General features: G+C 43.8%; 1 protein-coding gene across 1 annotated transcript; it reads left to right on the top strand.

Moving 5' to 3' along the window:
• The first annotated feature begins 997 nt into the window (after positions 1 to 997).
• crbn (cereblon) lies at positions 998 to 42,618 on the top strand. The gene is made up of 11 exons (XM_086001395.1): positions 998 to 1,104; positions 14,928 to 15,031; positions 16,925 to 17,127; positions 19,570 to 19,719; positions 22,509 to 22,671; positions 24,297 to 24,359; positions 36,302 to 36,386; positions 36,780 to 36,895; positions 37,396 to 37,460; positions 39,252 to 39,383; positions 40,336 to 42,618. Exons 1-11 carry the CDS (start codon positions 1,041 to 1,043, stop codon positions 40,517 to 40,519), a joined length of 1,329 nt encoding a protein of 442 aa, XP_085857521.1. The 5' UTR covers positions 998 to 1,040; the 3' UTR covers positions 40,520 to 42,618.
• The last annotated feature ends 29,471 nt before the right edge of the window (positions 42,619 to 72,089 follow it).

Raw genomic sequence — 72,089 nt, forward strand, 5'->3', positions numbered from 1 at the left:
TAGTACTGTTTTTTTACAAATAATAATTCCTTTAAGTTCCTCAATCTCACCACACAAAGTATTTATTTAATTTCTCTGCCATTTCCTCATTCCTCATTATAAATTCTCCCATCTCCGACTGTAAAGGACCTACATTTACCTTTGCCAGTCTTTTCCTTTTCACATACCTATAGAAGCTTTTACAATCCGTTTTTATATTTTTCGCTAGTTTGTGCTCATATTCCATTTTCCCTTTCTTTATCAATTTCTTGGTTCCTTTGCTGATTTCTAAAAAGATCCCAATCCTCAGGCTGACCGCTTTTTCTGGCAACTTTATAAGCTTTCTCCTTTGACTTAATACTAGCTTTAATTTCTTTTGTTAGCCATGGTTGGATCACTTTTCCTTTTGGGTTTTTATGCCCGAGAGGAATATATATTTGTAGACTGGAGAAGCTAGGGTTGTTCTCCTTGGAGCAGAGAAGATTGAGAGAGATTTGATAGAGGTGTTCAAAATCATGAGGGGTTTGAACAGAGTAGATAATGGGTACTGTTCCGATTGGCAGAAGGGTCGAGAACCAAAGGACACAGCTTTAAGGTGATTGGCAAAAGAATCAAAGGCGACATAACAAAAAACGCAGCAAGTGGTTAAGATCTGGAATGCACTGCCTGAAAGGGTGGTGGGGGCAGATTCATTTGCGGCTTTCAAAAGGGAGTTGGATAAGTATCTGAAGGAAATAAATTTGCAGGGCTGGGGGGAGGAAAGGGCAGGGGAGTGGGACTAGCTTAAGTGCTCTTGCAGAGAGCTGTCAGGGGCTCGACAGACCGAATGGCCTCCTTCTGTGCTGTAACCATTCGATGAATCACTGCAGCTGCTGAGTGTGGACAGTTCCAGGGAGGTGGCACCACGCCCAAATGACAACCTCCGGGTGGGCAGGCGGTGCAGATGGTGCCAGGGGCGCAGGCCCGCCCAACCTGCCGACTGTGGGCCCGCCGCCTCTGCGCGTGCGCGCGCCAGTCCGAGTGCGTATATTCCCCACAATGCACTGAGATAAACAACAAAGATGGCGGAGGAAGAAGGAGGACGAGATGGCGACGAGCTGGAGAATCGGCTGTTGCCGGAGGCGGGTAAGGACCGCGACCGTGGGAGGTGCAAGTGATGGGGACAGTTAGTGCGGCGACGGCAGCAACAGCAGGAGATCCGGTTGCCACCAACCGAAAGGGGAAAGTGAGCGGGGGAGGGCAGCCAGGCCAGGCCAGGCGAGGATTGCTGCAGCTTCACTTAGCACCGACTGTCAGCAGGGTGTTGGAAAAACGTTTCATTGGTGCCGTGGTTCTCAATAAGAATCGGAGCCCATTTCTGGTTCTTTTAGATCCTGTGGTTATTCGTATTTAATAGTCGTGGAAATATTTTAGTACTCGCATATAAAGAAGACTTGCATTTATATAGCGCCTTTCACATCCACCAGACGTCCAAATGTGATTTACAGTGCATGGAAGTACTTTTTGAGGTGTAGTCACTGTTGTAATGTGGCAGCCAGTTTGTGCACAGCAAGCTCCCACAAACAGCAGTGTGATAATGACCAGATAGTGGCCCATCATTTGTGGCCCTTGCGGGTGCGTACGTACCCATATAAGGGCTGCGCAAGTTCTAGGGTGAAGCCCATGTGCGAAAACATGGAACTTGCGATCTGTCAAGAATCTTCTTGACAGATCCATCTGTCAGTACTGAAAGTAATCCCTCTACTGTAATGGAGAGTCAACCTAGATTTTTGTGCTCAAGTCTCAAGGAGAGGGCATTGAACCCACAACCGTCTGCCTTGGAGGCGAGGATGCTACCAACTGAGCCACTGGTTGACAATATATTGGTCTCAGCACTCCGTATAGGTTGATGCAAAAAGAGCTGGTTAAATCCCCAGTTGATTTGGACTTTTGAGTAATTTTATATTTAGTGATGAATAGCTTTGTTTTCAAGATTCACTGGTTTGGGAAATACCTTTGTCTAATATTTGTGAATATGCTAAGGAGAATATTGTGCCAAGAATGCAAACTATTGATAACTGGAGTCGCTACCATGCTAGCTATGGTCAGCCATGGCTCTGTTGTTAGCACTCCAGCCTCTGACTCAGGAGGTTGTGGGTTCAAGCCCCACTCCAGAGACTTGAGCACAAAAATCTAGGCTAACACTCCAATGCAGTACGGAGGTTATGCTGCACTGTCGGAGATGCTGTCTTTCGGATGACATTAAAACTGAGGCCCTGGGTGGAATCTTACCTGGAAGGCCGAGTTTGAGGCGGGACTGCTGGTTTTTGGATTCCAGTCCCGCCCCCAGCGACGTCTGATGAGCTGACGCTATTTTCCCCTGATTGGCCTTGCTAAGCCTGCCCTGTCAGTTGATGACACTTCATCTGCCGGTTTTCTTAAATATTATGCACTACGCTTGTTTGACAGATGATTTGACAGTGTTTGACAGCATTGAGGTGCTGTTAAACACTGACAATCACTGTCCAAAGGTGAGCCCTTACACCCAGACTCTCCAATTACTCTCTCCTTAGGACAAAACAGATGGCAGCTGCAGCTGAGATTGCAGAAGCCATCTGTCACTTCTCCTGATGAGATGAGCCTACTCAAACACTTCACAGCTTGTCACCTGCAGAAACATCTAACCACATTAAAAATTACTTTCATAACTTTTCCTTATCTCTCATACTCACCAGCGTCCCATTGAATTGTTTAAACCACTTTTACAGCTGTCATCTATACACAAAAAATTACAGTAGACCCACATCATGCCTCACTTACCCTGGCGGGGTTCCCTGACATCAGGAAGCCCGCAGCAGCAGTGGAAAAAGCCTCTTAGCTGCCTGTTAACAGGCAGTTAAGTGGCTGTAATCCTCTTCCCGCCTCTACGAGTCGGGACCCTGAGCAAATTGGGGACCCAACTCCCGGGAAAATTGGTTGGAGGCGGGTTGGGAGCGGCTTTGGTACCCGCTCCCATTTTTGGGGATTTTCCCAGCAGTCCCACCTCCAGACCCGCCTCCTCAGGGCTGGTAAAATCCAGCCCCCTGTCTGCACTCGCAGGTGGACGGAAAAGATCCCATGACACTAAAATTATCCCAGGGCCAATATTTAACCCGCAATCAACATCACTAAAATAGATTATTTAGTCATTATCACAGTGCTGTTTGTGGGAGCTTGCTGTGTGCAAATTGGCTGCTGCGTTTCCTACATTACAACAGTGACTACACTTCAAAATTACTTCATTGGTTTTAAAGAGTTTTGGGATGTCCTAATCAATAAATGCAAGCTTTTATTACTTGATATTCAAGTTCTATCAGAAGAGAGGGTGGTGTTGAAGTTGGAGCACAAGAATTGTTTGAATTGTGCTAGGCTAAAATGGAGGAAAAATCAACTGGAGTTCCCAAATCTAATTGCTTCTGCATGTATAAGCATTGACTGAAGACAGAATTGGGGTTGGTTGTAATGTACATTCCTGTCAAATCACCAGCTGATGCTCAGTGTCTCGGTTCACACCGAATGGCCATTTGGGTGAGGTGCCAGAGGGTGACCAGTGAAACCGTACCACAACGTCAGGAGAGGAGGGCAGAAAATTATCATTTCTAAATTGAACCCCAAATTCGTGCACCTATTCCTAGGAGTTCCTATCAATATCTTTGTCTCTCTGCTGGATTCTTTCTATATTTGATGACCTAGCAAAAAAATATCTACTGATAGTATATTTAAAATGTGTAATACTTTAATATTATGTTTACTGATCGTGTCGCTGTAATTCTAAGTGTGCTATGCAGCAAATCAAGATGGCATTTGCCATGCTTTTGTTTCTACCTAATTACTTGTAAAAAAATTCTCTCCCTCTTCATCTTCTCAACTGTCCTATCTCATTTTCTCTGTCCTTATTTCTCTCAGTCTCAGTCTGGATTTATCTCCCCCTCTCTTACAGTTACTGACATAGCTCTTTGTTTCATAAATCTGAAGATTGGACATTTTGTATCATGAACTGTGTGTATGTGTCATTTTCCAGAGCCATTCTTGACTCGATTTGGGTTTCAAGTTAATGTTAAATTTTGAGTGCCCACAGTTTTCTGTCCATTGTTTTTCTGATATCTGCCGGAGGTAGGTGAAGACTTGGAAAACCTATTCTAGATTCTCCTTTTACGCAGCACAGACTTCTAGCTTCAAGGCATTGTGCAAGAAAGGGAGAGCAAAATAAAATTATGGTCTAGAAGTGCAGCAAAAATATTTGGAGGAATAAAAAACTGATATGCAAGGCAGTACTTTGGAGAACCTTGTGTTTTGACCACAACTTACAAAGCATAACTTACTGCCAAGCATAATTATTGAACATTACAGTTCAATAACTATGCTGGCTATATTTGGGGGTGGGGGAAGGCAGGAGAGAGAGCAGGGTCTTGTGCATTAAACCCTCCCTGGTTTCTTTAAGTTGATAAATTCCATTCACAAAGTGTAGCTTGCTACAATCTATAAGCTAAAACTAGCATGACTGCCAATATTGAAGATAAAAATATCACAGCTATAAAAAATCTGCTTTAAAAGCTTTTAATCCAGTAGTAACATTTGGAATTAGAAGGTTAGTTTTAAAAACTCAGAAATCTTGTTTCTTTAAAGAAAAGTTCTACTTTTGAGGGTCAACCTAAGTTTAGGACATGGCTAAGGATGGCACGAATTCTACTGTACATTAATTAAAAGTACATTTGACCCCTAGATGAGCTTCCGACCACGTATCCATGCCATCACTAAGACCGCCTATTTCCACCTCAGTAACATCGCCGGACTCTGCCCCCTGCTTCAGCTCATCTGTTGCTGAAGCCCTCATCCATGCCTTTGTTACCTCGAGACTTGACCAGTTAAATACATTGCTGGCCAGCCTCCCACGTCGTACCCTCTGTAAACTTGAGGTCATCCAAAACTCTGCTGCCTGTGTCCTAGCTCGCACCAAGTCCTGTTCCCCCAACACCCCTGTGCTCGCTAACCTACATTGGCTCCAGGTTAAGAATCCTCATCCTTGTTTTCAAATCCCTAGATGGCCTCGCCCCTCCCTATCTCTGTAATCTCCTCCAGCTCTACAACCCTCCGAGATATCTGCACTCCTCTAAATCTGGTCTCTTGAGCATCCTGATTTAATCGCTCCACCATTGTTGGCCGTGCCTTCAGCTGCCAAGGCCTTAAACTCTGCAATTCCCTCCCGAAACCTCTCTTTCCTTCTTAAGACGCTCCTTAAAACCTACCTTTTTTTCTGCCTAATATCTCCTTATGTGGCTCGGTGTCAAATTTTGTTTGATAACGCTCCTGTGAAGTGCCTTGGGACGTTTTACTATGTTAAAGGTGCTATATAAATACAAGTTTTTAAAAATTCATTCATGGGATGTGGGTGTCACTGGCAAGACCAGAATATATTGCCCATCCCTAATTGCTCATGAGAAGGTGGTGATGAGCTGCCTTCTTGAACTGCTGCAGACCTTGTGGTGAAGGTACTCTCACAGTGCTGTTAGGGAGGTAGTTCCAGGATTTTGACCCAGTGACAATGAAGGAACGATTATATATTTTCAAGTCAGGATGGTATGTGACTTGGAGGGGAACTTGAAGGTGGTGGTGTTCCCATACACCTTGGCTGCAGGTGCACTGGTGGTGGATGGGCTGCCAATCAAGCGGGTTGCTTTGTCCTAGATGGTGTTGAGTTTCTTGAGTTTTGTTGGAGTATTTATGTGGCTAGTCCAGTTAAATTTCTGGTCAATGGTGGACCCCCTCCAGGATGTTGTTGAGGGATTTGTCGATGGTAATGCAATTGAATGTCATGGGGAGGTGGTTAGACTTCTCTTGTTGGAAATGGTCATTGCCTGACACTTAAGTGGCAAGTAACATTCACACCACACATCAGCCCAAGCCTGAATGTTGTTCAGGTTTTGCTGCATGCAGACATGGACTGTTTCATTATCTGAGGAGTTGCGAATGGAACTGAACACACTGCAATCATCAGTGGACATCCCCACTTCTGACCTTTATGAAGGCAGGAAGGTCACTGATGAAGCAGCTGAAGATGGTTGGGCCCAGGACACTGCCCTGAGGAACTCCTGCAGCAATGTCCTGGGACTGAGATGATTGGCCTCCCAACAATCACAACCATCTTCCTTTGTGCTAGGTATGACTCCAGACAGTGGAGAGTTTTCCACCCGATTCCCATTGACTTCAATTTTACTAGGGCTCCTTGTTGTCAAGGGCAGTCACTTGCCTCGCCTCAAATTCAGCTCTTTTTTTAGTTCATGTTTGGACCAAGGCTGTAATGAGGTTTGGAGCCAATGGTCCTGGTAGAATCCAAACTGAGTATTGGTGAGTAAATGTCGCTTGATAGCACTGTCGGCGACACCTTCCATCACGTTGCTGATGATTGAGAGTAGACTGATGGGGTGGTAATTGCCGGATTTGATTTCTCTTGCTTTTTGTGGCCAATTTTCCACTTTGTTGGGTAGATGCCAGTGCTGTAGCTGTACTGGAACAGCTTGGTTAGAGGCGTAGCTAGTTCTGGAGCACAAGTCTTCAGCACTACAGTGGTATGTTGTCTGGGCCCGTAGCCTTTGCTGTGTCCAGTGCGCTCGGCCATTTCTTGATATCACATGGAGTGAATCGAATTGGCTGAAGACCGGCTTCTAAGTTGGTGGGGACCTCGGGAGGAGGCCGCGATGGATCGTCCACTTCGGCACTTCTGGCCGAGGTCGTTGCATTATGTCTTTTGCACTCGAATGCTGGGCTCTGCTGACATTAGGGTTTATTTCTAGAGGGATTGAATTGAAAAGTAGTGAAGTTATGCTAAACTTGTATTGAACCGTGGTTAAACCACACTTGGAGTACAGTGTACAATTCTGGTCACCATATTATAAAAAGGATATAGAGGACCTGAAGAGGGTGCAGAGAAGATTTACAAGGATGATACCAGAAATGTGAGGGTATACCCATCAGGAAAGGAAGAACGGGCTGGGTCTCTTTTCTCTTGTAAAGAGAAGGCTGAGGGGTGACCTAAATAGAGGACTTTAACATTCTGAACGGTTTTGATAGAGTAGATACAGAGTGTTTCCACTTGTGGGCATCACTATATCACTAGAGGCCATCAATATAAGATAGCCACCAAGAAATCAAATAGGAAATTCAGAAGAAATTTCTTTACCCAGAGGGTGGTGAGAATGTGGAACTCACTACCATAGGGAGTAGTTGAGGCAAATAGTGTAGATGCATTTAAGGGGAGGCTAGATAAGCATATGAGGGGGAAGGGAATAGAGAGTTATGCTGATCGTTGGATGAGGAAAGACGGGAGGGGAGGAGGCTTGAGTGGAGCATAAATGCCGCCATGGATTGGTTGGGCCAAATGGCCTGTTTCTGTGCCGCATATCCTATGTAATCATTGAGGATGGAGATGTTCATGGAGCAGCCTCCTCCTGTTAGTGGTTTAATTGTCCACCACCATTCACGAATGGATGTGGCAGGACTGTGTGTAACACAGAAGATGAGTTCATAAAGGAAACACAACTTGTGTGATTGTTTCAAATATAAAATATTTCTCTGTTTACTAGGAAAATTCGGCAAGTATTATGTTTTTACCCATGCTCCTCAGCATGGATGAACCTTCTGAAGGTTTGAGGTTTTTCACCCAAACTGAAGATTATGGTTGAGGCCTATTGGTATTAAGGTTTATAAAATTATGATCAAAGTTAGAAGACCTATATTAGATAAGAATTTTTAAAAAACTGAATGAATGCATCAGCGTAAAAGGGAATAGACTTGTATTGTTAGGTATATTATTGAGCAACAGTGACATGCGGTTCACATAGTTCCATTGATTTGCTTGAAGCCTATGGTACTGCAAGACCTATTTCATTGACAATCACAGGATAAGGTCATATAACGCATGCAATTTTAGTTTGTTTGAACCAGCTATGTTAGTGGTGCTCCCCTTGGGGGGCACTTGTTAGGAATTGGTAGTTTGTTTTGCGGCATTGGGAAACCCAATACCACGCTGCTGGTTCAGGAAAAAATAGGCCATTCATAGTCTGCGACTGAAGTGGGCCAAGCAATAGTGGTCAGAATGTTATTTCATATCCAATAACTGAAGTTAGGGAAAGTAACACCCCACTGGTTCTAAACCATCAACTCTGCTCCTTGGAAAACTGTTCTGCATATAAAGCTAATCACCTCAGCAGCATCTCGTCTTCCAACTGATTTTATTCACCCAATTCAATGAGCAAGCTGTACTGGAAATCTAAAGGCTGCTTGTGTACCAATTAGTGTGATCAGGATTGTTGATGTTTCACACATGATGTGGGCAATGTTCAACAGAGGTAACAAGTGCCACTAGCCAGCCTGCCTCTGTTGTGTGACAGTAGGATAAAAAACATAAACTCCGAATATGCTCCAGTGATGACCATCTAATTTGTGAGCTGAGTTTTGTACAATTAAAATGAAGGTACACTATCTGGTCTATACTTTTCTGCAACACCCTGTGTCTGCATAAATGTAGCCCCAGTATGATACTTTTCCTGATCTGCCCTTTGTTTTACATATGGGTAGTATGATTTAGTCAAGTAGCTTAAAAAGTAGTGATGATAAATACTTTCACTCATAAGATGGGACAACAGTTAACATGCAGCATGAAAAGGAGCAGGAACTAGAGGTTGGTTAGGAGGAAAGGCTTATGGAGTGTAGTGTAGCGGCCTGGTTTAATAAGGATTAGCTGTTCTTTAGTAGATGTTTCTTATACTGTGTACCATCACTTAATTTCAGCCAACACAACAATTTTAACTCGCGTTCAAGGTCAGGATACAGTGGTGACATCACAGCTGACAAATATTTACCATGTTCATGAAGTATGGTGACGATGTATCAATTCAACTATTGTTGATGTTCTGCAAGAAATTGCTATATCCACAGTAGCCACTAGATGAAGTCAGTGTTACTTTAAACAAATATTTTTAAATTGTCATTTAGCTGTATTATAGTATGTATAAAATACAGCTGAACAGCTAGTAGTATGCCAAAGTGGTGAGTTACTCATGAGATGGTGGGGTCAGTGTTGCTTGATGGAGAGTTCTCCTTGCACACTTTGTAACCCTTTTTGTATAACATCAGTTTTCTTCACCTCGGTTTTATGCGGATATAATTTCGTCAAAAAAAAAGTTTTACGTGAAACATAGATTTTGGTACAATTTAAGTGTATTTTAGATGCATAGGCCTGAAATTTGCAGTCAGCGATGGTGCTCGCCGCTGAGCTCAAAGAAAGCTGCCCACAAAGATCTAGCAATCTCTGGCTTGAATTTGAGTTCTCCCAACCTTTGTTTGAATCTGGCACCAAATAAAGCGAATCCTGAGCGCCAGCAACAGTGATGTCATCAAGCTTGCTAAGCAGCCAATCGCATTGAAGAATTCTCTCAGACAGCAAACCAGGAACTAAAATGCACATTCTAATTTACTTTTTTATAAATTTTACAGAGTGAAATAAAGATTGGGACATACACATTAAGCTAGAAGCTGAAATATAAACTTCAAAAAATTATATTAACAACTTGTAATTCTTGATTTGACATTCTACAAATATAAAACTAGTTTTTCAGGCTTAAAGTTTTAGGGGGTTTTCAACAGCGATATTCCATCGTAAAAGGGGAAGTTTTCATGATTTAACTGATTGCCAGCTCTGGGGAGTTCACAGCGCAACCTATGGCAAAGCAGTGAATGACTGACCGCAACTTCAGGATTTCTGCATTTATCTGCGCATGCACTAAATCCTGAGGTTGCGGTCAGTTTCAGAGGGGTAATGACGGAAAATGCTGACAGTTTCGCCGTCATTGCCACCGGAAAATCCAGGCCATTAAAATTACTGCTGGTTTATGCTTAAATTAGCTGATCTCCTTTGGGGGGAGGGGGGGTGCTGCAATTCTCTTTGGTGTTTCCAGGTAAGAAAGTGGAAAACAACCTGAGTTTCCTCTTCATCCAGTGACAACTCATGGAAAGTGCATATGTGTGACTGTCAGATAAAGTCAGGATCAGGCTTGGTTGTGATGTCGACGCAGACAGGAAGGGTAGCCATTTGGGTGAGGCACTAAATGGCTGTAGGCAAACGGCTGCCAATTTGCATGCAACAAGATCCAACAAATAAGATAAATGGCCAGTTAATAGGTTGTTGTGATGTTTTGGGGGGGGGGGGGGGTGGCTGTTGGTCAGGAGAGCTCCCTCTTTAAATAATGCCACAGAATCTTGTACATCCACCTAAACAACTGGGAGGGATCTTGGTTTAATGTCTCATTCAAAAGATGGCACTTCCCAACGCAACATTCATTGATCTCTGCATTGAGGTCAGTCTAGATTATAAAACCTAAGAAGCAGGAGTAGGCCATACGGCCCCTCGGGCCTGCTCTGCCATTCAGTAGGATCATGGCTGATCCGAACCTAGACTCCCGTCCACTTCCCTGCCCGCTCCCTGTAATCCCCTAATTCCCTTATCAGCTAGGAAACTGTCTATCTCCGTTTTAAATTTATTTAATGTCTCGGCTTCCACAGCTCTGAGGTAGCAAATTCCATAGATTTACTACCCTCTGAGTGAAGAAGTTTCTCCTCATCTCAGTTTTGAAAGGGCAGCCCCTTATTCTAAGACTATGCCCCCTAGTTCTAGTCTCACCCATCAGTGGAAACATCCTTACCGCATCCACCCGATCAAGCCCCCTCACATCTTATATGTTTCGATAAGATCGCCTCTCATTCTTGTGAATTCCAATGAGTAGAGGCCCAACCTACTCAACCTTTCCTCATAAGTCAACCCCCTCATCTCCGAAATCAACCGAGTGAACCTTCTCTGAACTGCCTCGAGAGCAAGTATATATTTTCTTAAATATGGAAACCAAAACTGCACGCAGTATTCCAGGTGTGGCCTCGCCAGTACCCTGTATAACTGAAGCAAGACTTCCCTGCTTTTATACTCCATCCCCCTTGCAATAAAAGCCAAGATTCCATTGGCCTTCCTGATCACCTGGTGTACCTGAACCTTCTGTGTTTCATGCACCAGGATCCCCAGATCCCTTTGTACTGTAGCACTTTGCAGTTTCTCTCCATTTAGATAATAACTTGCTCTTTGATTTTTTCTGCCAAAGTACATAACCTCACACTTTCCAACATTATATTCCATCTGCCAAATTTCTGCCCACTCACTTAGCCTGTCTATGTCCTTTTGCAGGTTTTTATGTCCTCTTCACTCACTGCTTTCCCTCCCATCTTTGTATCGTCGGCAAACTTGGATATGTTGCACTCGGTCCCTTCCTCCAAATCCAAATTATGTGCTCAAGTTTTCGAGTGGAGCTTGAAACTACAACCAGCTGAGCTTAATTATTATTCAAATAATGCTTATGATTACAATGAATGTAAAAGTGTTTCTACTAATGAGAACTCTCAGATTAAAGCACTGTATGGCATCTACTGTAATCATCTTCCTGTCTTGAATTCTACCAAGAAACACCGTGAAGCATCCTCAGTAACCATGCAGGCATTGTTTGTGCACTGATTGTCAATGAATGACAATTGCAGTGAAGTACAAATTAAAATGTATTCTGTATATTTCAATGCAAATTTAAGAGTTCAAAACTGAACAGGTGTGATTACATTTGGATCAGTGAAATGCTTCTAATTTAAGTAGAGTTTATATGATTACTGCAATTTTCATATAAGACATTCCAAAAATCAATTCATGGCCAACTTCCCACTTCCGACAATCCTGACACACATTTTCATTGCATTACTGCAGCAGAGTAACTGGAAAAAAATAAAGGGAGGAAGGTTCACCTGTCATAAGGACTAGGAGGTTAACTATTTAAAAAATGCTGTTCAATTCAGGTGAGGAAATCTGGAATGAGAATAGGCCACTCCGCTCGAAATGGACATTACATTTACAAGCCATGTGCAAATTGCCTCATTACTGTAGTCTCTTGACAGAGAGCTCTATAAAATTCCTTCCTGAAGTTTACACCAAAGGTCGATTTGAACGAAGCCCAGAATATATATATCGCCATTTACCTTTTAAAATTATTCAAACACTGACTCATTGTTTTCTGTGGATGATATTTCTATGGCGTACCAGTGCCATTGTGTCCCATAGTGTTTGATCATCTCTATCAATACTTATCCTTGTAACCTGTAATTCTTCACTGCAGATTTCCATTCCTTTGACTTTTCCACATTTCTTTTACCTACAAGCCTGGTTTGTTTATATTTTCACATTTCTGTAGATCACTATGGACTACTTATTACAAAGAAAGTTGGTTGTCTAAAGCTGCTCTAACTCTCCATTAGAAGGTACACAAGGTAACTTGCATGGCTGCCTAGTTGTTGGAAAGATGAACTGAGCACAGATTGGAGATTTATGGGATACAGTTCCCTAGTAGTTATGGTACTGGACTATCAACCCAGAAGTCATGAGTTCAAATACCACCAAGGCAAGTTGTAAAATTGACTACTACCAGAGGATGATCATGCCATATTGTTGTAAAATTTTAACTGGCTCACTGAACTCCTTCAGGGAAAGGAACCCACCACCCCCACCTGGTCTGCTCTACATATGACTCCAATCTCTCACTATATGGTTGACTCTTCATACCCTCTGGGCAACTAGGGATGACCAATAAATAGTGCACTTGCCACTGTCACCCATATGCCATGAACAGATTTTAAAAATTTATGGCCCGGATTTTGCGGTTAAAAATAAAGGTGAGGTTAACATCATTATTAAAGTGTAAACCGGACAGCAACTTCTGAAGATCATACATGCACAGTTAAAAGAGGAAATCCAGAAGTTGCTGTCCAAGTTGCCCAGCTCCTCCAGAAGCTGTGCTATACAGGTTGAGCATCCAAAATCTGGACTCTGGGACGATTGGTGGCAGGCTCGTCTGGAATCCGTAAAATGTTCCAGAATCCGGACACCCTGAAGGAGGCTTATCAAAAACCGGAAATATCGCAACCTGGGTCCAGGCATTTCTGGACTTCGGACATCAGAAACACGTTCCGAAGTCTGGAAAAACATGAAAACCGGCTCGGCCTCGGTCCTGCGGTTGCCGGATTCGGGACGCTCAACCTGTACCAGAATCGCACCGAGAGACTCTGCATTAATATAACATGGATTCAATGGTGTGAAGTTGCTGTAGGTGATACTAAGCACGCCAGAAAATGTCAGGGCTTGTCCATTCCAGTGCAAGTAACTTTTTAAAGGTGTGGTAAATCTTAATTACTTCCAAACAACCTCTCTGACCCTGAAAATTAACTTTTAAAAGTGTGGAGTCTCATTCCTTCAGATTTTAAATTTAAAAAATTTAAATATTTAAACTTTTACTCTCTCGCACTCTCAGTCCCATCTTTCTTCTCTTCTTTCACGTACTGTACATGATTTAGCACTGAATTAAATATTCTAACTGCCACTTCCTGGTTCAGACTCTGCATGCATCAGTAAGAATTCTTCAATCTGATTAGTTAAGGAGATACACAGTTGCGTTCCCTGTTCACACAGGTCCCAGATCCCCCGTAGAGGGCGCCACGCCAAAATGACTTTCTAAAACCCCATAGAAAGTCTGCGGCCAAGTGTAATGAATGGCTGCACCGTTCATTCACTGCTGACTGCAAAATCCGGGCCCATGTGTGGAAACTCTGGCTGTACCATTCACACAGTACTGACTATACCACCAGTGTATAATAAACCAACTGACAAATGCCCCAGATTGACTCAGATGTTTATTAATATATCTAATAAATAATGAAAACTGAAGCTACACTTATGGAATTTTTTTTTTCTCCTTCCTCCCTTTTTAAGAAGACTGGTGTCTGAATAAAATTATCATTAAATCTGCTTGCACTAACACCAGAACTTCTATTCTGTTTCTGACATCTCTGGTAAAATCATTTCTGTACTATTTGCAGTTAGTTTTGAAGTTACTTTCTGCTTTTGATTTCTGAGGCATAGTGTGGAATCTTACCTTCCAGGCCAAGTTCGGGGCAGGACTGCTAGTTTTCGGGTTCCAATCCCACCCCGAGCGACATCTGACGAACAGATGCTATTTTGCCTTGATTGGCCCTGCGGGCTTGCCGGCCAATTAAGGGAAAGCTGGTGTCAGATGAAGTCAGTTAATGACGCTTCATCTGCTGGTTTTCTTAAAGGCATATGCACCACACTTGTTTGACATGATTTGACAGCATTGAGGTGCTGTCAAACACTGGCAATCACTGTCCAGAGGTGAGCCCTTGAACCCAGGCTCTCCAATTACACTCTCCTTAGGATAAAACAGATTGCAGAAGCCATCTGTCACTTCTCCCGATGCGATGAGCCTACTCAAACACGTCACAGCTTGTCACCTGCAGAAACATCTAACCACATTAAAAATTACTTTCATAACTTTTCCTTACCTCGCATAATCACCAGCGTCCCATTGAATCGTTTAAACCACTTCTGCAGCTGTCATCCAAACACCAACATAACCACGCCTCACTTACCCTGGCGGGGTTCCCCGATGTCAGGAAGCCTGCAGTAACAGTTGAAAAATTGGTAAAAGCCTCTTAACTGCCTGTTACCTGGCAGTTAAGTGGCTGTAATCCTCTTCCCGCTGCTAGGAGTTGGGTCCTTGCGCAAATCGGGGACCTGACTCCCGGGAAGATTGGTTGGAGGCGAGTTTGGGACCCGCTCCCATTTTGGGGGCTTTTCCCAGCAGTCCCGCCTCCTCGGGGCTGGTAAAATCCAGCCCATAATGTCTATTAAAGGATTTAATTTTATATCTGTATAATAGAAACTGATGTGTAAGAAAATGGGCCAAAGTCAATTTGACTATACTGAAATCCATCTGAAGTTTTTTAAAGTTATGCTGTAACTTGTACAGTTTTGTGACGTTTTTTCTTTCCATTATTAGAAGATGATGATTTTGCTGAGATGGAGGTGGAAGACCATGACAGTGAAGAGGCTGAAAAACCTAGCACCATCAATTTTGATCCTAGTCTACCAACCGCACACTCTGTATGTACAAAATGTTAGAACCATAGAATAGTGACTGGATTTGTTTCTAAAAAATAAACTCAACAGAACAAAAACTGCTTTCAAGCATGCAACCTACATTGAAACATTGTTTCAGTACGAAGAACAAAATGGTCTAAAAAATATCAGCATGGTTTAATCATTGAAAGTCCATGTAAATCCCTTGCATGACTGAGTAGAGTAGGTAAAGAAAAAACTTGCATTTTTATAACACCTTAACATATCCTCAGCATGACCCCGAACTGCCCTGAATAGGTTGTTACAGGCTTCATGACTTGAGATGTTTGCCATAATGCTGGCAGTGACCTAATTATCAACCATGCCAGTTTTCAAATGGGAAATAAAATTCAATCAAATTGGTTGATGCTTTTCTTTGATGGAATTTCAGTTGAAATACAATTTTTATTTCCACTTTCTCCATGATTTGCTACAAATTGGATCAAAGTAGGAAGCAAGCATATTAACAATCATTTGGAAACACCAACTCTTACAGCACAGAAGGTGGTCAATTGGCCCATCGTGCCTGTGCCAGCTCTTTACAACAGTTATCCAATTAGTCCCGCTGCCCTGCTCTTTCCCATATCCCTGCAAATTTTTCCACTTGGAAGTATTTATCCAATTCCCATTGGAAAGTTATTATTGAATCTGCTTCCACCACCCTTTTCAGGCAATGCATTCCAGATCATCATAACTATCATATCCTCTCAGCCTTTCTTTTCCTCATACGCCATTCCCTTAATTCTGAAATCAACCATCTGGCCCTTATCTGTATTACCTCCAATAACTCTACCTTTTTTGAAATGAGACCAGAACTGCACGCAGTACTGCTGGTGTGGCCTAACCAGAGCCCAATACAGTTTTTAAATGAGATGTCTAAATTTGTATATTATATCCCTAACCATGCATCCCAACATTCTCCTTTGCAATGGAAACAAGGTAATAATGAAAACTTAAACCTTTAGGATTTGTAAATGCATTGAACTTAAAATCATAGAAAACTGAAGTACAGTGTACCGTTAAAGTTGGTTTCTCAGCCTCTGTGTGCAGGCTGACCGATGATGATAAAATATTTTGATTTATGCTATTAAATGAAGCATTATAGTCTGACTCCAGTGACTCAGTTGGTAAAGGCACATTAGTATAGAACTGAAACATACAGAACAGATAGGCCCATATTCAATCCCCAATCTGTGTGTAATTTATGATCCCAGCTCAGGTCATGGTATAGGCACAACATTTTGAATCCACAACCTTGAGCTAGGCAGGGGAACAGTGAACAAGGCTTCTTGCCTTTGATCAACCTCTGTTTAAAAAATTGTGCGTATGTGGAAAAATATTGGGGCTGAATTTGCGGTCGGAGGCTTCCCGCGGACGGATGCCTCCGACCAGCAACAAATCTACGAACTTAACTGATGGTCCTGGAGGTTCAGACACTTGCGTTCCTGGGCCTCTATACGTAGACCTGCGTGGAGGCCCACGTATCCCAGGGGCGTATGAGGCCCTTCTGGGGATGCGTGCAATCTGTCAAGATGATTCTTGACATCGCAAGTTCCGGGTTTTAGCGCATGCGCTTTGCATGCCTAAACCCGGCACTTGCACGGCCCCTATGGGCGCGCGTGCATCTCGTACTCGCCCGTAGGGGTAGCAAATTATGGTCCATTGTCTTGTGTGGATTTTGTTCAAGCATTAACAGGAATTGCAACAAACAAAAAATTATCAGTTTTATCTGCAAACTGCAAAAAAAATCTAAATTTGTTCATGTTCAGGAATGCCTGTGTCTTTACCATCAATTTTGTGATGAGTACATTTGAAAAAATACATATTTAGGAATGTAAATTTACATTTAATATATAATTTTTTTTGTTTGTTTCTCAGTACTTGGGGACCAACATGGAGGAGTTTCACGGCCGGACCGTGCATGACGAAGATAGTTGTCCAAGCATCCCAGTTCTCCCTCATATTGCAGTTATTCTTATTCCTGGGCAGACATTACCACTGCAGCTCTTTCGTCCTCAGGAAGTATCCATGATGCGAAACCTGATTCAAAAAGACAGAACATTTGGTGTCCTTGCCTACAGGTTAATTTCTTCACGTTCAGAAAGCTTCAATAGCTGATCACTTAATTGTTTAAAGGGGCTCCATTAAATTACAGAATAGATGCCTTGCATAACTTGGGGGTGGGGGGGAGGAGGAGGCCTCAGAAATGAACAGTGGTAAACCACCACAGTACACCGACACCTAAAATCCTTTCACAAAATTATTATTGAAAAAGCAGGCTATATGAAAGTTCTTCAAAAACATTGAAAATCTTGTTATTGCTGATGAGCAAAATTATTTATGCTACTGTGCTTAATATGTTGTTTCCCAGTTGAACCATTGTATATTTGCACAAGATATAATCTACTTTAGAAGTTGCATATGTTTAGTGCAGCCGCTTACCACAGAATAATTTCCTTTCCACATTCAGTAAGCTTTAATAGCTGCCATTTTCTTTTCTATAAGATCTTAATGCAGAAATTTACAAAACTAGCACAAATGTCATTTGAGAAAAAAGTGAAGATATGAATGATGCTCAAAAACTTGCAACTACATCGCGCCTTATCAATCAGAAATGTTCCAAAGCGCTTCACGTACAACTATTTACTTTGAAATGCAATGACTGTTATGAAAGCAAACACAGCAACCCTCTTTTGCACACGGCAAGATCCTAAAACAGCAACAAGATGAAGAAGCAAGTGAGCTGAGTTTTTTTTTGGTGGTGATGATTGGAAGAGGAACATTGACCATGACACTAGGAGAATTCCTTTCTCCTCTTCAAATGGTGCCATGCGATCTTGTAATCACAAGAACAGGCAGCTGGAGCTTTGGTTTAATGTCACATCTGAAGAATGGCAGCAGTACTGCATTGGCATGTCAGCTTAATTAATGTGCCCAAATATGGAAATAAGGCTTGAACTTGGCACCTTTTGCATCACAGACAAGTGTGACCAACTAGGCCAAGCTGACGCGCAAAACCAATAACCCTGATAATGGGGAATAGCAGTTCCTTTGTACATTATAGAGAAGGCCACTAGTTTTCTGATATAGAAAAGCAAACAGAATTGTGGAATGTGATCCCCAACATACAGGTAAAAGTTCCAGAATCCCATGTAATTGGAACAGATTTTGATTACTTGTTCACCATAAACCAGTGTCCTGCTTAGCTTTTCCGAGTGATAGACTGGCAGCTGTAAACCAAGTGCTAGGTTGCACTTGCGCTACAAGTTTTGCATCATTGCATAGTTTTTACCACAAAATTGTGCGGTGGAATTAAGAACTTATTTCTCATTTTTGGCTGTGTTGTGTAAATTAATATCCTTTTTGTGAATTTATTCTGCCTAAAAATCTTAATATATTTATTCAGCTCGCTGTTAGTTTACGCTGGTGAAGGTTTCATCTATTTTGTAGTTTATGCACATAATGGTGACATTTATTTCGTGCCATACTGGCAGCATCAAGAGTGATTTGTTAAGACTGGTGAATGGATATTCTAAGCAGATGTGACACAAAGGGCTGGATTTTAACACTCAAAAACAGATGGGTTGGAGTTGGTTGAGGTTAAAATTTTAAAAATCTCAAACCTGCCCACTTCCAGGTTTAACGGAGGTGGGACAAGGAGTGGGCAGCCAACCCAGTAAGCAGGTTGGCAATTTAAATATTTTAATGAGACTGGTCGCCTCTGATTTAACCTGTTCTACAGGTTTAATTGTGGCCTGCTGGGTTCCTAGGCCTCGGAAACCTGACAGCTTTGTGGAGAAGATAAGTGTCTTTACAGCAGAAATGCTTCCTCTACACACACGCACACACACCCCCTACCTAGTCCAGGCTCCGGAGTCTTCCCACCCGACTGGGAGCCAAGCGTGTCAGGCTGACTTGCAGGCGGGGAACCTGTCAAGGACAAAAGATTCATGCTGTGGAGTTACAACTCCATAGCATGTGGGGAAACCCGGACTTGCGGGTTTCCCATCCGAAACTCTGCCCCTGTCCAGGCCAAAGTTCTTTTATCTATTGAGATACCTATGGACATACTTTTAACAATTGATCCATTACTTTTCTCTTTTTCCATTCAACTAGATAAAGGATGTTCCTGGTGGGGACTTGAGCCATTCCATTTCAGGCACCCAGTGTCGGCTCACTTCACCTAGGACCCTTGTAGCCAGAGACGTGCATTCCATTGGCTTGGGCAGGTTTTGAGCCCAGATCCCAGAGGTGAAAGACCACTGTGATACCCGATTTCTGCTGCATTACTTCCAATGAATATAGTTGAACAACTGATGTTCTGTTGAAATGCATCATGTGCAAACTTCTTGAATCAGAATGTTTAGTAATAGTACAAGCATTTTGATAATCCGAGCAATTGATACATTTATCTTACTGTCCACCCTACGGCTAAATTGAATTTTCTTCTAAGTGAGAAATTTTTGCTGAATGGAAATAAGGCACCCATTCTACTGTCTTGATGATCACTTTTTCTTTCCTAGTGATCCTTCTGACAGAGCTCCAGAGCTTGGAACAACAGCAGAGATTTATGAATATAGGGAGGAACAAGAATATGGTATTGAAACTGTAAAAGTGAAAGCTATTGGACGTCAGAGGTTTAAAGTTCTTGAAACAAGAACTCAAACTGATGGGTAAGATGGTAACTTTCAGGCTGCCTTGCCACTCTTTTTTGATCTTTATCTCCAATGTGTTGTTTGTTCAAAAGTGGTATGATTAGTACTTGAACAATACTTTGGGCGCTAAGAACAAGCATTGGTATTATTAAGTTTCCTGTTTGGATCATGTTAGCTCCGTTCTAAATGTTTGGAATATCCATTAATTATCGACTACCTTTCAGTACAGTAATCCTTTTTATTTACAAAATAAAAGATGCCCATGCAAACCTTACCACTGCAAAAATTTACTGTGTACATATACCTAATATTAAGAGCCTCCCTGATGACACACTTGGTTAGGGCAGTAATGTTCAGGCTTGATGTGCTAATTTAGTTGATCACAAGTGGGGTAGAGGTAGGAGTGCTGGCATTGTTGTCAACAACCGTAGGTTAAGAAATAGGCCATTTGCCATGGTTCCCACTGCTGATCACTGTCCAGCAGCCGCTGCTAGCAGTGTTGTTTCTGCATCTTGGGAGAGGAAAGGATTGGCCTTGATTGTGATGCTCCCCACGGATGGTTGGCCCATTGACTCACTAGCTAGTTAAATTAAAATTAGCAATTTGAATGAGTTACCAGAGAGCAGCCAATGTTTGTGGAGCCATATCCCACTAACTAGTTCATGTTTTCTTGGAAGGGAGGGACAATATGGCAAGGAGGAAATTGGCAGCAAAGGGAGGAAGAGATAAACAATGCTTTGTGGCCCACAGTAAGTATATGGTGAATAACAATATCTTGCTCAATCTTCAGTGAAAGGTGCTTACTTGATAGGCTTTTGTTTGCAGATAGGCAGATCCTTTCTCCTATCTGGACAATGGCAATTACCCTAACGTGAAGTATAACCAACCAAGAAGAAAGAAGTATTACTTGTCATAGTAATGGGTATTTTTTGAATTGGCTATCACTGACTTTATTCCCCCTCTCTTCCCAAAAGCTCATTTACAGATTGTTTTAGTGCATATTTTTCTCAAATGTTGGTTTCATAGGTGAATTGTCTTTACTTAATACCATCATTTTTATATATATAGGGCACTTGTTTCAAAGATTGTACACTTATTTTTACCTCTAGTTTTTAATTCTTCCTTACTTTTATTTTATTGAGTTGTTGACAGTTTCCCCATTTCCAAATCTCAGGTTTATGGTTGATATGCAACAACAACTTTCATTTATATAGTGCCTTTAATGTAGTAAAACGTTCCAAGGCGCTTCACGGGAGTGCTATCAAACAAAATTTAACACCAAGCGACACGAGATATTTGGGCAGATGACCAAAAAGAGGTAGGTTTTAAAGAGCGTCTTCAAGGAGGAAAGAGCGGCAGCGAAGTTTAGGGTGAGAATTCCAGAGCTTAGGGCCTTTGCAGCTGAAGGCATGGCCGCCAATGGTGGAGCGATTAAAATCAGGGATGCGCAAGAGGCAAGAATTGGAGGAGCGCAGATATCCGAAGGTTGTAGGGCTTGGAGGTTGCAGAGATAGGTTGTAGGGCTTGAGGAGGTTGCAGAGATAGGGAGGGGCAAGGCCATGGAGGGATTTGGAATGAGAATTCTAAAATCGAGGCATTGCTTAACCGGGAGCCAATGTAGATCAGTGAGCACGGGTGCTGGGTGAACATGATCTGGTGCGAGTTAGGATACGGGCAGCAGAGATTTGGATGAGCTTAATTTATGGAAGGTGGGAAGCTAGCCAGGAGTGCATTGGAAGTCAAGTCTAGAGGTAACCGGCATGGATGAGGGTTTCAGCAGCAGATGAGCGGAGTCGGGCAATGTTACGGACGTGGAAATAGACGGTTTTCACGATGGCACGCATATGTGGCCGGAAGATCATCACTGGGTCAAATACGACACCAAAGTTGCAAACAGTCTGGTTCAGCTTCAGAAAGTTGTGGCATGTAGTTGGTGGTTAGGGAATGGAGTTTGTGGCGGGAACCAAAGACTGGCTTCGGTCATCCCAATATTTAGTTGGAGGAAATTTCTGCTCATCCAATACTGGATGTCGGACAAGCAGTGTGACTAGTTAGAGACAGTAGAGGGGTTGTGGTGAGGTAGAGCTGGGTGTCGTCAGCGTACATGTGGAACCTGACATGTTTTTAGATGTCGCCGAGGGGCAGCATGTAGATGAGAAATGGGAGGGGGCTAAGGATAGATCCTTGGGATACCAGAGGTAATGGAGCGAGAAGAGAAGCCATTGCAGGTGATTCTGGCTGCGACTGGATAGATAAGAATGGAACCAGGAGTGTGCAGTCCCACCCAGCTAGACAGTGGAGAAGGATAGTGTGGACAACTGTGTCAAAAGCTGCAGACCGGTTGAGAAGGACCTATGCAGTAGGCTCTTTGTGCTTTAGTAGTCCTTAAGATGCTTTTCAAAAGGAAGCAGCAGGAGTGACCTATCTAGCTTGCCCTCGCGCTCTGGTACAGAGTACAAATTGCCTAAAGCTGGTAGAGTCGCTACTTTGCCTCTTTTTCAGGTATATAAGATGCTATTAGTGTTTAACTTAGAGCAGCTTCAATTTATTTTCCTGCAAATTTATATTTTTGTGGCGATTAAATTTTGCTGCTGGGTTCTGAAACAGTCCCCAGCCCTTCAAGCATTAATGATACCACTTTTATACCCCTCACTTTTTAAAAAATCCTGCCTGAGTTGTATCACGTATAAAATGACAACTCTTCCTCTTTCATTTCCCTCCCTTGCCCATTCTCCAATATCTAGAATATCATATCAACAGAGGCATTTTATTGTATGTTAACAAATGCTACTTTAATTTGTTCCTAGAATTCGGGTGGCAAAAGTTCAGATCCTGCCAGAATGGGTCCTTCCTTCGAGCATATCAGGAGTGCAGCTTAATTCACTTAACAAGCTTCACATGTTTGTCTCAAATAAGCCCCCTGCATGCCGGTTAAAACAAGCTCAGAGATGGTGGCAGAAATATCGGAAGGTTGGTTCTATATTCTGTCTAAAGATATCACTGTAACAAGCAATCATCTTCATTAGTAATTGAGAAATGGGTCTCGAGCTGTTCTTGGAAGATTTTGATCTAGTATTAGAATTGAAAAATAACTGTTTCTGGTCTGTTTTAAGCCTGCAGAAAATGCAACTTGTGATACTGTTTGCATATTGCATAGAATGTACGGCACAGAAAAAGACCATTCGGCCCATCAGGTCCATGCCAGTGTTTATGCTCCACACTGGCCTCCTCCCACTCTTCTTCTAACCCCATCAACATATACTTCTATATTCCTTTCTTCCTCATGTGTTTATCTAGCTTCCCCTTAAAAGCATCTATGCTAGTTGTCTCAACTACTCCTTGTGATAGTGAGGTCCACATTCTCACCACTCTCTGGGTAAAGAAGTTTCTCCTGAATTCCCTTTTGGATTTATTAGTGACTATCTTGTATTTATGGCCCCTAGTTCTGGTCTTGCCTGCAAGTGGAAACATCTTCTCTCTGTCTACCCTATAATCTTACAGACCTATATCAGGTGACCCTCAGTCTTTTCTAGAGAAGAGACCCAGCCTGTTCAATCTTTCTTGTCGGGTATAACCTCTCAGTTCTAGTAAATCTTTTCCAGTGCTTCTATATCCTTTTTATAATGTGGCAACCAGAACTGTTCACAGTACTCCTAAGTGTGGTTCAATGTTCTATACAAGTTTAACATAACTTCTCTGCTTTTGAATTCTATCCCTCTAGAAATGAACCCCAGTGCTTTGTTTGCTTTTTATTAATTTGCGTCACTACTTTGTGATATGTGCATCTGAACCCCCAGATTCCTCTGCTCATCAACCCCATTTAGACACTTATTTTCCAAGGAGTACATACTACAATAACTACAACCCCCCAATTTGGTGTCATCTGCAAATTTTGAAATTGTACTTCCGATTCCAAGTCCAAATTGTTTATGTAAATGGTGAACATCAGTGACCCAGTACCAATCCTTGTGGAACTCCACATCCCACCTTTTGCCAGTGTGAGCCACCTTTAACCCCTACTCTGTTTTGTAGCCAGTTTGCTATCCATTCTGCTACCTGTCCTGACTCCATGTTCTTGAATTAAAAAATCTACGCAAACAGTAACATGGTCAGTTAAATTTGCATGCTATTTTTCCTTGCACTAGATTTCTGAACAAACTTCTAATGACTACTTTCACGTGTTCTTTCAGTTAAATCAAATGCAATGTGTACAAACATGAAATTGATACATTTTTACACATTGCTAACTGTTGGATTACGTGATTGATTTTCAAGCTTCTCCAACAAATTAGCAATTGTGGTGAAGTATTGACTTGCTCCCATGATTGCTTTTAAGCTGGCCAGAGTGGACCAGTAACTAGTCTTCAGATATTGCCTTCCCCCAAACACCCTTCAGATGCGAGGCCTGTCTTTGGCACTTCCCCATAGCACTGTGGCTGAGATCAGCAGCTCAGTAGTATGTGATCTTGTACAGTAGAGCTCCAAAGCCCTCTGTTGCCTCAGTAATCCTATCAACTGTAAAACATTGGTTTTGTGTACTCATTTTACATAAAGCTTTCATACAAGTTTTAATTTTCATTGCTTGATCTCTTTAGAGAAAGTTCCACTGTGCAATTCTGACTTGGTGGCCTCCATGGGTATATTCTTTATATGATGCAGTGAGTATAAATCTAAATTTCCTTTGCAGACTTTCGTGGTAATCGAAATAACATGTCAATACTGCAACGTGGAATGCTGTTTCATTTTAGTTACCGATTTATTGGTGTGAAGAATCCCTAGATCAGATATATACAACGTTAAGTTCCCTCTACTCTGTAGCACCAAGGCTTCCTTATGTGCTGTAAGTTTCTATGTGCCTTAATGCCCAATGGCAGCTTTTGTGTTTCCACTTCACACGCCAGCCATCTGCGTGTGATTCCTGTGGGGTTATCCCTACTATAAACATGCCCCACCATTCTGGGCATGGCTCCGGCATGTCCTAGAGCTGAAGGATCAGTGTGCTAAGGCAGTGATGTCCAGTCTGCTAGCCAATTGCGGCATGCAACCTGATCTTATCTAGCCTCTGGAGCTTCAGCTTCTGATCCTTCCCACTAGTAGAAACTGCTTATCTGCTAATGTGTTTGTGGGATTATTTTTTAAAACTCAGGCAGTGCTACAGGTTTCCATAGCAGGAGTGCATTGCCTTGACAGTACTGGATTCTTGAGGCAGGTCCGGTGAACTCACCAGCAGATCAGTTATTTCTACCAGTGGATTTTGATGCGCCATCAATTACTCAAAAGACTGAAGTTGAGCGAGTAACAATCAGGCTTTTATTAACTAAAGAATGAAGGTCTAGTCTCGAGTGGTCGACCCGTCCAGAATACTAAGGGACTGGGAGGTAGTCACTTATATACCTGGAATAGTGGGAGGAGTCAGCCGAGGCATGTCCAGACCTGTACCTAGTGGAATACACATACAGACACAGACAGGTATGACAGTGGTTTACCACATTCACCCCTTGTTTAAAAATGAGTCCGGCGGGGTGAAGTGTATTTAAAAGTTCGTGTATTGGAGTCTCTCCGGAGGTCTTGTCTGCCGCTGTGATCGACGTGGCGACGGCAGGGGTGGTGGAGCTTCCGGCGTCGCGTCCCGTGTAGGCTGGGGCCCTGGAGTGTAGTCCTCGTGGGTGACGGTCCAAGGCGAGCCGGCTGCTGGGGTTGGATATCGGGTCGTGGGGGGGGGTGGTAATGGGTAGTGGGTTACAGCGGTCCCCGAGGGTGCGAGGTCTCGTATGGAGACTGTGTCCTCCCGCCCGTCCGGGTACGCAATGTAAGCGTACTGGGGGTTGGCGTGGAGGAGGTCGACCCTCTCGACCAGGGGGTCCATTTTATTGGCCCTCACGTGTCTTCTCAGTAGTACCGGCCCTGGGGACGTCAGCCATGGCGGTAACGATGTCCCCGATGTGGACTTCCTTGGGAAGACAAACATTTTCTCGTGAGGGGTGGCATTGGTGGCAGTGCAGAGAAGTGACCGAATCGAGTGGAGCGCATCGGGGAGCACCTCCTGCCAGCGGGAGGTCGGAAGGCCCCTAGACTTTAAGGCTAGTAGGGCAGCCTTCCAAACAGTTGCATTCTCTCTTTCCACCTGTCCGTTCCCCCGGGGGTTGTAACTGGTGGTCCTGCTTGTGGCTATGCCCCTAGCGAGCAGGTACTGGCGGAGTTCGTCGCTCATAAACGATGAGCCCCGGTCGCTATGGATATAGCTGGGGAAACCGAACAAGGTGAAGAGGCTGTTCAGACATTTAATGACCGTGGCACTGGTCATGTCCGGGCAGGGGATAGCGAACGGGAACCGGGAGTACTCGTCAATGATGTTGAGGAAGTACACATTGCGGTCGGAGGAGGGGAGAGGCCCTTTAAAATCGACGCTCGGGCGTTCGAAAGGGCGAGTGGCTTTTATCAGGTGGGCTCTGTCTGGTCTATAAAAGTGCGGTTTGCACTCAGCGCAGACTTGGCAGTTCTTGGTCATGGTCCTGACCTCCTCAATGGAGTAAGGCAGGTTGCGGGCCTTGATGAAGTGGAAGAACCTGGTGACCCCCGGGTGGCAGAGGTCATTGTGGAGGGCCCTCAGCCTATCGATCGCGCTGGCGCAGGTGCCACGCGATAGGGCATCTGGGGGTTCATTGAGCTTCCCAGGCCGGTACAAGATCTCGTAATTGTAGGTGGAAAGTTCGATTCTCCACCTCAAGATCTTGTCATTTTTGATTTTGCCCCTCTGCTTGTTGTTGAACATAAAAGCAACTGAACGCTGGTCAGTGAGCAGGGTAAATCGTTTTCCGGCCAGGTAGTGCCTCCAATGACGCACAGCCTCCACGATAGCCTGGGCCTCCTTCTCGACCGCGGAGTGTCTGGTCTCCGGGCCCTGGAGGGTTCGTGAGAAGAATGCCACAGGTCTCCCCGCCTGATTAAGGGTGGCGGCCAGAGCGAAGTCGGACGCATCGCTTTCCACCTGGAAGGGGATGGATTCGTCCACTGCGTGCATGGTGGCTTTGGCAATGTCTTCCTTGATACGGTGGAAGGCTAAGCGGGCCTCTGCCGTCACGGGAAAAGAGGTGGACTTGATCAGCGGACGGGCTTTGTCTGCATAGTAGGGGACCCACTGAGCGTAGTAGGAAAAAAACCCTAGGCACCTCTTCAGAGCTTTTAGGCAGTGGGGCAGTGGGAGTTCCATAAGGGGACGCATCCGGTCCGGGTCGGGACCGATGACCCCGTGTTCTACAACACAGCCAAGGATGGCGAGGCGGTCTGTGCGGAATATGCACTTCTCCTTGTTATATGTCAGGTTCAGGAGTTGGGCGGTGCGAAGGAATTTCTCGAGGTTTGCGTCATGGTCCTGCAAGTCATGGCCGCAGATGGTCACATTATCTAGGTAAGGGAAAGTGGCCTGCAGCTCGTTTTGATCGACCATCCGGTCCATCTCCCTTTGGAAGACGGAGACCCCGTTGGTAACGCCGAAGGGAACCCTAAGGAAGTGATAGAGGCGGCCGTTTGCCTCAAAAGCAGTATACTGGCGGTCTTCAGGGCTGATGGGGAGCTGGTGGTACGCTGATTTCAGGTCAATGGTCGAAAAGACGCGGTACTGCGCGATCTGGTTGACCATGTCAGCTATGCGGGGGAGTGGGTAGGCGTCCAGCAGGGTGTAGCGGTTTATTAACCGGGTCCATACCCAGACTCCAAGAGGACCCCCCCCGACCACCAGAGATCAGCGGGGTACATATCAGGAACACTACAAAGACCACCACCACACCAACCGAGACCGGAGAGGATCCCCATGCAAAACAACATTATCAGACCTGCACCACTCCTGTCCCACAGGGGAATAGGACCGCTACCAGCCAGACAGAGGGAGAGATGCACAGGACGTACGCAATACCTCAGAAAGAAACAATCCATTAAGAGACAATAAGCAGATGTGCAGCAGCATCTACTTCCGCCTTATGGATCAAGGACTAATTAATAGAAAGAACTGTAACCAAATTGTATTAACTTTTGTAGACAACTGGGGTGATTTTTTTTTCCCCCACACTTAGACACGACAAACACGTACCACTCTTTAACCTATCATAGAAAAAGATAAAACTTAACATGAAATCCTTATATATTTCGACCTGGAATATCCAAGGTCTACGCTCTTCAGTGCGAGAAGTGAAGAGTAGGACCCCAGAGTTCATAGAGGAAACTAAAGATCTAGATATTATCATTTTACAGGAAACTTGGTATAAAGGAAAAGGACACACCGGCTGTCCCCAAGGGTACACTGAGCTAGTGGTCCCCTCCAATAAATTACCAAGTGTAACCCAAGGCAGAGACTCCGGAGGCATACTGATCTGGTTTAAAACAGAACTTAAGAATTACATCAAATTTATAAAAAAGGGCGAAAACCATATGTGGCTCAAACTTGAGAGGGAGATTATCTCCAACACCCAAGATGTTTACATTTGCGCACTTTATATCCCTCCAATCGATTCCCCGTACTACAAAGAGGACACCTTCTCCAACATGGAGGGGGAAATTATCCAATACCAGGCCCAGGGGAACGTGTTGATCTGTGGGGACCTCAATTCAAGAACGGGCGAAGAACCAGACTTCACCAATAATCAGGGAAACAATTACGTATTCGGGAATAACCACTTTGACATCCCTTCCCTTCCATACAGGCATAACTGCGACAAGCAGTCAAATACCAACGGTAAACAGCTACTACAGCTCTGTCGAAACCTGGGTCTGTACATTGTCAATGGTAGGTTCATAGGAGACCTCCTAGGAAGATCGACCTACTGCTCACCTCTTGGCTGCAGCACAGTAGACTATATGATTACAGACTTGGACCCATCCTCTTTCAGAGCATTCACAGTCAAACCACAAACAACACTGTCAGATCACAGCCAAATTACTATGTTTCTCAAAAAGACAGAAACAAACAACATAGAAACACAACCCAGTAAACTGTACAACACCAAAAAATCGTACAGATGGGCCAAAAACGACACGGAAAAATACCAGAAAACAATTAGCAATGCATCAACTCAAGCTCTCTTAGACACCTTTCTGGATAACATATACACTCACAATAAAGAAGGCGTAAACCGGGCAGTTATTAAACTAAACAATATTTTTGATAATTTGGCAACAAATGCAAACTTGAAAGCTCGCAAGAACAAACCCAAAACAAAAAACTATGAAAAATGGTTTGACCATGATTGCCATAACATGAGGAAAAAACTTAGAAAACTATCAAACCAAAAACACAGACATCCAGAAAACGAGGAATTACGCCTTACTTATTGTCAGACGCTAACACAATACAGAAACACACTCAGGACCAAAAAAGAGCAATTTATTAAGAATACACTCAGCTCCATGGAGGAATCCATTGAGTCGAATTGTTTCTGGGACAACTTGAAAACACTACACAAAAAACAACACGACGATTTGTCCATTCAAAATGGGGACACATGGGTAAACCACTTTGAAAAATTATACCAGAAAAACACACTAAGACCAGAGCAACACCAAATACGCAAAAAACTGGAAAAGCTTGAAATGGCCATAAAAGATAACCAAAACCCGCTAGACGCCATAATAACAGAAAAAGAACTTCTTGAAAAACTCAAGGACCTGCGACCAGGAAAAGCTTGCGGGACAGACGGCATACTAAACGAGATGATTAAACACGCAGACGACAAACTGAAACTGGCTATCCTAAAACTCTTCAACTTGGTTCTGAGTGTCGGTTATTTCCCTGACATCTGGAACAAAGGACTCATAACACCCATATACAAAAGTGGGGACAAAATCGACCCAAACAACTATCGAGGCATCTGTGTAAACAGTAACCTGGGGAAGGTATTCTGTAGCATCATAAACAAAAGACTTATAAACTTCCTTGAAGAGCACAATGTCTTGAGTAAAAGCCAAATTGGATTCCTGCCAAACTATAGAACATCCGATCATATCTTCACCCTACAGACCCTAATTGACAAACACGTTCACCATAACAAAAGCAAAATCTACGCATGCTTTGTAGATTTCCAGAAGGCTTTCGACTCCATCTGGCATGACAGTTTATTCCTGAAACTTATCGAAAGCGGGGTAGGAGGTAAAACATATGATGTAATTAAATCAATGTATACAAACAATAAATGTGCAGTTAAAATTGGAGACAAACAAACAAAATACTTCCCACAGGGGCGGGGGGTGACGCAGGGCTCGCCAATCTCACCGACACTCTTTAATATTTACATTAATGGATTGGCAAAACTACTTGAACAATCTACAGCACCCGGCCTCACCCTATATGAATCCAAGGTTAAATTCCTCCTCTATGCCGACGACCTGGTTCTGCTGTCACCAACTAAGGAGGGTCTACAGCAGAACCTGGACCTGCTGGAGTCGTACTGCCAGACTTGGGCCCTGACAAATCCCCAAAAAACCAAAGTCCTTGTGTTCCAGCAAAGATCCAAACAACATGGACCCACAATAAATTTCACAGTAGGAACAACCAAAATTGAACAAACCACTCACTACACATACTTGGGCTTAAAAATCAGTTCTACGGGAAACTTCAAACTGGCTGTGAATGAACTGAAAGAGAAAGCAAGAAGGGCTTTCTATGCCATCAAAAAATCAATCCAAATAGAAATCCCAATTAGCATTTGGCTCAAAATATTCAAATCAGTAATTGAACCAATTGCACTCTATGGCAGTGAGGTCTGGGGACCACTAACACAACAAGATTTTGCAAAATGGGACAAACACCCAATTGAGATCCTACATGCGGAATTCTGTAAAAGTATCCTCCGGACTCAAAGGAAAACAGTAAACAACGCATGCAGGGCGGAACTAGGCCAATACCCATTAATAATCACTATCCAAAAAAGAGCCACCAAATTTTGGAATCACCTACAAATGAGCAACCCCCAATGCTATCACTACGACGCCCTGAAATGCCAAGAGCTGACCATAAAGAAGAATACCCTCAGTCAACTAGTCCTGGGACTCAATAAAGTAACTAATAACAATACTAACAATAACCAGCCCCAGGACAGTGACAGGGTAACACAAAGAATTCGACCCAACACAATCGTCGCTAAGCAAAAGGAAAAATATCTGTCATATTGGGCAGAAACAACAAAAACCCAAAGCAAACTCAATTGCTACTTGGCCCTAAACAGACAATACAACATAGCTGATTACCTGACCATGGTAAAGGATAACAAACTGAGAAGAACCATGACAAGGTACAGACTTAGCGAACATAGCCTAGCGATCGAAAAAGGCAGACACAGGCAGACCAGGCTGCCAAGAGAAGACAGGATATGCTCTCACTGCAGTCAGGGAGTAGTTGAGACAGAGATGCACTTCCTCACAGCCTGTGGAAAATATCAGGGCATCAGAGAGAATTTCTATCAAAAATTCTCACAAATATGCCCTGAATTCAGAAATCTGACTGACAACCAAAAACTCCCATTCCTACTGGGGGAGGAGAGAAGCTGTGTAACACTGGCGGCACACTATGTTACAGCTTGCCATGAACAGAGGGACAACCAGTAAACTAAGACAAGAGTATATATAAACAAGGCGAAAATATATTTATAAACTCAGGGATATACCTGTTTATACACTGTATGAATGGAACCGCGTTTATGTGTTCAACCATAAATGTATTTTGATGCTTTGGCAACATAAGATGTACCTTATCATGCCAATAAAGCGATTTGTATTGTATTGTATTGTTTGGGGGTTTGTGATGCTTAATTGCATCATGACTATATGGGACAGGCTGGATGGACCTGCTGATCTTTTCCTGTCCCTCATTTTCATGTGTTTGTATGCTCAAGTCCCTGCTTGTATGCTCAAGTCCCTGCTTGCTGATGCTTCTAACTTGGCCATTCACCTGAGCCCTGTTGTGTTACTTTCACTGCCTATAGAAACAGAGAAAGAAAGGGCTAAAAGGAGAAGAGAAGAGAGATGGCAGTGAAAGCAGAGAGAAGAGGTGGAGAGAGAAAAATGAATTTGGAGAGAGACTGATATGAAGTTAGAGGCTAAAATGAAGGCAAAGAAAGCAATTTAGTGTGTTTACAGTTAATTTTTGCAATAGAGGGAAAGTGGTTTTTGTTTCTCACCCATGCTGAAGTTAGTGTAAATGCACCCTTAATCAGTTATTTCACTGACTGCATCAAAAGGATCTGGCCCATTACGGTAAAAGTTTAATCACTCTTGTGCTAAGCCATAGACTCTCTGTAAAATTCTTATGACTTAATGTATTATTTGCTGTAACGTTCTGGTTTTATTTTATCCAGTTTTATGTCTAGACTGCAGAAATATATTATTTAGGGGAAATGTGTTGATCAGGATAAACTGAAGTTTAAGTTTATTTGCTAAACACTTTTACAGACATTGAGAAATTTTCCATTAAATACGCCAAAATGGCGTGTTCTTTCACTATTTAAAAAAAAAACCTCCGGAGCATATTGAGACTGGGAAAGTAATAATGGGAAACAAGGAAATGGCAGAGGCATTGAACAAATATTTTGTATCTGTCTTCACAGTAGAAGACAATAAAAACATCCCAGTAATAGTAGAAAATCAAGGGGCAAAAGGGAGGAAGGAACTTTAAACTATCACTAGAGAATAAGTGCTAGGCAAACTTGTGGGTCTAAAGGCTGACTAGTCCCCTGGACCTGATGGCCTGCATCCTAAGATCTTAAAAGAAGTGGCTACAGAGATAGTGGATGCATTGGTTGTAATCTTCCAAAATTCCCTTGAATCTGGAAAAGTCCCTGCGGATTGGAAAACCGCAAATGTAACGCCCTTATTCAAAAAAGGAGGGAGGGAGACAGAAAGCAGGAAACTATAGGTCAGTTAACCTAACATCTGTCATTGGCAAAATGCTCGAATCCATTATTAAGGAAGTAGTAGCAGGGCATTTAGAAAATCATACAATCAGAGTCAACATGGTTTTATTATGAAAGGGAAATCGTGTTTGACAAGTCTATTAGAGTTCTTTTGAGGAACTAACAAGCAGGGTGGATAAAGGGGAACCAGCAGATGTAGTGTATTTGGATTTCCAAAAGGCATTCGATAAAGTACCACATAAAAGGTTACTGCATAAGATAAGAGCTAATATATTAGATTGGATAGAGGATTGGCTAACTAACAGAAAACAGAGAGTTAGGATAAATGGGTCATTTTCAGGATGGCAATCTGTAACTAGTGGGGTGCCACAGGGATCAGTGCTGGGGCCTCCACTATTTTCAATCTATATTAATGACTTGGATGAAGGAAGCGAGTGTATTGTAGTCAAATTTGCGGACAATACAAGGATAGGTGGGAAAGCAAGTTGTGAGGAGGATATAAAGAGTCTGAAAACGGATATAGATAGGTTAAGTGAGTGGGCAAGAATTTGGCAGATGGAGTATAATGTGGGAAAATGTGAAGTTATCCACTTTGGTAGGAAGAATAGAAAAGAAAAATATTATTTAAATGGAGAAAGATTACAGAATGCGGCAGTACAGAGGGATTTGGGGGTCCTCGTACATGAAACACAAAATGTTAACATGCAGGTGCAGCAAGTAATTAGGAAGGCAAATGGAATGTTGGCCTTTATTTCAAGGGGGATGGAGTATAAAAGTAGGGAAGTCCTGCTACAACTGCAAAGGGCGCTGGTGAGACCACACCTAGAGTACTGCGTACAGTTTTGGTCCCCTTATTTAAGGAGCGATATACTTGCATTAGAGGCAGTTTAGAGAAGGTTCACTAGGTTGATTCCTGGGATGGAAGGGTTGTCTTCTGAGGAAAGGTTTAGCAGGTTGGGCCTATACCCATTGGAGTTTAGAAGAATGAGAGGTGATCTTATTGAAACATAAGATTCTGAGGGGGTTGGACAGGGTAGATGCTGAGAGGACGTTTCCCCTCGTGGGGGAATCTAGAACGAGGGGGCATATTCTCAGAATAAGGGGTCGCCCATTTTGAGTTAAGGAGGAATTTCTTCTCCGAGGGTGGTGAATCTTTGGGATTCTTTACCCCAGAGAGCTGTGGAAGCTCGGTCATTGAATATATTCAAGGCTGAGATAGACAGATAGCAAAATACTGCAGATACTGGAAATCTGAAATAACAACAGAAAATGCTGGAAAAACTCAGCAGGCCAGGCAACATCCTTGGAGAGAAAATAGAGTCAACGTTTTGGGTCAAACCCTTTGTCAAGACTGGAAAGGCACAGGAAATGAAATAGATTGAAAGGCCAGGCTGGGAGAGAACAAAAGAAAAGTGAAGAGACATTGAGAGGTATTCAAAACGAGACGAGATGGTGATGGGACTAGTGGAGACAAAAGAGGGCTCTAGATTAGGTGTGAAATGTGCTGGCAGAATGAGAGACAGCTGCCATGTGGGGAAACCAAACGCAGATTGGGTGACCGCTTTGCGGAACACCTCCGTTCAGTCCGTAAGGATGACCCTGAGCTTCCGGTCACCTGTTATTTTAATTCACCGCCCCATTCCCACTCCGACCTCACTGTACTCGGGCTCTTGCATTGTTCCACGGAAGCTCAGCGTAAACTCGAGGAACAGCACCTCATCTTCCAATTAGGCACTTTGCAGACTTCCGGACTCCATATCGAGTTCAACAATTTCAGATGATAACCTCGGCCCCCATTACATTTTTGCTTATTTTTTATCCACACCTTTGTTTTGGCCCTTTTTCCCCGCCCCCCCCCCCCCCCTTTTTTTTTCTCTCCCACATGGCAGCTGTCTCTCATTCTGCCAGCACATTTCACACCTAATCTAGAGCCGTCTTGTCTCCACTAGTCCCATCACCATCTCGTCTCGTTTTGAATACCTCTTAATGTCTCTTCACTTCTCTTTTGTTCTCTCCCAGCCTGGCCTTTCAATCTATTTCATTTCCTGTGCCTTTCCAGTCTTGACAAAGGGTTTGACCCGAAACGTTGACTCTATTTTCTCTCCACGGATGTTGCCTGGCCTGCTGAGTTTTTCCAGCATTTTCTGTTATTGCTGAGATAGACAGATTTTTTTGAGCAACAGGGGAGTCAAGGGTTATGGGGAGCTGGCAGGAAAGTGGAGTTGAGGCCAAAATCGGATCAGCCATGATCTCATTAAATGGCGGAGCAGGCTCAAGGGGCCAAATGGCCTGCTCCTGATCCTATTTCTTATGTGTGTTTTCCATTGGGGCTTGCCAGATGTGATACGAGTTCCTGATCTGTGTTGCGGTGCGGACCATGTGCATATACCCATGAGGAAGGAATAAATTGAGGCGAGTCAACCAGTACCACAGCCGAGTACATCCTAGTAACCGGTTCTGGAATGAGATTAAGGATAATTTGCAAAAAAAGTAGAGACTTTTACAAATTTAAAATTTTTTTGATTATACTATGCATAAGCATGGACAACGTCTCACTGAAAATCTTACTAATTGCATGTGTATGATAGTAATAGTATGTGCAGTTAAAATCATCAGGCTTGGAGTTTGATTACATTCTTAAGAAGTCCCATGTTTTTCAGATTTTACACTAATTTATTTCAGAGTATGGAGGGTGTGATAAACTCACTTGAGTTTTTGGGGCTTTTTAAAAAATCTTGTGAAATTAATAGCTAAATCTTTAATAAAGCAGATATGGGGATAATGTTTTAAATGGAAAATAATCAATTTCACTGCAGATTATTGCAAACAAACCATACTTCATTGCTTTTTGTTATAATTTCCCTTTTTTTTTCCATATGTGATTGCCTACCATCTTGAAAGTTCCATTGTGAAGAGTGAAGTATTACATTCACCTGTCTGTTTCAAAGCCAAGTATTACTTTCACAAATTAATTAGAGTTATGACTATTTATCTCATTGTTCCAAATAGTGATTCAAAATCTGTTGCCAAGTTTAACATTCAGTTGCAGGATAGAGGGAGACTGAACTCCCTCTGATTGCTCAGCCGGCTTGGCCAGTGAGTAACTGAGCCACAAACCAGGAAGATTCAAACTCTGATCCCCAATCTATGGTATTCAGCTGGGCCAGTGGTAGGGACATTACAATTGGCCTCCGCTCCTCTGAATTGGGCAGAGGAAAATCGGCCAAGAATCCTGCCTCTACTTCAAGTACATATTTGTGGAATTCAGGTTGTAGTGGATTAAGACTTGGATGTGATGCTGTGTGATTGAATGCTCTGCCAGCATTCACCTTCTAAGCTTGTACAAGTACTGACTATTTTAATGAGGTACCAGAGGCATCTAGGGAACCACTTCTTAGCATTGTGTCAACTCTTTCAAAACAAGATGGGAGAAGAGGGAATTGGCAGTGGGGGGAATTGGCGGGGGGGATGTCTTTTTTGCTAGAAACCTTACTTTTCCTGATTTTGGTTCCATACAGCAAGCAGGACATGGAGCAATCATTGTAAAGTGTCTGAATGCAGGAAATTAATAGAACTATTTGGGAGAGAAGTAATAGTTCAGACACAGTGTTATAATGGTATAAACCTGTTGTGTAAAGCATTTTATAAAGTGTAACCAATCATCCTCTGGTGCATGGTTTTTTTTTTCCTTTGTCCATATGTAGGAAATACTAATGGAAAGAATGAAAGTGCAACTCCGTGAGTGGGATGAAAACCTCAAAGATGACTCCCTTCCCTCAAATCCTATAGGTAAGAATTAATTAAATATGTCACTCATCTTGCATTAAAAAGTCCAAAGTTAGTTTTACCCTTGAGATTCGATAAGCTTTTCTTCTGTAATGCAAATCCAAGTGCAATTTTTAAAATTGTAACTTTTTAACTTAGTTCTTGCTCTTCAATGGATTTAACTGCAGGATGAAAAGGTTACTGTTATGGGTAGCGATTTCAGATTGAGCAGTAGAATAAACTGAAATGAAGTTATTTCTGTAGTTAGTACCAGAAGAATATTCATGGATCTTCTGATAAGTATCTAGTCTAGATATAGTTTGAAATCTGTGTATTAGAACAAAAAAGGACTTTGGGGGGTGGAGGAAGTGAATTTGCTATTACTTTGTAACAGAAATTATTAATTATTGTGTTTAGATTTTTCTTATAGAGTTGCTGCTTGTTTACCAATTGATGATGCCTTAAGAATAGAGCTTCTAAAAATTAGTAGTGCTATTCAGCGGCTGCGTTGTGAATTAGACCTGATGGACAAAGTAAGTGTGGACAAAATTCAATTTTACTGTAATAAATTATAATTATGCATTTACATCAGTCTAACTAGTAACTTGTGCTGTATTCCATCAACTACTGAAATCAAAAACAATTCTATCTGTATAATTAAAAGCTTTAAGTGCTGCGTCCCTTCAACTGATGCCATTGTTGAGACCAATGTCTATTCAACGAATCAGATCACAGAACAGTGTAATCAGGGACTGGTGCTCACTGTCTCAGATCACATGCAAAATGGCCAATTGGCTGCTAGTGCTCTTTTTCCAAAGCCTCAAATGAGTTGCAGTTTTCATGAGGAGAAAATATTTTATATGCACTTCAGTGCTGTAGCATAGGGTAGTGAAAAGAACAGGAATTGCCATTTAATGTAGTAAATGTATGTCTTGAGTGCAGTCCTTGTGTAATGTTTTTGTCAAACATGTTTACAACAGAATTCCAAAAATCATCTTTATTTATTTATCTATAACTAATTTCTGGTTTACAGTGTACGTCTCTTTGTTGTAAAAGATGTCTCCACACAGAAATAACCACCAAAAATGATATTTTCAGGTGAGTTTCCATTTTGATATAGTAGTCACGGTAGAATTCTAATTTTATAATGAAGCACATGAGATCCTTGGACTATTAACAATGCCAAAGGCAGCCATTGCTATTCTGTAAAATAACATAGCCTGGTTGAAATTATGAGTATGCAGAAGGAAACATGTGAACAAAATGTTTGTTTGGTAATAATGTAGCTCTGGTTTGTTGCACAAAAGTTTTCAGTTTCAAATTTATGGCATACCATTTACTCATGGTCTCACTGCAATATTTAATTAATTTGCAATTACTGAAACCTACTATGTAATTAAGTCCAGTGTGCACCTCCATCATCACACCCTAAAGGTGTTGTTCATCAGAGGACCAAAAATAATGTCCTGCCCTTGTTACCAAACACCTGCAATCTATCTGTAAGTTAAACCCCATATTCATCTCCCAGTTCCTCTCCACAGTGTTGCTAAAACCAAGCTATTCCCCATGCTACCAAACACTAGCAGCTTCACCTCAATTCTGCCAAATTCCAGTACTACCAAAGCAAAGAACCATGTCAATCTTTCACAGAATAATGGATAAAACCATGGAATTCAAATCCCAAAGCACCAGTTTATATAAATAAAATACATTTTAATTTTTTTGTGTATTCAGTCACTTTAAATCAGTGATGCTGAAGTTATCCCTTACCAGCCATAAGCACCCCCACTGTTAGAAAACAACGTATCCTCCAACTCGCAGAAGATCTGCTTGTATATTCAAAACATTCTTTTAACAGTTAGGTTGTTGCAGCAATAAACAACCTAATAAGGATGACATTTTTGTTCTGGAACAGATGAAAGTAGGAACAACCCTCGAGCCTATTCCACCATTCAGTTAGATCATGGCTGATATGTATCCTAACCTCAACTCCCTGCCTTTGCTCCATGTTCCTTGACTAACACAAAATTATCGATCTCAGTCTTGAAAATTTCAATTGACTCATACTCCACAGTCCTTTGGAGAGAGTTCTAGATTTCCACTACCCTTTTGTATGAAAAAGCATTTTCCTAAATGGCCTAATTTTAAGATTATACCCCCTTCTGGATTCCTCTACCAGAGGAAATGGTTCTCTGTATCTACTCTATTGAACCCCCTTATTTTAAACACCTTGATGAGATCACCTCTCATCCTTCTTAACTCAAACCAACTTTATGCAACCTGTCCTCATACTTTAATCATTCAAGCCCGAGTATCATTCTGGTGAATCTGTGCTGTACCAAGTCTAACATATCCTTCCTGAGGTGCAGTGCCCAAAACTGAACACAGTACTTCAGATAGGATCTAACCAAGACTCTGTACAACTGAAACATCACTACTTCGCTTTTAAATTCCACTCCCCTTGAGGTAAAGGCAAAATTCCGTTAGACTTTTTGATTACTTTTTGTACCTGTTCACTAGCTTTTAGTGATTTGTGTACATGGACACTTGAATCTCTTTGATCCTTCACAGCTTCTAGTCTATTGCCATTTAATATTCAAATTTTTCTCTCATCCAAATTGGATGATCTCGCACTCTCTCACATTGAACTCCATCTGCCATAGTTTTGCCACATGCTTAGTCTGTCTATCTCCTTTTTTGTAACTTCCTGCTCTCATCTACACAATTTACTGTGCCTCCTAACTTAGTGTTGTATAGGTAGTTAGATACATAATAGATCGAGAAAAGCTGAACTCCAGCAATTATTGTAGAAGCTGAACTACCTCAAGGATTGTATATTTTTATTGGTTTGCATAGTTATTAACTAGTTCTTATCCACTTTTTTTAAAGTTTATCCTTGTATGGACCAATGGCTGCCTACGTGAATGCTCATGGTTATGTACATGAAACCCTCACCGTATATAAAGCTAACAACCTGAACTTAATTGGTCGACCATCAACTCAGCATAGCTGGTTCCCTGGGTAATCTCTTTTATTTACAGTGTCAAATTTGTAATTTATTGGCTACTGTACTGAAGTCAGTGAAATACTAAATGCCCCTGTTCTTCTGTGCCTTAATTCATTCTGATCATTTTGCTTTATTATTTAGCACTGTTTGTATCACAAAGGTCGCACAGCACCATCCATTTGACAGTATTGGACATTTTCCATTACATAGCATTGATGTCATGTTTCACTCCATTTTATGCAGAGCACCAATCAAAAGAATTACATTTATTTAAATACTGATGTTTTTTCATATCAAGCATGCAGTTCTGCAGGGCTTGGGAGTCACAACAAATGCAGCATTGAAGGAAGTAAACTTTCAGGTTATTTAAAGCAGAATTAAATCCTAAACTACTCACTTGTTTACATACTGTGACACAAGCATGACATGCCTAGATAATGGAGGATTTGGCATCTGAAGCAATACACAAATTCAATTGATCATAACCTTTAAGCATAGGGGAAAAAAATTAATTCACTGGAAGGTATCTGCACTGCTGTGGAAAATGTAAAATAAATAAATGTTTCCTCTGATAAACTGGTATTTGGAACAAGAGTGGTTTTGTTTGGGAAAATTGTGTAAATTTCAAGTGTGGAGTGCTTTATGGATGAACTAGAAGAAAGAAATTAGGGTCCAGTAGCAAGTCAAAAAATTCTATAAATGAAATCAATATAAAGTTTAATTTTTCCCATCTGACTTTGTTATAGCAGAGCTATTTATGTACAATTCTCCTCATCTCATGATAAATGTGAATGCAGAAACAATTGAATGAAATAAAACTGACTCTAGTAAGATATAAACTTTTACCAGTATCCTCATAATGTAGTTATCTATCATGTGAATATGTACAAAAGTGCTAATTTTGATTCACATGATTCACTTACAGGTTTCCTAACCCCCCTCATTTTGTTGTGAAATATTTTGCAGGTTCGCATGGACTATAGCCCAGTGCCGTACTTGTGGCAGTCACATGGGCTGGAAGTTTACAGCAACCAATAAAGAGTTGTTGCCCCAGAAGTTTTGGGGATTAACACGGTCAGCTCTGCAACCCAGGATACCAGAACTGGATGGTGAAAATCAGCAGGATGGATGCTGGCGACCATGTCTTTAACACATATATATATATTATATATATATATGTGTATATAAATTAAAGTGAATAGCACTGTAGTTACTTATGCCAAAAGATGAAACCTCCAGTTCTGCTAATCACAGACAGTTATTCAATAAAATAATAACAAACTGTGAGTGGCATGCACAACATGGCTCTGTTGGATCTGATGACTTAAAAATTTAACATTCAGATTCAAATTCAAATGACAGATGTAGCACTATTTGAAATATGCTTGCACATTGTCTTCATTAAGTGACAAATTACAGTATTATTGTAGGCCAAACTCACCAGATCAGGTGCAATGATTTAATAAATGTAAATTTTGGAGAAAATTTTTTATTTTGAAGTAACATGATGGTCATTATTATAAAATATTTCTTGCAATATGGGTAAGCTTTATTTTTATTTAGGATGGTGAAATTCTCAGAAATTCAGTGGTTTAATGTACCAAGGAAGGTTTGCTGTACCGGTTAGGGTAGGGCCATTCATAGGCATTACTTACTTTCTCCTTCAGGTTTAGGCTATCGTGCATCTGTTTTTTTTTAATGGAGTGACATTTCAATCTTCTAGTTACAGCGTTTCGTGTTGACTGAGTTCTGGGTTATTCATTTAAGATAATGTTTATAGGTATGCTCCAGGACAAGACTGTACCATGTGTGAATAACCATCTTACAGTATTTTGCTATGCACTACTTGGCTTCTTGACTAGGACCCAGCAACTTCATTGCATTGCCTTACTTCCCCACCCACTGCTGTTGTACAAACGAATGTAGGAAGGGGAAGCTGAGCATTAAATCCCGAGGGTCAGTTTTACAAATTTGCACTCCTTGCGAGGAGCCTTGCCTGCTGGGAGTGTTTATCTTGAATTTGGGTGCACAGCCCCTTTGATTCTCCATCCATTCATATTAATGGGTTATGGGGAGCGCCCACCCAAATTCCAGATCTGTTTTCCCAATGGACGAGTTTCTATGTCAGGAGTAATTCCATAAAATCAGCCCCACTAATTCAGTGACTAGCCTTGAAAGCGAAATAGTGTTAGCAATCCAATTAGGAGGGCAAACCGGGCTTGGTATTTGAATTTTGCATAAATGCTAATCAATAAGGCCATTAAGTATTGCCTTAGTGTTTTAAGATGCTCACTGACTTCCAGAATTTTGTATTTAATGAACAAATTAAAGTATTAATGTTTTCTAACATGGAAACATTAAGCAGTCCAATTATGCCTTTTGATTAAAAAATCATTTTGCATAAATCTGGAAGCTGACCTGTAACAAGATTATTGCAACAACTTAATGAAAACTTCAATTGTAATTTTTTGTTCAATAAATCTGCAGTTATTAGTCTGCTGAGGCTGTTGCAACAATTATCTGCTGCAGGCATTTCATAGCAAGTGTAATATATTATTGATTGAATGGAATTTGGTAAAATGCATTAGTGATGTGATCAACTTGTTAATAAGGCCCTACAGTGCTGTTCTTTGTTTTCTTTCATTCTGGCAAATTACTTACTCTGGCAAATTACTTAGTTCCAAGTACAGGAAACTTTCTGGTATCCGGCACTGACGGGACCGAGTTGGTGCCGTCCCATCAAAAGTGCCGTATAAACCAGCGCTAATGTTAAAACAGACGGAGCTTTTCAGCTCCATGTGAATCAACAAACCCTGTTGCTTAGCAACAGCTTCAAAACAGTTGGCCGCAGCTTAAAAGCGTCTCTAGCTAAGCAACAGCTTCAGCTAGACCTTGCAGAGCCTGACTGGGGGGGAAAAAAACGTAATGAAGTAAAAAAAACTTATAGGTAACGGCTCCTGAATTTTGCCAGTAGATAGCTTTCCGGACTTTTAACCTCCGGTTAAACGAAAGTTTCCTGTAAGTGGTGTTACAAAGGGTGTTGCCTATTTTTCTTGGAGAGAGTCTGTAAATAATAGGATTTGCTGCTTGTTTGGTAATTGAGAATCATTGAGTTGAAAGCATTGTTTTTAATTGTAAGTGTTCTGAGAAGCAGTGGTCTTTTCAGTAATGCTAGCTTGTTTGTTTTCTCTTGAAAGAAATTATATTGTTCTTTATAAAGCAATTAAAAAGGAACTGCAATACAACTGAGCCCATTAGAGATTTTGGAGACTTTACCTTGAACAGAATCTTGCAGTGTTCTTTTATGATGCAAACCTACTTTTATAATTTTATATTTAATGGATAAATTAAAGTATTAATGTTTTATAACAGGGAAACATGCAGTACAGTTTAGCCTTTTGTTAAAATGTTGAATTGGCAAAGATATAAGCAGTTTAAAAAAAAAAAAAAAAAAAAAAAAAATCTGAGGAAGTCAGTTTAAATCTTGCTCGTGGAAGACAACTTGAATTTAAAACCACTTTCAAAACAATGCTGGTAATTGTGACACTACTTGTAATCAAACTGATCCAAAAGAACATCTAAAGTATCTAAAATACACAGTGGAGCAGAGTGCAAGGCTCGTTTATGGCACGATGAGGGGGGTGGGGCGGGGAAATATGCTGCATTTTACAATTGAAACCTCTACTTTTTTTTTGTAAGTGATTCTGCATTTCTGTAAATACCAGAAACACTCGGGTCAGGCAACACCTGTGGAGAAAACAGACAAATTACACTTAGGATGCTGATCCTTCTTCAAAACCTTTTTTTTCTTTAGATTTTGAAGGGTTCATAAAGTTAACTTGTTTCTTCTCTCCCCGATGCATTCTGACCTGAGTATTTCCAGCATTTTCTGTTTATATCTTTTGCAAACTGAGCTAGTTGAATCCATACTAATTATCCCAGAGTACATGGGTCATTTGGAAGCTTCAGTGAATGTTTGCAAATTTAGAATACAATTCCAGTTCAGCAAAGGAATAGCTCACTGGCCAAATTGCTAAAAGGATTTTTTCCCCCATTAGGTCTGAGCGTGACTCTGGAAGTTTTAAGTTTTAGCTATTGCAATAGTTCCTCTAACTGAAGGAGACTATCTCAAACCAGGATATATAATTTATGCCATTTTTATGCTTGTGTTTGGAATTCTAGTTCAGTTGTGTAAGAGAATTTAAATCTGACACCAAAGATGGTTGCAATGTAAAACTTTTTATTGTGTTCAATCAAGTCCAGACATGCGCATAAGCAGTAGACATAGAGAAATAAATGCAATTACCCTGTTTTTCCTCTAGGTGGAGACATAACCTTCATCAGTCCTTTTTGAAATAACAACAGAAAATGCTGGAAAAACTCAGCAGGCCAGGCAACATCCGTGGAGAGAAATTAGAGTCGATGTTTCGGTTTTAACCCTTTTTCAAAACTGGAAAGGAAATGAAATAGATCAAAAGGTAGGGCTGGGAGAGAACAAAAGAAGTGAAGAGACATTAAGAGGTATTCAAAATGAGACGAGATGGTGATAGGACTAGTGGAGACAAAAGACGGCTCGCATTAGGTGTGAAATGTTCTGGCAGAATGAGACAGAGCCTGACTACAAATTGTGAAGGAAAGCTCTAGCTCTTTATAGGCCTCTAGTCACGCACACTGTCTTTGCTGATTCATTATATTATAACAGTTACTGTGAACATGGCCCCCAGAAATGAGCTAGTTGCTACAAAATACCAGATGGCAACTCATTTACCATCTAAGCATATAACTAACCATGGCCCTATTGTCCCACTTCCCATTGCTATCGTGGGCTGATTGTATTGACAAAAAGTCAACTGGCATGAATTGCATTACTTTCAGCAGAAGCTAAACTGCACGGTCAACTAAATTGTACCCTGACACATTAAATTCTAAAGCATCCTGGGAATGAACAACTTTAGCCATTTAATTATTTCTAGCTACAGTACAAATCCACAAACCATTTATAAGTAAAAAGAAAGCACAAACCTTTATGGGATTAAAGCTAATCCTATGTGTACACGACTAGGGTATCTTACAGTCCCCTCTTTGAGGGTAAATAAATCACTTTATGATCCCACACTTATGATTCAACAACCCCACCATTTTTAATTGTTCATACTAGAGTTTTAAGCTGTTCACAAACCTTCAAACCCACCGAACATTAACACTAACCAACAATGCTGCAATTGCTTCCATCTGGACAATGAGGACCACATGAGCCAACAACCTCGCCTAGGTATTTCTCCTGTATTGTACACACATTACCACCTGGAATGAGCTCCTAACACTTGTATCATTATATCATTTGTAATTAATTTAGCAAGTTCTAAGTAATCTGCTCTTTCAGAATTAACCATTTAAGTACACAATTTCTTATTGCCAAAATTTACAACCACCCATAAAACTAATGAGGTAGCTGCGCATTGCGGCACTGCAGCTGCGATTGGATGCATACTGGAGCATTCATGATGCTCAGGACAGCGTGAATAGCACGTTTATGGAGTTGGACACACCACAGGTAGAGGTTGGACAGGAAGAAAGGGAACGGGTGACCAACAGGAAGAGTACTAGGCGCAGGCAGGTAGTGCAGGGGTCCCCTGTGGCCATCCCCCTCTCCAACAGATACACCACTTTGGGTACTGTTGGGATGGCTTATCAAAGGAAGGCAGCAGCAGCCAACTTCCTGGCACCAGGGGTGGCTCTGCTGCAAAGAATGGGAGGAAAAAGAGGGGTAGAGCTATAGTAATAAGGGATTCAATTGTAAGGGGAATAGATAGGCGTTTCTGCGGCCGCAAATGAGACTCCAGGATGGTGTGTTGCCTCCCTGGTGCAAGGGTCAAGGATGTCTCCGAGCGGCTGCAGAACATCTTGGAAGGGGAGGGTGAACAGCCAGTTGTGCATATAGGCACCAACGATAACGGTAAAAAGTGGGATGAGGTCCTAAAAGCGGAATATAGGGAGTTAGGAGATAAATTAAAAAGCAGGACCTCAAAGGTAGTAATCTCAGGATTGCTACCAGTGCCATGTGCTAGTCAGAGTAGAAATAGAAGGATACTTCAGATGAATACGTGGCTAGAGGAATGGTGCCAGGGGGAGGGATTCAAGTTCCTGGGACATTGGAACCGGTTCTGGGGGAGGTGGGACCAGTTCAAACCAGACGGTTTGCACCTGGGCAGGGCTGGAACTGATGTCCTAGGGGGAGTGTTTGCTAGTGCTGTGGGGGAGGGTTTGAACTAAAATGTCAGGGGGTTGGGAACCTGAGCAGGGAGACAGAGGAAAGGGAAACAAGGATAAAAGCAAAAGATAGGAAGGAGAACAACAAAAGTGGCAGTCAGAGAAATCAACGGTTTAAATCAAACTTGGCCACAGTAAATAATAATTCTAATAGGTCTAAGAGCATTAAAAAAAACAAGCCTGAAGGCTTTGTGTCTTAATGCGAGCAGCATTTGTAATAAGGTGGATGAATTGGCTGCGCAAATAGAGGTAAACGAATACGATTTGTTTGGGATTACGGAAACGTGGCTCAAGGATGGCCAAGACTGGGAACTCAACATCCAGGGGTATTCGATATTCAGGAAAGATAGGCAAAAAGGAAAGGGAGGCGGGGGTAGCATTACTGGTTGAAGGGATTAACATAATTTTAATGAAGGATATTAGCTCTGATGATGTGGAATCTGCATGGGTAGAATTGAGAAATACTAAGGGGGAACAAAACGTTAGTGGGAGTGGTATATAGACCTCCAAACAGTAAGGCGGAGGTTGGGGATGGCATTAAAAGGGAAATTAAAGAAGCGTGCAATAAGGGCACAGCAGTCATCATGGGTGACTTTAATCTACATATAGATTGGACCAACCAAATTAGTAACAATACTGTGGAGGAGGAATTCCTGGAGTGTTTACGGGACGGTTTCCTGGACCAATATGTCGAGGAACCAACCAGAGATCAGGCCGTCTTAGACTGGGTATTATGTAACGGATTAATTAGCAATCTTGTTGTATGAGGCCCCTTGTGTTGGAGCGATCATGATATGATCGAATTCTTCATAAAGATGGAGAATGAAGTAGTTGACTCAGAGACTAGGGTCCTCAATTTATATAAACGAAACTACGATGGTCTGAGGAGCGAGTTGGGTAGGATTGATTGGGGAATGGCACTCAAAGGGTTAACGGTGGATAGGCAATGGCAAACATTCAAAGACCGAATGGATGAGCTACAGAATTTGTTCATCCCAGTTTCGCATAAAAATAATACAAAAAAGGTGACTCAACCGTGGCTAACAAGGGAAATTAGGGATAGCATAAGATCCAAGGAGAGGACATATAAATTGGCCAGAAAAAGCAATAATCCTGAGGATTGGGAACAGTTTAGGATTCAACAAAGGAGGACAAAGGGATTAATTAAGAAAGGGAAAATAGAATATGAGAGTAAGCTTGCAGGGAACATAAAAACTGACTCAAAGCTTTTATAGATGTGTGAAGAGAAAAAGATTGGTGAAGTCAAGCGTAGGTCCTTGCAGTCAGAATCAGGGGAATTTGTAATGGGGAACAAAGAAATGGCAGACCAACTAAATACATATTTTGGTTCTGTCTTCACAAAGGAGGACACAAATAACCTCCCAGAGATGCCGGGGAACATAGGGTCTGATGAAAGGGTGGAACTGAAAGAAATCAGTATTTATAGGGAAATGGTGTTAGGAAAATTGATGGGACTGAAGGCCGATAAATCCCCAGGGCCTGATAATCTACATCCCAGGGTACTTAAGGAAGTGGCCCTAGAAATAGTAGATGCATTGCTGGTCATCTTTCAGAACTCGATAGACTCTGGAACAGTACCCATGGATTGGAGGGTAGCTAATGTTACCCCACTATTCAAAAAAGCGGGGAATTATAGACCGGTAAGCTTGACATCGGTAGTGGGGAAAATGCTAGAGTCCATTATAAAAGATGTAATAGCAGAGCACTTGGAAAGCAGTGACAGGATTGGACAAAGTCAACATGGATTTACAAAAGGTAAATCATGCTTGACTAATCTACTGGAATTTTTTGAGGATGTAACTGGTAAAATAGATAAGGGAGAACCAGTGGCTGTGGTGTATTTGGACTTTCAGAAGGCTTTTGATAAGGTCCCATATAAGAGATTAGCGTGCAAAATTAAGGCACATGGGATTGGGGGCAAGGTATTGACTTGGATAGAGAACTGGTTGGCAGACAGAAAGAGTTGGAATAAACGGGTCATTTTCCAAGTGGCAGGCAGTGACTAGTGGGGTACTGCAAGGATTGGTCCTAGGACCCCAGCTGTTCACAATATAAATGATCTGGACGAGGGAATTGGATGTAATACCTCCAAATTTGCAGACGACACAAAGCTGGATGGGAGGGTATGCTGTGAGGAGGATGTCGTGAAACTCCAGTACGATTTGGACAGGTTGGGTGATTGGGCAGAAACATGGCAAATGCACTATAATGTGGATAAATGTGAGGTTATCCACTTTGGTGGCAAAAACAGGAAGGCAGATTATTATTTGAATGGCAATAGATTGGGAGAAGGGGAAGTGCAGAGAGACCTGGGTGTTCTTGTGCACCAGTCGCTAAAGGTAAGCATGCAGGTGCAGCAGGCAGTTAAGAAGGCAAATGGTATGTTGGCCTTCGTAGCAAGAGGGTTCGAGTACAGGAACAAGGATGTCTTGCTGCAGTTGTACAGGGCCTTGGTGAGACCGCACCTTGAGTATTGTGTGCAGTTTTGGTCACCTTACTTGAGGAAGGACGTTCTTGCCATGGAAGGAGTGCAGCGAAGATTCACCAGGCTGATTCCTGGGATGGCAGGAATGACGTATGAGGAGAGATTGTGTCGATTGGGCTGATACTGGAGTTTAGAAGATTGGGAGGGGATCTCATCGAAACCTATAAAATTCTGTCAGGCCTGGACAGACTAGATGCAGGAAGGATGTTTCTGATGGCTGGGGAGTCCAGAACCAGGGGTCATAGTCTAAGGATAAGGGGTAAGCCATTTAGGACTGAAATGAGGAGGAATTTCTTCACCCAGAGAGTGGTGAACCTGTGGAATTCTCTGCCACAGAGGGCGGTGGAGGCCAGTTCATTAAATATATTCAAGACGGAGTTGGATATATTTCTTAAGGCTAAAGGGATCCAGGGATATGAGGAGAAGGCAGGGACAGGGTACTGAATTTGGATGATCAGCCGTGATCTCATTGAATGGCAGAGCAGGCTCGAAGGGCCGAATGGCCTACTCCTGCTCCTATCTTCTATGTTTCTATGTAACCTTGAATTTCTCTAACTGGCACCAATATTTTATTCCCAAATTTAGTCATTGTTTACTTTTTTGTTTTTGTTGGTGTATGGCAATATTGTCCTTGCTCCAAACATTAATTCTCTTTAACTTTTATTGATCAGTCTGTATAGTGCATCACAGCCGCAGGCAGTCACCACTTATCTTGGAACAGCAATAGGTATCTGGGCTTTCCAGGCTCCCTCATTCCCTTTAACCAATATCTTCAGATAGTTTGCAAATTCTTTGTGTACATCATTCCGCTTTAAATACTCCATCAGTGTATCAGCAGGTATTGCCATTATCACCGGAGCAGTCACAAAACAACGTAACTGTTTCCTAGCATAACCAATCTAAATCTTCTCGCCTTGCACCAAACCATATTCCCATCTGATTTTCATTTATTCATCTAATATAAAAGTTGAAATGTAACTGTAAATATATTTAACCCCTTTTTGAATCTAATCTAAGAAAAACCTCTACACATATTAGCTTTGAGATCAGTTCTTAATAGTCACAGAATCACAGAATCACAGAAACCCCACAGTGCAGATAGAGGCCATTTCGGCCCATCGAGCCTGCACCGACACATATCCCACCCGATCCCCGTAACCCCTACACCAGCACATATCCCACCCTATCCCCGTAACCCCACGTATTTAATCCCCCTATCACTAAGGGTCAATTTATCATAGCCAATCAACCTAACCCGCACATCTTTGGACTGTGGGAGGAAACCGGAGCACCCGGAGAAAACCCACGCAAACACGGGGAGAATGTGCAAACTCCACACAGACAGTCACCCGAGGCCAGATTCGAACCCGGGTCTCTGGCGCTGTGAGGCAACAGTGCTAACCACTATGCCACCATAGTGTTTGTTATTCTGATTTAACATGCCCTATCTGCCTATTTATTCCTTTAAACAATCCCTTTAATTACTTGTGCATTGATGTATCATTTGCCCACATTCTTTTATTGTCATTTTACCTGATTTTTCTTCCCAAATTGCGCTGAGTAAAATTGTGTACCATTTCTCTTGGCAGTGCATGATTAAATTTTACATGCGTATTGTATAAATTGGAAGACAAAGATACAAAAAGGAAAATTTAACAGAGTAGGGAAATTCCCGAATGGCAAATTACTATCAGTTCATTATTTAATCTTTCTCCTTATCTCAGACATTTCATTGATTCATCCTGGTCCAATTTAATTTTGTTACCTTTGGGATCTTGCCTTTGTCCTTTAACATGAGTGCACAGTTCAAATGATTACCACAATTAATGAACGTTAATGTATTTGCCTTCATGTCATTGCCAGAAATATGAAAATTTCAAGTTTTGGATGTATCATTCTTCCAGATAAATATTGTCCTGCCTTGAACCATCAATTGTCATTTAGTAAGAGAAGTATTCAGGTACTCTGGGGTATCCTTCCTCAGAGCAACAAGGAATATCCACACCATCCTCTCAATCCAAAAAGAAATAACTCTCCAAACAGGTTAGCATTTAATCAGATATCAACCAAATTTATGAACTGAAAAGGGAAGCCCTGTCAACGGTTGGCGCCACTGAAAAGATTCAGCAGTAATGGTTTGTTTTAACATATCTGTCACTGAGGCAACATAGAAGTGTTCGGGAGGTTTTTCATGACCTGTTATGGCTTTAAAATTCAAAAGCCGTTAATTTTTTTAAACAAAGTTCCTTTTAATTGCCATCAAAATCCAAATTATTTTAAGATTTCAGTCTCACTGACCTGTATTTTTCAACATAGTTTTAACCATTCTAATTGTTCTTTTAGTGCACATTTCTTTCATGAACATGCTTTGTCACTAACAATCACCTTAATCTCCCCACCTCGAAATACTTTTGTAGCAGTAAGCAAGCTGGTATCACTTTAAGCTGATACTTAGAAAAACGAATACAGTATGACTGCATGCAGCAATGGTACAGGAAACTTTGTGCTATTCGGCACCGACGGGACCGAGCTGTTGCCGTCCCATCAAAACTGCCGGACAAACCAGCGCTAATGTTGAAACATGCGGAGATTTTGAGCTCTGTATCTGGCAACAAACCCTGTTGCTTAGCAACAGCTTCGAAACAGTCGGCTGCACCTTGCAAGCGTCTCTGTAGCTTAGCAACAGCTTCAGCGAGACCTTGCAGAGCCTGACTGGTGGGAAAAAAAAGCAACGGAAAAAAAAGCAATGAAAAGAAAAAAACCTAACGAAACGGCTCCTAATTTTTGCCGGTGGCTCAAGCATTCCGGAAAGTTAACCTCTGGATAAACTCAAGTTTCCTGTAATGTGGTAAGGGGTTAATTACTCCTTCACTCGGGGTGGGGGGGGGGGGAAAACCATTGGGGTTGGGGGAGGAGTCATCAGCACGATAGTTTTAGACGTGCTGCCAACTCGATTTAAAAACAAGTTTTGAACATGTTCAAACTAACTTTGTAATCCTCCAAAGCTACTTTTGCCTTTTCAAGAAAAAGCTCTGTGTTTGAACAGTGGTATAATGTAAATTAGTTAAAATAAATCCATACCCCACATCTTTAACCAAAAAACCAAACACTTTATGAAAGCACACCGCTTTCCCATTTCTTTGGGGGCACAATCTTAAAATGAAGATACAGTAATTTTAACAACTACATTCACGCTCTCCTAATAACTCCAGGCACCTTAATCACACTCGATCATTCAAACCTTTTTGGCTTTCATCCACCTTTAAAATATGAATTCCTTGTTATGGATTGATTACCTCAAAAGTTCCAAGTTTTATGTAACAATCCCAAGGCATATCAACCTAATTTAAATAACTAGCTGTCAGTAGTGATACCCACAGAAAATCAGTATTCATAATTTGATCAGAAACTGGATCTGTTAATTTCAGTTTTCAAACCCAAAACCAGAAGATCTCAATATCTCAAAAACAACATATTTTGTATATACATATACAGAGAAAACAATTAACAAATGTAAGTCAGCATATGCTCATAGAAAAGGCACTGATCAAAATGCTTGCATGACTATTAATATCAACCGGATTACAAAGGGTTAAACTGCTTTTAGTTCTGTAAGATACTGCACCATGAAACAACAGAAAAGACGACACGTTCTTATTCTTCGCATATCTAACAAAGGATTTTCTACAGAACCACTTTATAGCCTTTGTTTACTGCAAAAGGGCTAATTATCCCTTTTCACTCTCAGCTTTGAGACGGTCCCTTTTTACAGAAACTTTAAATGCTCCTGAACAAGCCACTACTGCTTGTTGGTCAACAATTTTATCTTTACATTTTTGAATTTCCTTCTCCGATGCTTCTATTTCTGTTTCTGCTGCTTTTTTTAAAATCCTCATAGGCAGTAGCAGCCATTGGCTGTATGTGACCCACCTTTTTCCAACAAGATTTTACCCTATTCCAGACTGTCTGTCTTTTATTTTACAATGATAATTTTCCCCATATGTAACCACACCTTGGCCACATCATTTGTGGTTCTCTCCGCATAGTAGTGAGCAACATAGCACAACAGCTTCCGTCGTTTCTTTATTCTCCACCAGACCATTCACAGAGTCTCTCACTGTTTTAAACAGCTAATTTCCCTCCATCACAGGCAAGAGGTCCTCAGTTTCTTTAAATTCTTACAATTTTAATTTACATTGCATGTGATCCACTGATCTCATTGGCCAGGTCATAAGCTCACGTAAGGCTCCTCTAGCATTTTCTAACTCCTATTTCAAATCTCCTGTTATCTGTTTGTAAAATATCCCATTCCTGTATTGCCTGTCAACTCCCTAATCCTTGGGCTGTAGCGGTGGTAGCTGCCAGCTGTGACTGAGCCAGAATGACGGATACATCATCTATTCGTTGTTGATGTGCCGCATCACTCTGCGCTTTCTTTTAACACATCACTTACTCTATTTTTGCTTATCTGTATGCAAATGTCATTTTCTCACACTACACACAGAGGGGTTGGTGAATATGTTAACGTTCCACCTTTTAAGAGAACTATTTTAAGGGTTGCACTACTTTATCTTGGCTACTGTATACTGTAATACCGGCGGTGACCACACCGGTATATAAGTGCTGTGTAAGGATTTATTGGGCAGATTCGCCCTGACCTTCGAATAGTAAAGTCCTGTTAAAGTTACTCTTGTAGTCTGTGTATTAATTCACCATATAACCCACAGACTTTACAGTGGCGATGAGTTCGATCTTACCCTGCGGCAGCGATATATCCGAAGCAGTTAACGAGCGTCGAGAGGAGGCACCCGCCCTCGTCATTCTGCTGAGAGAAGACTCGAGTCTGCAGAGCAAGGAAGAAGGAAGAATTCAGACACGAAGCCTTCCATCAGCAACAGGCAGTGATCGTCCCTTCTGCCACGGTGGTGAGTGAGCCGATCAGCCACGAGAAGCAAGTCGGCCACGTTGACTGTGAGTAGGGGGAAAATTAAAAAAAAGAACGGAGGAAGGGCAGTGAACTCGACCACGGTCGGGGGGGAAAGGAGCCGGACAGAAGTCGGGCCCCGAGGCGCTGAGACTGGGGCAGCGTGGGGCACGGAAGCCGCGGTGCAAGCGGGAACGCAGCCGGTGTGAGACCGGGCTACCAGCGGGAACGCAGCCGGTGTGAGAGACTGGGCTACAAGCGGGCTGGGAGACGCAACAGCATCGTGAGACAGCTCGACCGCGACCGGCGAAAGGCCGGGCAGCTACCGAGGCCGCGAGGCGCTGCGACCGGGATCGTAAGGCGCGGGAAGAAATAAAAATAAGAAACCGCGGAGAACTCAGCCACAGCCAGGGGAGGAAAGGACCGGACTGCGAGAGGGCTGGGAGGCGCGAGTGGAAGCCGCTGAGGGAGAGACAGAGCCCGAGCGAGCGGGAGAGACAGAGCCGAGCGAGGGAGACCGAGGAGATTCAGCCAGCGGCTGGAACTGTTCGCCGTCAACGGGTTGTCCCCAGCGCCGGTTGCCCTGCCGAGAAAAGGGAACAAGAAATGACCCGACTCTCTCTCGAGTCTACGATTTAACGGTGGAGGGATGGCCAGTACATGGCGAACCAATGCTGCCAGCATTTTCGCACAGAAGAGAACAGCTGTCAGTGTGCCGAGGAACCTTGATGTGTGGATCTAGAGTGGTGATTCCACCCAAACTCCAGCAGAAAGTACTAAAGGAGCTTCACGAGGGGCATCTGGGTGGAGTGAAAATGAAGAACCTAGCCAGAGCGTTTGTGTGGTGGCCAGGTATTGATGGAGACATCGAAGAAATAACCAAGAGCTGTCTAGGATGCCAGAAGGTCCAAAACGCGCCACCACAAGCTCCTCTGCATCCATGGGAGTGGCCCTCATCTCCATGGCAAAGGGTACATATCGACTTTGCTGGTCCATTTATGGACTCAATGTTCTTAATCGCGGTGGATGCACACTCCAAGTGGCCGGAGGTAATAAAAATGTCCTCCACCACCACGGAAAAAACCATCACAGTATTAAGGACCATATTTGCCAGGAATGGGCTGCCGGAACAGATCTGTTCTGATAATGGACCGCAATTTGTGTCCGAAGAATTCAGGAAGTTCTTAAAAAGCAATGGGGTCAAGCACTATACGTCCGCCCCATACCATCCCGCCACCAATGGATTAGCTGAAAGGTTTGTCCAGACCTTCAAGAAGGCCATAAAGGCCATGGGTAATGAAGACATAAATCTACAACATAAGGTAGATAACTTCTTGTTGGCGTACAGGAATGCAACACATGCGGTCACAAACCAAACTCCCGCCATGATGTTTTTCAATAGAAGAATAAGATGCCGGCTGGATTTGATTAAACCAAACGTCAGAAGGGACGTAGAGAACCGGCAATTTCAAGGCATGAATGAAAGGCCAACTAGATCCTTTCAGATAGGTCAACAAGTTTTGGCCCGGGACTACCGTACCGAGAAATGGCAGCCGGGAACTATTGGAAAAAGGCTAGGACCGTTGATGTATACCGTGGACATTGGTGAAAGCATAATAAGGCGCCATGTTGACCAGATCATAGAATCATCCACAAAGGCCCAACCTACTCCACAGCTCTATACGTCTAATGTTGAAGCAGAGATACCCAGAGCAGCTACCTCCGATCCGGTAATACTGGAATCTGATGAACCTGAAACGGTCCTTCAAGCCGAATCGACCTTGCCAGAAGAACCTACTACACCACCGAAAACGACTACACCACCGAGGCATTATCCGGACAGAGTCCGGAAGCCTCCAGAGAGACTGAATCTGTGAACTGTTTCACATAAAGTTGTATATATGTTAAGATGTTATATTAATGGGAATATGTATATATTGTTAACCTAAAAAGGGAGGATTGTAGTGTATGTAACGTTCCACCTTTTAAGAGAACTATTTTAAGGGTTGCACTACTTTATCTTGGCTACTGTAATACCGGTGGTGACCACACCGGTATATAAGTGCTGTGTAAGGATTTATTGGGCAGATTCGCCCTGACCTTCGAATAGTAAAGTCCTGTTAAAGTTGCTCTTGTAGTCTGTGTATTAATTCACCATATAACCCACAGACTTTACAATGTGGGTCATCACTGTTGCATACGGCTCCTGTGTTTTGGTCATTACGGTGACCAACACCTCTCTACCTGCTACGGCAGTTATCTTATATTGAAGAGCTTCCCTGACAGTCACCATGGTTACTCAAACTACTGGAGGGAAAACCCCACACACCCGCCAATACAGTTTCCTATCTAAACAAAATTCAGGTTCGTACAAGTCCTGATCGTCCTAGGTACTTGGTGTCACACAAGTTAGGAGTGTTGCTCATCAGATCTTGCCGCCAGTCGCCAATTGTAAGAGAATTCGAATCTGACACCAAATGTAAGAAAGAAGAAAGACTTGCATTTATATAGCTCCTCTGAGTCAGAAGGTTGTGGGTTCAAGTCCCACTCCAGGGACTTGAGCATATAAAGCTAGGCTGACACTTCAGTGCAATGCTGAGGGAGTGCTTCACTGTTGGAGGTGCCATCTTTCGGATGAGACGGTGCTATATAAATGCAAGTCTTTCTTTCACGACCACCGGATGTCTCAAAGTGCTTTACAGTCAATGAAGTACTTTTGGAGTGGAGTCACTGTTGTAAGGTGGGAAATATGGTTGCAAGGTAAACATTTTATTGTGTTCAACCAAGTATAGACAAATGCAATGTCTCTAACCAGTAGACATGCAGGGAAATAAATGCAATTACCACATTTTTCTTTTGGGTGGAGACGTAACCTTCTCTGATGCTGCAATCTTGACTCTCTACAAATTGTGATGGAAAGCTCAAGATCTTTATAGGCCATTAGTCATGCACACTGCCCTAGATGATTCATTATATCCTGATAACAGTTATTGTGAGCAAGACCCCAGAAATTAGGTCGTTCCTACAAAACACCAGATGCCAACTTGTTTACCATCTAGACGTGTAACCAATCATCTTGGCCCTATTGTTCCACTTCCTATCTCTATCTTGTGCCAATTATATTGACAAAAAGAAGTCAATAGGCACAAATCACACATCCAGCACTTTCAGCAGCAGCTAAGCAGCACAGTCAGATAAATTGTACCCTGACACATTAAACCCTAAAACATCCTGGGCATGAACAACTTTAACCATTTCATTATTTCTAGCTACAGTACAAATCCACAAGCCAATTTTAAGTAAAAAGAAAGCAAAAACCTTAATCATATGAGATTAAACCAAATCCTAATCCTACGTATACATGACGAGGGTATTTTACAGTTGTCAATTTTAAAGCTCAAGTTTCTATTTTGGCTTCCCTTGATAACTTGAAGGTGACAGAAACAAATTTATAGGGAAAATATTTTGATGTGTAAGAACAGTCTTGCTGCCATTAATCTTACAAGTGGGGACCAGAAAATTATTCCGTTCTAAAGTTGGCATATCATTTTGGAACCCATGTAGACAGCCTGAAGACTTGACTGATGCCTGCACTTCCATCTTCTCAAACACCACTACAAAACAGATATAATGATGCACATCATTATGTTCAGCCGATAATGCTTTTGGACTCTTGGGGATGCTTGCCTTTAAACATCTGTCATATTTTCAGCGCATTTTTATTTTTTTCAACATTGCTGTAAGTTGTAGAATTGTGATTGACTTTAATCTAAGTGAGAAAACATTGGTGAACAAAACTAAAATAGCTTAGTAAATTTCCATGTAGTTAATCCCTATTCAGGCCAAAAACAAAAACAAAATCACAATTGAAATCACGAATTCAAATGAACCGTAAAAGGGATCCTGTTATCATTTCTTAGAACTGAATTAAAATTGGTGAAATGTGTATCAACGAAGGGCGTGTCAAATGTTTCTCAATAGCTGGATAAAGTTCAAGTAAAAACAAAAACAAATGTAAATTTTTTTTCATTGATCCTACTAACTTGCCACAGAAAGGCAATTAATACTGATTTTAACTTAATTTAACCTGGAGAATGTAAAATCTGTCAGAGAACATAGTGCAAAATCAGTCGACACAAAATCCAAGTAACATTTCTTGAATTTACCGCATTCTACATTGCACAGAAAGCAGTGCTTAAAATGTACAATACACTAATACTGCTTCACTTTGACAAGGTGTAGTCAAGAGGGACTGTCATGCTACCAACATTGTAAAATTAAATAGGTAGGCTTATTTCAAACTGCAGCAGAATAAATTAACTCAAGCTGTTCCAGTGACCATGAGAAAGCGCTACACAGTGGGTGGGATTTTGTGATGAGAATAATTTATTTGAATGGTGAGTCAGATGGCGAGATGCCATTTTCAAGAAGCTTATGGAGGAATGTCATACCTTAGACAGCAATTTCTGGATTTTCGTGTTTAACTGCGCATGTGCAGTTGCCAGAAGTTGCTGTCTGATTTCCACATAAATAATGGTGAGTGCTGTTAACCTCAGATGCGTGAAGTTGCTGTACTTACCTCATACAGACTAAATTTGCCAAAAAAAAATAGGGCTTGTCCATTCCAGTCCAAGTATCCTTTTAACAGTGTGGTAAGTCTTAATTACTCCCAAATAATTTCTCTGGCACCAAAAATTAACTTTTACAAGTGTGGAGTCTCATTCCTTCAGCTATTAATTACTCGATTTTTTTTTAAATAATTTTTTAACTTTTCCTTTCTGTCTCTTTTATCTTTCTTAATCCAATCTTTCTTTCCCTCTCTCTTTCACTTTCTGTACCTAATTTGACATTGAATTCACTATCCTAACTTATACTTCCTGGTTCAAACTCTGCGCTGCTCATTAGCGATTCTTCAATCTGATTAGTTAAGGAGATACAAAGGCCTAGAAATTTAGTAAGGCCCCGCCAGCTGGCTAGCGCCCAAAAGTTAGCGCTGCGCGCGGAGCCAGTTGCGCCCGTCAGATATTCAGTTTTTGCGCCCCAAGTCGGAACTGGGCGCTATTCCAGGGTGTGCCCGCCCCCGCTTGGGGCGCTGAAACTGAATTTCAGCGCTGTAGGTGCCGCTGCGCCACCCCCTGCGGAGCGGCAGGCTGCGGTACTGCAGGCCTCCTCCTTCTCTTAAGGGGGAGGTGCCTGCAACGGGGAGCTCGCCGCTTGATAGTGCCGGCAAATGAGCCCGGCACCACGGAGAAGTGCCGGGCTCGCGGAAAGCAGCCGGCAATGCCGCGGGGGGGGGGGGTGGAGGAGGCCGGGGAAGGAGGTGCGGCCGGCTGCACCTCCGCCTTAACTAGCGCCACTAAGGCTGCAGCACGGCCCGGTCTTCACAACGTTGTTTGCGGCCGCTGCGGAAGAGGCGGCCGCAACTAAATATGGGGGTCGGGGCGGAACCGGGGCACTACGCACACCGATGACGTCATCGGTGCCGGCGCAGCGCTACCGGCTACCGCCGCCATTACCGCAGCGCTGAATATCAGCGCAAACCCCTCTACTGGCGCAGAAGCCCTCTTTGGGCGGTAACTGGTCGCACATGCAACTGAATTTCTAGCCCAAAGTTCCTTGACCTGCTCACACAGGTCACAAATGCCCTATAGTGGGCACTGTGCTGTTTGGCTGTCTGTATAAATTTAGGCTGACAGTACAAGTAATTGAAATTGCAGAATGGAAAGTAATTTATTGACTGCTGTACTGGGACAGGCTTCAAGTACAAATTTACAAACTGGATCAGTGGAACTGCTCATGAATTAAACAGAAGAATCTTGGGGATGGTGGGTAAATGTTACTGACTGCCCATTCCCAAGACTTCAGAGGATAACCTTGCACTGATGAGGTACTGCACCAGGCTAATGCTGGCCAGGGATCCTGTGTGATTTGTCAATCGGTTGATCCCTCAGCTGAATTGGAGGTCTTAATCTGCACTCCAGACAACTGGCGTATTTCATTGATCTTGCTGCTCTGTTGTCCAATGATGCATCCTTTTAAGCCATTTGGAATGACGATTTCATGGGAACTTGCTGTGCAAAATGCCATAGAAATTCAATGGACAAGTGGAAGTCTAATAAACACCTGGCACCATTCGTTCGCCACTCAGAGCGAAATCCGGCCCATTATTCTTTATCTCCACTTACTGAACAGAAAAATCTTACACACATCCATTCATTCCAAGAATAGAAAAGACATAATCCAAACTGTCTTAATGTAAAAACAAATTGACAAAAGATTTTGGGGGAAAAATTCAGTCCCTTAGTGCCTCCCATTAGTGTCAGCAGCTGGCGCTAAATGGGTGCTGATGCAATAGCGTCGGGGCAAGGCGAATCTAGCAATGCACAGCAAATTCCACCCCACCCTATTGCGCCGCCGGTACAAGGTACTGCCGGTGACTTCAATTCCAGGCAGATCGTGACGTCAGTGAGCGTGCAATGCTCCTTGGCCACCCGATCTGCTAAATTGATTGTCAGCACCTACCTTAGCACCTCAACCAAACAACGACAGGGAGAGCTGGTGTGCAGCAGCTGGAAGACGACTTCAGGGACGTTACTTAAAGGGATCAAGAGTAATGAGTTGCAGCTGTCAGGTTAGTGGAGTTTCAGTGCCTTCTTGTCAGTTCGACATTGTGCAACAGTTTAATTCAGTAATTTAAAGGTTTTTTTATCAGGAGTGTTGTGGTATTCTTAAAAAACTCAAACCACTACACTTGGCTTACATTAATGGGGGCTGTACTGGCAGTCGACCTGGCTCTCCAGGATCTACAGCAGAGGGAGTGAAGGCAGCGAGAAAGAGTGGAACATGTGGCCAGAGGGAGGAGGAGGGCCATTAGGGCTCTCAACAGGAGGCCTTACCCTCTGAGGGTATTCTGAGTGCACTTCTGCTACCTCCAATTAAGCGAGGGGCAGTGTATTAGAAGGCTCCGCTTCACCAAGGAGGTGGTCACAGAACTCTGCCACCTCCTGCAACCAGACCTGGAGCCTCAGATCAGGGTGACCACGCCTCTCTCACTGGCAGTCAGGTCACCATCGCCCTCAATTTCTTTGCCAGCGGATCCTTCCAGTCTGCAACAGGAGACATAGCTAACATTTCACAGTTCACTGACCATCGCTGCATCCGGGAGGTCACAGAGGCTCTCTACAGTAGGAGAAGGGACTACATTTCCTTCCCCATCACCAGAGAGAAGCAGGATGAGTGTGCATGTGGCTTTTCCAGGATAGCAGGATTCCCAATGGTGCAGAGCACCATTGACTTCACCCATGTGGCTTTGCGGGCATCGCATAATAATCCTCAGATCTTCCATAATCACAAAGGCTACCATTCACTTAATGTGCAGTTGGTGTGCGACCACAGACAGCGAATCCTCAATGTCAATGCCCGCTATCCTGGCAGCAGTCACGATGCCTTCATCCTGCACCAGACTGGTCTGCCAGCACTCTTCCAGTCACCACGTCAAGCTCGCGGCTGGTTGCTGGGAGACCAGGGCTATCCGCTCTCCACCTGGCTCATGATTCCCCTCCGCAACTCCAACACTCCTGCCCAGCACTCATATAATGAGAGCCATGCTGCCACCAGGAACATCATCGAGCAGACCATCGGGGTGCTCAAGCAACAGTTCCACTGCCTTGACCACTCGGGGGGAGCCCTCCAGTACTCGGTTGAGCGGGTGTCCCATTTCGTGGTATAAGGGGAAGGGTTTTGGTTTGGGGTTTTTGCCTGGTCAGTCAGCCATGTGTCTGAGCTGTTCCAGCCCCGTGCGGTTTGAATTGCTTCCCCTTTGGTTCTGACCGCCGGACTTATTTCAGTAGCGATGTAGACAAAACGAGACCAGTGGTTTGGTGCAAAGAAAACCAATGTTTTATTGAAATGATGAAGAATAAATTGCTATACAATGAAAATAATTATGAATACAGCACACTTTACTTAACGGGGAGGAGAAAAGATGGACACATTGAGGGAAAATTGACTAAATTTACAATTTAACAAAATTCCCCCCTTAGTTCCCACCCCTTATACCTATCTAGGTTGCCTTGTAATGGGACAGAAAGTTTATGCTCACCAGTCTACGATGTTGAAATGCCTGCTCCGTGCCTTGCAGTCTGCCTTGGAGATTTTTCACTGCCCGAAGTAGAGATAACCCAGTAATTCAAAAGTAACTGCTGGTATTCCACTTCTTTGGGCGGGCTGTGATGGTCCTCTTGAAGGCAGCGCACCGGAGGCGAGACGGTAGAGAGAGAGAAAATGGCTTCCTGAGGGGCTACCTTTATACCCCATTGGGAGCCCTTATCTTCACGCCCAAATCTGGACATATCTGGGTTACACAAAAGGGACCAATCTGTCCCCATTGACCATAATGGGTTTTAATGCGTTTCCCATTCATTTAACTGGTTTGTGAATAGAGCTGTCCTAGTTTTGAAATGTCCCACTGGTTTCTTGAATGCTCGGTAAACAGTACTTGAGTGCTCATGTAAACAATCCTTTGTCCTGTGAGTGTTCGGTAAACAGTACTTGAGTGCTTGTGTAAACAATCCTTTGTTCTGTGGTTACAGCCTAACCGCAACTAGATTGACAGCAATAACTTAAGCCCTTGAGTCAACACTGCTGAGGGCTTCCTTTGTTCCATGTTGAAACTTCCTAACCGCAGTTGATTGACAGCTTCAAGTACCTTGCGCCAGCCAGTGCTGGGAGATCCTGCTTTTATATTCATACAGGCTGTCTTTTCTCTTTTGCCACGAGGCCGGCTGCAGACATCTTTAATGTCCTGGGTTTTTAAAGTGCATTCCAACCAGGTTTTCTTTAATCAAATAATCTTCGGGGGCTGCCGAAATTTTGTGAACCTTACAGTCCACCCTTGGATACTAAAACTTGCTTGCAGTATCCTATTAAAGGTGAGCAAAAATTTCTGCCCCCCCCCCCACAAACAACCTTCCCTTATACTTATCTATATCTATCTCTGATCCCTCGACACCTCCATCCCCGTTATCCAGAGAGAATCGCAGTGCATGGTAGGCATCTATCGATAGAAAAACATGATTATTTGCAATAATTCAAGCACAGAGGGGTCCAATGCCCCTGCACCACTTGTGACATCATAGAGCTTTATCACGATACAACATCTTTAATGAAATTAACACCAAGCCAAAACATATTTGTTAAAAAATGCAAATGGAAGAAAACAAGCTTCCTTTTTTTTTTAAAAGAGAAAAAAACAAATCTGCCATCACTCATGATTAGTTACAATTTGGTCTTATTGACCTCCGAAAAGTCAAATTTGCAGAATTTCCGAAACATCTTTTCTTTGGGGTGACGATTCGTATCCTCGGGCACTGGAGGGAGGCCTCCCCATATGTGAAACCGGTCTCCCTAGAATACTGGGTTGAATTGGATCCCAGTCATCCTGGCCAGCTCCCCTCATGGGCATCTGCCTTCCGCAGACCCCTCCCATGGTGGGCTAGGGGTGCTCCCTTCCCCAAGCATCCAAAGACACGATGGTCCTCCGCACCTTTCAAAACTCTGAAAAAGACTTTAAAAAACATCTAGCCAGGTTCCCTGGCTCGAGGGAATGTGATCGGGTCCTGCGACCTCGGCTCACATAGACAACACTCTGGAACGGTTCCATACTTAAAACTTATACCTTAATTCTTAAAACTACCGATTGCAATATAAGATTAAAATTAACACACTCTAACTTATTTGTACATATTATTAAACTTAAACAAAGCTATATATAAGCGCCGCCCATCTCCGGGTGGCTAGCCTAATCTCTGTTAGGATTGTTGCAGGCTACTGCCTGCAGCAAAGCTGGACTGATCCCAACTTCTAGTCCCTTGCAGCTTATGGCTGCTGGTTGGGGACCTCTGTCTTTTGGCTTCTCCCTGACTCGGGAGGCCGCCCTTTTCAACTGGAAAGCTGGTGACCATACTTTCCTGGGCTGGGGTACCCGAAGAGACCTCCTAGGGAATGTCGCTGGTGGGGCTACCCTGGCGAGCAGACCCTTAGCTCGGGTCACAGTCCTTGCTGACTGGGGACCTTCTCCCTCGGGTCCCTCCCTTCCCAAACCTGGGCTGGGGACAGGCAATCCCTCACCACCGGCTGCCGGTGGCTGAGAGTCTTCCCCTTCAGGTTTAAAACCTGGTTTAGGCTCCTCCCCGGAGTCCCATAAGAGAGGGGGAATCGCTCGGGCCGAATGCTGGGGAACTTCTCCCTTGAAGCACACGACTGCGCCTGCGTGTGCAGTCTGTGTGAGTGTACCCGCTGCAGGCTGAGGATTTCTAACCTCAGGTTCAATCCCAGCTGCCTGTTTCCCTGCCTCCAGCCTAATAATTTGCATTGATTCACATGGAACCATTTTGTGCGCCGGGGCAGTTTTACTGCATAAACCATGGGGCTGGCTCTATCGACCATACTATAGGGTCCCATGTACAGTGGCTCTAAACTCCCCACCCAGGAGTAGTTCCTAACCATCACTTGGTCCCCTATCTCCCACTGATGACTCTTACTAGGCTCGAGCAGCAACCAGTTATTCCAATGCTGCTTCCCCATGCTACCTGTTGCCTGCCCATAAATCTGTTTTAGGTGCTCGAGGAGTTCTCGGGCGAATTTATCACGATTTATTTCTCGAAGCTGCCCTTCAGTAAGGACTGGGGCTAGGACATGGGTGGGGGTCCTCATAACCCTACTGGTCATGAGTTCGTGCGGGGAATATCCTGTACTCTTGGACTGGCTGGCCCGGATCCCCATGAAGACGAGAGGCAGGGCCTCTGCCCATTTTTGGGGTGACTTCACTGTCTCCTTCCTCAACTTTTCCTTAATGGTGTGGTTCATGCACTCCACAATCCCTGAGGACTGCAGGTTGTGGGCTATGTGCCACTTCCCCTTAATACCGAGCAGCGTGAGGGTGTCCTGCATGACCTGGCCGGTGAAGTGGCTTCCCTGGTCGGACTCCACAAACTGGGGGAGTCCCCACCGCGAGAACACCTCCCGTACCAAGATCCTTGCAGTCCCCAATGCTGTGGCTGTTTTACAGGGGAAGGCTTCCACCCACTTGGAAAACACGTCAACCAGGACGAGGCAGTATTTGTAGCCTCCCTGGGCGGTGGGCAGGAGCCCGATGTAGTCGATCTGGATCGACTGCCATGGTCCCTCCACCCTCCTAACGTGTCCCATCGGTACCTTCCTTCTGTGGGGGTTGGGGTTATTTGCAGTGCACATGAGACAGCTAGCACAGAACTTGCGGATGTCCTCCTGGAGTCCTGGCCACCATCCCGCCTGTTCCACCCGTTGCCAGGTGGTCTCAGGCCCGGGGTGTCCTGGTCCCGGCCCCTCATGGGCCAGTTGAAGGAACTCCCTCCGGTGTTGCTGGGGTACTACCCACTGTTCTTCTCTGAACAGCATGCCTTCCCTTATGGAGAGAGGGGCTGCGCCATAAGGGCCTTCTACCTTCCTGCCCTCCACTACTGCACTAATGACAGTTTTCAGGACAGGGTCCTGAGTTTGGACCGTTTTAAAATCCGGGGCTAACACTACTCCTAAGCTCCCTTGTGTCACATCCCTGCCTCTAACTGCCGCCACGGGCCCGGATCCATTTGGGTCCCAGAAAGTGCCTGTGTGAGCACCCTTCTTGGCCAGCATGTCGGCTTGCTGGTTACCCTGGCTGCGGGGTTCTGTGGCGGAATGGGCCTTCACTTTGTGGATGAAGACCTCGCCTTCCCCATGGCTGCCAGGATTTTCTCCAGCAGGGGCTTTACTGTTAAGGGCCTCCCGTCGGCGGAGGTATACCCGTGGCGGGACCAGATGGCCAGGTATTCCATACACGAGTTGCAAGTGAACATGCTGTCAGAGCAAATCATGTACGGGGTAGGGAAGATTTCGGGGTGGGTAACCACGTACATCATCGCGGACAGTTCAGCCTGTTGGGCACTCATGGTGTTGGGGAGCTTGATTGCCAAGGCAATGTTTTCCGTTCGGTCATAGACTCCACAACCCGTGAGTCGTTCACCAGCAGATACCATGCTGGAACCATCTACATAGACCTCGCGGCCTGAGGGATGTATCCCGGCCCGTAAACCTATGTTCACCTCCCATACCCCTTCTATGGAACACTGATGGGCTGTTCCAGGATATACCATATTGGCCGCGAGCTTTGGCTCGCAAAGGCCCCTTACCCTCAGATCCATCTGCGAGAGGAGGAGGGTCCAGCGCACAATGTGGGCACTGCTGACTGTCCCATCTTTAATCCTCCCGTCCAGAAGCATCCGGGTGGGTGTATGGTGCGTGAGGAGGGTGATGGGAGAGGTGCCTGTGAAGATCAAGGATCTTTTCACAGCCCAATACGTGGCCAAAAGGTGCCATTCGCATATTGAGTAGCTCCTCTCCACATCAATGAGTACTCTGGAGGAGTAAACCACAGGCCTTAGCCTACTGTGCCGCTCTTGGAGCAGCACAGCACTTAGGCTATCCCCACTAGCCGCTGCCTCCAGGAAGAACTCTTTCCCCCCATCTATAGCTCCTAGGGCTGGTGCGGTCTGCAAGTCTCCCTTGAGTTGGACAAATGCTTCCTGGCAACCCTCATCCGAAGACTACTCCACTCCCTTGTGTAGGAGTCAGAGCAGAGGGGCTGCTGTGGCTGCATAGTCCTCAATGAAGTCCCTGCAGTACCCTGTTAACCCTAGGAACGACCTCACCCCTCTCACTGAGTTGGGGACCAGTAATTCTTGGACCGCTTCCCTCCTCACCTTGTCTATGGCCCTCCCTCCTGTGCGGACGGTTAGACCAAGGAATTTAACTTCCTGCTGACCGATCTGCGCCTTTTTCGGGTTGACTTTGAACCCTTTACTCTGTAACAGCTCCAACAGTTCGGCGAGTAGCGGGCCATGCTCCCCGACTGAGTCGGTAAACAAGAGCAGGTCATCCACATGCTGCAGCAACCGAGCGGGCTGACTAAGTTACTTTAGGCTATCCGCCATACGTTGGTGGAAGATGCTGGGGCTGTTATGAAAACCTTGTGGCAAGCAGTTCCAAGTATACTGCTGCCCTTTAAAAGTAAAAGCGAACTTATACTGGTCCTCCCTCCTTAAGGGGATGGACCGAAACCCATTTGAAATATCCAGCACTGTGAACGTAGTCGCGGATGCTGGAATACTCCCGATGAGGTCAGCCACTGCTGCCACTGTGGGGGCGCCTACGGGGATATTGCTGTTAAGCACCCGATAGCCCACCATGGCTCTCCATGAATTGTCCGGTTTTCTGACCGGCCAAAGCGGAGAGTTAACATGGGTGGCTATGGGCCTCAACACTCCCTGTTGTACTAGAGAGGACATGGCTGCCTTCATGTCGGGTTCTGCTTCTTTGGGGAAATTATACTGCTTCTGGGGCCAGGCCATGGGGTCCCCATCCACTCTAACCTCAAACCCTGTGACCCTCCCGCAGTCGTGTTTATGCGTGGCAAACGCAGCTAGATTAGCCTGCACGACTGCCGGAAATTCCCCCGGGACACCATCGACCATGAGCCCGAGGTCGTAACCTTCTTTTGGCTTCACAGTACACAGGGTCCCCTTCCCTTCCTTGCTCGGGATGACTACTACACCTCCCTCTTCACCCGTGTTGGCTCCCCAAAGGCAATGGTTGCGGAGATCCACGAGGATCCCGTGGCCCACCAAGAAGTCGGCCCCTAGGATCCCCTTCCCTCCCTCCACTTCCCACCTTGCCAGGATGCACATCCATTTGGCCCGGATTGTGCCCAGGTGGATTAAGAGTGGCTTGGAGAATACTCCCGCCTGTTCCTTACCGGTGAACCCCGATAGGGCGTATGGAACCCCGCTAGACAGAGGTGAGGTAGTGGGACTAGCTGTGTGGATCACGGTGCATGATGCTCCCGTATCCAGTAGATAGGTCCCTTTAACCCTCTCTACCTCCATCTGTACGAGCGGTCTCTTTCATCCGTCATACCGGAGGTCACACAGGTAGACAGGCTGTGCGGGCTCTAGTCATTGTGAGGCGGCAGAGGGGGCCGAGGGAACTACAGCACCAGTGGTGGCTGCTACTCTCCCCTGGCCAGTCAGAAGAGACCGCATTGCCTCCAATAGTGACTCGACCGAGGCGGGAGGAATTCCTGTCTCTACCTTTTGGACTGGGGCTGTGGGATTCTTTGCTTTATTGTCCTTCCAAGGATTTCTACAATCCTTGCACCAGTGGCCGTCCTTCCCGCACCTGTAACAGTTTAACTTAGTCTGGGAGGGACGGTTCCCCTCCTGGTGCCACTCTTTCTTATTCGGGCCCCCAGGTTTAACCTCATGGATTTTCCCTTGGGTTGGTGCATCTTGGTACCCCTCATGTTTCTAAACGCTACTGTGAGCCGGCGGATCACCGCTTCTTCGGTGGTCCGGGGGTTTCGGGGGTCAAACCAAGCCGCGGCCTGGGCTTGGATTTGGGGTAGGCTGTTTGTCATAAGACAATGGAGCCAGTGAGTCAATTGGGCTGGGTTTGGTGCTGCCTGCCCTGGCATTCCCGGGCATGCGCTCTGGTAGACTGGCCACGGCCTGTCTGCGAACTCCTGCGGGGACACACCTGGGAGCTGTACCGTTCTTTCTACCCGGGCGAATGGACTACCATCATTGAGTCCCATGGCCTCCAATATCTCGTTCCTCAAATCCTCGTATTCTTTCTGCCCCCTTTTGCATTCGCCAGATAGGGTCTGGAGGAGATCACCTCCCAGGGAAAACAGCAGCATTTTTGCCTGCTCTGCATCATCGCAGTCATTAACACAAGCTGCTTCTTCTATCTCCCTGAAGTGCAAAGAGGGGTCTCCCTTTTTAGTGAGCTTGGGGATGTGGCTAACCATGGCCCTGAGCTGTTGGGTGCCATACGGCACCACAAACTGATTCTGGATGACCCCTGGGTCATCGTCATCAATGGGCGGACCGTACCTCCGTTGTCGGAGGGGGTACACTGGTCCTGGTCCTGGCCTACCTAGCGGGGCCTGCTGTGCTTCCTCTACCACCTCATCCTCCACCCCCCCTTGCTGCCAGAGCTCCTGAAAGCTCGGAGCTATGGGTGGCGGTCGTGGGACCTCTGATTCCCCAACCAACTTTGTTCTGGGTGTTGCCTGTGGGACGGTTCTATTTGAGTTGCCGGTAAAGTCCGACTGGCCTATCTTTGGGCTGTTAAGACATATCATACCCTTTGCCCTCTTTAAAGCCATATTCAAGCTTTCTATCTCTTCCCTACAGGGGCCACGATTTGCTTCCTCGAACCCTTGGTCGCAGGCCAGCTTATACGTTGCCTTTACCCCCCTAACCTTTTCCTCCTGCTCTCTTACTTCTTGTATGAGGCAGGCGTTCTCCTCCCGCACCCTCATTTCATTACTCTTGGCCTCTGTAACTAGACACTTTAGGTACTCTAACTCGTGCCTCGTGTGGCTTTTGTCCTCATTAAACTGGTCCACCAGGCGCTCTATCTTGGCCTGGTATTCTTCAATCTCCATTTCCTTATCCCAACTCTCTGTTTTAACTTCCCTAAGCTTGTGGGTACCTAACCACAAACAGATCAGTGGTGTGATAAAAAGAAAACCAATAACTGCTGCTCTCTCCAGACCACCGTCTGCTGCATCGCATACTGTCGCCGACGGTCTTGCCGCGGTCGCCATTTTGTAAGGGGAGGAGTTTTGGTTTGGGGTTTTTGCCTGGTCAGTCAGCCGTGTGTCTGAGCTGTTCCCGCCCTGTGCGGTTTGAATCGCTTCCCCTTTGGTTCTGACCACTGGACTTATTTCAGTAGCGATGTAGACAAAACGAGACCAGTGGTTTGGTGCAAAGAAAACCAATGTTTTATTGAAATGAAGAATAAATTGTTATAGAGTGAAAATAATTATGAATACAGCACACTTTTACTTAACGGGGAGGAGAAAAGACGGACACATCGAGGGAAAATTGATTAAATTTACAATTTAACAAAATTCCCCCTTAGTTCCCACCCCTTATACCTATCTAGGTTGCCTTGTAATGGGACAGAAAGTTTATGCTCACCAGTCTACGATGTTGAAACACCTGCTCCGTGCCCTGCAGTCTGCCTTGGAGATTTTTCACTGCCCGAAGTAGAGATACCCCAGTAATTCAAAAGTAACTGCTGGTATTCCACTTCTTTGGGCGGGCTGTGATGGTCCCCTTGAAGGCAGGGCACCGGAGGCAAGGTGGTAGAGGGAGAGTGAATGGCTTCCTGATGGGCTACCTTTATACCCCATTGGGAGCCCTTATCTTCGCGCCCAAATCTGGACGTATCTGGGTTACACAAAAGGGAGCAATCTGTCCCCATTGACCATAATGGGTTTGAATGCGTTTCCCATTTGTTTAACTGGTTTGTGAATAGAGCTGTCCCAGTTTTGAAATGTCCCGCTGGTTTCTTGAGTGCTCGGTAAACAGTACTTGAGTGCTCGTGTAAACAATCCTTTGTCCTGTGAGTGCTCGGTAAACAGTACTTGAGTGCTTGTGTAAACAATCCTTTGTTCTGTGGTTACAGCCTAACCGCAACTAGATTGATAGCAATCACTTAAGCCCTTGAGTCAACACTGCTGAGGGCTTCCTTTGTTCCATGTTGAAGCTTCCTAACCACAGTTGATTGACAGCTTCAAGTACCTTGCGCCAGCCATTGCTGGGAGATCCTGCTTTTATATTCATACAGGCTGTCTTTTCTCTTTTGGCATGAGGCTGGCTGCAGCCATCTTTAATGTCCTGGGTTTTTTAAGTACATTCCAACCAGGTTTTCTTTAATCAAATAATCTTCGGGGGCTGCCGAAATTTTGTGAACCTTACAGTGGTGGTCTGCTGCATGCTCCACAACTTGGCCACCTTGCCAACAAGGTTTGCAGGACCACCTCAGGAGGAGGAAGAGGGAGAGGAGGAGGATGAGGAGGAAGAGGAAAGCAAGGAGGAGAAGGAGGAACAGGAGCGAGGGAAGAGGCGGCCACTCAATCGGTCTTCTGGAAGGGTGGTCCATGACCGCCTCATCATGCTGCAGTTCCAATGAATTAATCCCCAGATCCCCATTGCTCACCACATCCCCATCATTCCATCTCTGTCGCGGGCCATATCACAGCGCAAAGTTGAAATGAGACACAGCACTAAATAATCCAAACTGAATGAACAAATTCATCCAAAATCAGTGAATGCATATTTACAGCAAAAATATTAACTATTCACCATTGTGCAATCCCATAGTGCCTCTCGTTACTGTGCCTTTGCCTACTCTAGTGCTCCTATGAAGTGTTGGCCCAGTGGCTGCAGCACGGTGGGTGGAAGGCTGCTGAGTGTCCATGCTGGAGACTTCAGATGGCCTTGCAGGATGCCCTTGACCAGCTCTGGACCTGGATGGCCCGGCTGTAGACTACACCACCTCAGCATAGGCAGCAGCAGTCTGGGCTGGCTGGATGACAGGCAGCGACAAGTGCAATGGCGGAGTGGCAGTGGTGGGAGCAGGAATACTGTCATGCTGAAAAGACAGCAGGTTCCTGCTCCACTGACCCACTGCCACTCCCGGGGCCACACCTCCGCATTCCTAGCAATTTGTTGGAGCAGAGATTGCTGGCCTGCTGTGACACCGTGAAAGTCCCAGTCAACGGTGGTACAGCCACGAAGGCAGCAGTCAGAGCTTTCATGGCATCAAAATAATCCAAACTGAGGAGGACACAAATAACTTCCCAGAGATGTCGGGGAACATAGGGTCTGATGAAAGGGAGGAACTGAAACAAATCAGTATTTGTAGGGAAATGGTGTTAGGGAAATTGATGGGATTGAAGGCCGATAAATCCCCAGGGCCTGACGATCTACATCCTAGGGTACTTAAGGAAGTGGCCCTAGAAATAGTAGATGCATTGCTGATCATCTTCCAACATTCGATGGAATCTGGAACAGTACCCATGGATTGGAAGGTAGCTAATGTTACCCCACTATTCAAAAAGGGTGGTAGAGAGAAAACGGGGAATTACAGATCAGTAAGCTTGACATCGGTAGTGGGGAAAATGCTACAGTCCATTATAAAAGATGTAATAGCAGAGCACTTGGAAAACAGTGATAGGATCAGACAAAGTCAACATGGATTTACAAAAGGTAAATCGTGCTTGACTAATCTGGAATTTTTTGAGGATGTAACTAGTAAAATAGATAAGGGAGAACCAGTGGATGTGGTGTATTTGGACTTTCAGTAGGCTTTCGATACGGTCCCACATAAGAGATTAGCATGTAAAGTTAAGGCACATGGGATTGGGGGCAAGGTATTGACTTGGATAGAGAACTGGTTGGCAGATAGAAAGCAAAGAGTGGCAGGCAGTGACTAGTGGGGTACCACAGGGATCGGTCCTTGGACCCCAGCTATTCACAATATATATTAATGATCTAGACAAGGGAACTAGATGTAATATCTCCAAATTTGCAGATGACACAAAGCTGGGTGGGCGTGTGTGCTGTGAGGAGGATGCCGAGAAACTACAGGATGATTTGGACAGGTTGGGTGATTGGGCAGAAGCATGGCAGATGCAATATAATGTGGATAAATGTGAGGTTATCCACTTTGGTGGCAAAAACAGGAAGGCAGATTATTATCTGAATGGCAATAGATTGGGAGAAGGGGAAGTGCAACGAGACCTGGGTGCCCTTGTGCACCAGTCGCTGAAGGTAAGCATGCAGGTGCAGCAGGCAGTTAAGAAGGCAAATGGTATGTTGGCCTTCGTAGCGAGAGGGTTTGAGTACAGGAACAAGGATGTCTTGCTGCAGTTGTACAGGGCCTTGGTGAGACCACATCTTGAGTATTGTGTGCAGTTTTGGTCGCCTTATCTGAGGAAGGATATTCTTGCCATGGAAGGAGTTCAGCGAAGATTCACCAGGCTGGTACCTGGGATGGCAGGAATGACGTATGAGGAGAGATTGGGACGATTGGGCTTGTACTCGCTGGAGTTTAGAAGAATGAGGGGATCTCATTGAAACTTATAAAATT

Source organism: Somniosus microcephalus, chromosome 11, assembly GCF_052327205.1.
Source record: "Somniosus microcephalus isolate GS21.2 chromosome 11, FLI_Smic_1.0, whole genome shotgun sequence".
NCBI classification, from domain to species: Eukaryota; Metazoa; Chordata; class Chondrichthyes; order Squaliformes; family Somniosidae; genus Somniosus; species Somniosus microcephalus.

Coding starts and splice junctions, on each gene's coding strand:
- crbn (XM_086001395.1), top strand. CDS start 1,041: ATGGCGGAGGAAGAAGGAGGACGAGATGGCGACGAGCTGGAGAATCGG. Junction 15,032..16,924: donor GTCTACCAACCGCACACTCT/GTATGTACAAAA, acceptor TTTGTTTCTCAG/TACTTGGGGACCAACATGGA. Junction 36,387..36,779: donor CCTTCCCTCAAATCCTATAG/GTAAGAATTAAT, acceptor TATTGTGTTTAG/ATTTTTCTTATAGAGTTGCT.